General features: G+C 50.2%; 1 protein-coding gene across 1 annotated transcript; it reads right to left on the reverse strand.

Moving 5' to 3' along the window:
- Positions 1-229: 229 nt before the first annotated feature.
- On the reverse strand, positions 230-43,866 carry GARS1 (glycyl-tRNA synthetase 1). The gene is made up of 17 exons (XM_045828538.1): positions 43,584-43,866; positions 32,636-32,737; positions 31,813-31,915; positions 30,330-30,471; positions 28,786-28,874; positions 28,307-28,383; positions 23,499-23,644; positions 22,092-22,241; positions 17,234-17,396; positions 16,002-16,166; positions 12,359-12,466; positions 11,499-11,644; positions 7,123-7,208; positions 4,648-4,757; positions 2,482-2,575; positions 1,654-1,844; positions 230-412 (listed from the first exon to the last, which is right to left on the reverse strand). The coding sequence occupies exons 1-17, from the start codon at positions 43,803-43,805 to the stop codon at positions 287-289; spliced, it is 2,220 nt and encodes a 739-aa protein (XP_045684494.1). The 5' UTR covers positions 43,806-43,866; the 3' UTR covers positions 230-286.
- Between the last annotated feature and the right edge of the window lie 17,349 nt (positions 43,867-61,215).

The raw sequence follows: 61,215 nt of genomic DNA on the forward strand, positions 1-61,215 counted from the left end.
AGAAAGCTGCTGACGAAAGAGCGTACCCGTGTGTGGACAGTGAGCTGTGACGGCGCCGGCCCGCATGCGGGAGCAGCAGCTCTCCTGGGAACGCAGCAAGAGCACGCAAAGGCGGGCTGGGTCGGGACGCCTGCGCTTTAATGGGCGGGCTCGGCGGCCACCACCGGGGGAGGGTGAGTGCGGTCCCCGGGAGCAACCGCCACGCGGTGTGTTTGTGAAGTGGACATGGTCAGAGTTTAAGGTTTTATTTTTTAGTGCAAATGGTCAAAAGTTGCCAAAAATGTCCTCAATCCTCGATTGTCTCTTTTTTTCCAGTTTCTTGCCCTTCAAAGAGAGGATACCTGGCCTCCACATCGGCCCACGTGATGCTGCCGTTGGCCAGATCTCGGACCACGCTGGGCAGTTCGGAGACCTGGGGAAAGGAAAGAGAAACCCAAGAATCAGCCAACTCGGTGAGACTGTGGAGAAGGACTCAGTCTGAGCTCAGGAACCTCACTGCGCCAAACCAGTGCTTACACTATGATGGGACCCCCTGCACGCTGGTCCCCGCAGTGTTTCCTGTCCCCCCTGTGCAGCACCCCCACCCCCATCACCTGGGTCCCTGCTCTTCTGCCGGCCTGGAGTGCAGCCAGGCCCCACAGGGCCTTCCTGACAGTTCTAACTATCCGTGTCCGTTACAGCCACTTCACGTGTGTTCATTTGGCTCTCAGAACGGGGGTCACTCACGTAACACGAGTAAGGGGGGATGGTACACAGGACAGCCCCAACCGGGGCCAGCCTGTCCCTCAGCCACACCCGATCCCTCTGGAGATCTTGATGAAACCGTTCTACCCACCCCCTCTCCCTCCCCAGCCCCACCCCCAACCCCACCCCGCTTCTGCTCGGTGGGTGGGCCTGGGGCAGAGATTCTGCTTGTCAGACACGTCCCCAGGGGGCCCAGGGACCACCCGCGAGAACCGCGGAGACGTGGGACGTGGGCCCAGGGAGGCAGATGCGGGTTTGTAAAAAGACAAGCCAGCCATCTGCGACCTCCGAAATGGACCGTAAACTCCTCTGGGAAAAGCAGGCTCTTCCCGGTTTCCCACGGCTGACTGTCTGCGTCCAGCTGAGCAGCTACCGGGCTCCAGTGCAAACCTGCCCGCGATGGATGAGTTAGTCAGGCGGGTGTCAGTGACCCCGGCCACTCCGGCCTCCCCCTTCTGCGCTTTTCCTGTCTCCACTATTACTTTCTCGTGGGGAAAGTCTACTAAGACGTATGCGTTGTTTTAAACAGATTAGCATGGAAAAGTTTATACCTACACGGGCACACATTTATACAGAAACGTAAAGACGAAAACATCTGAGCCTCTCAGAGCCACTGGGGATCCTATTCTCCTGCCCAAGTAAACAAACAGACGCCCATAAAAGCAACCTGCCGGAGACTGAGCCCAGGGTGATCCAAACAGCCATAAAATATGAGAAGTGATAATGGGTATTTTCATAATGAGACCAAGGGGCCTCGGGCGTCTGTGAACCGTCTCATTCGAGCTGGCAATTAGACTCAGACGTCGGGAAGGAAGGGGAGCGTAAAGGCCCCGGCAGCCGGCTCCGACCGGGGGACCCAGCACACATGACACGAGTCTAAGACCGCGGGGGCCCGGGGCAGGCAGCCACCTCCGCGCGGATCTGCCGCATGGAGTCTCGGTCCCGCAGGGTCGCAGTGTGCGGGGTCTTGTTCACGGTGTCGAAGTCGATGGTGATGCCGAAGGCCACGCCAATCTCGTCAGTCCTGGCGTAGCGTCTTCCGATGGACCCAGAGGAATCGTCCACTTTGTGGGAGACACCGTTCCTGGTCAGGGCTTCCGCTGAGCAAAATAAATGAAGGAAATTCAAACTAGAACAAGGGAGAGTCCCAGTGTCATCCCAATGCTGTCTTACAAGACGAGGAGACTTACAAAAGGAACTAGGACAGGAGAATTCTAAGGAACCTCCCCAAAGTTCACTGAGCCCCTTGCTGGAGCTGGAGCCCGGCCCTCCCTCACGCCCACACTGCCCACAGCTGCAGGGGGGCGAGCGTCAGACCAACAGCCGAGGCCTGAGGCCGGTCCTCGCCCCACCGCCTCCCCCTGCACGACCCTGAGCTGCTCAATGAACTGAACTCTTCCCGTCTCCCAGTTCCGAAATAAGGGAGCCACACCCGGTGACCACGAGGATCCCTGCCAGCGCGGTGGGCCCGGGGGCTGCAGGTCCACCCGGGTCCCCCATGAAGGGAGCGGAGGGCCGAGATCAACAGGAGAAACAAGGGGGCTTTAAATCCGACTCCAGGGCCCACCTCTGCCTCCTTCTAATGCCAGGAGCAAACACTCTGAGCTACTCTCTTGGAGAATAAGAGCAGAGGCTTAAATCACTTATTTTTTATTAAAAAACAAAAGCAAAACATTATCTGAAATTCAGTCTACTTGACAGTGTCCCCACGGAGATGACTCCACTGGATTTGCTTACATAACTCCCTGACGAACGGCATGAACTCCTGGTTTTGGCTCAGGGGCAGGACGGAACATTTGAACGGAGCCACCACGGCCGGGAAACTGAAGAACTAGATGAAAGGGAGAAATCCAGCGTGTCAGTGTGTAAAAATCTAAGGGCTAACGTCCAAACTTCATTAGCAAGCCACCGATCGCACAGCACAAAAAGCAGCGCCACCAGAGAGCGCAGCAGGCTGGCCAGGACCAGAGAGACCTGCTTTTTAGCTCCGGATCTGGATCCACTCTGGATTTGGACCCCCTCCGTTGAACCCTGGTTTCTCCTCCCTCTCTGGCCCCTGGTTTCTCCAGCTAGAAAGCAGGTCTGCCCACCTGCTCTGCCTGCTTCCCCGGCTGGCCGGAAAGGTGAAAGGATGTGAGAGCACTCCCGCGCTGCCACAGGAGGTGCCGATTTCTGCACCACGTCAACAGACTTACGTCCTTGCCTCTTCCTGTGCAGATCCCTAAAAAACCTCCCTCCAAACCACCAAACAGGAATGGCTTGTGGGGGGGGGGGGGTTGGTCCTGAAACAAAACCCCATCCTAAGAGTTTCAGCACGGCAGAAAGCAACCAGAAACTTTCATTAGCTCACAACGTATGTCCAAAAGAAGAAATGTGAAACGAGGGAGAACGTTCTGTATCCCTACACCGAAAAGCACAGCCCTCGGAAGCGGCTCCCAGGCAGGGTGCAGAGCTGCTTGAAGGGACGGCGTGGAGGCGGTCCGTGGAAGGCGGACTAGCCTGCCACTTCGGGCTGCAAATGAGAACTAAAGACAGTTCTTAAGTGATATTATTTATACACCAGGTTTGCTCGAAGGCCAGACTACGGAGCTCAGAATGAACAGGCCCCAGCGATAAAGGACACAGGTCCCAGTTCAGCCCAGCCCCAAAGGATTAACTGTGGATGCCAAGCAGCTGAGAGTAACCCCCGGGCCCCACCGGCGTGGCTGCCGGGGCCAGGCCACTCCAAACGCCACTCCTCGCCCCCACCCTGTGATAATTCCATGTGACAGAGAAACGGGGACCAGCCTTGACGGGCAAAAAAGATTTGTTTAAATCTCACCGACAATGTTTTTACACCAAATTCACAGGAAAGGGGGTTTAGGGACTACACGCTAACAATTTAACGTCGCTGGCTTCCCACAGCCTAAGCAAGCTGGTCCCTACAACAGGCATCTCTCTCTACGACTCATAAAACACCGCCACTAACTTAACTCCTGCTTAGCCCTTGAAGGCGCTATCAAAACTCTAGTTTTCTCAATATTAGAGTCAAAGGAAGAGCTAACAGGTTTTTTAAAAACCTTTTTTAAAAAAACGAGACAAACGGAAAAGCCTGACGCAAGCCGGACACGAAGGAGAACACACCCTCCCAGCCAGCCCCGCGTCTGCGAGCCGGGGTCCGGCTGGGCCCCTCCTCTCCGCGGGCCCCTCCTTTCCGCGGGACGGGCGGGCGGGGAGCTGCCCCTTCAGTGCCGGGAGAAGAGGCCACCTCAGGGCAGGGACCGACACAGTAACTTCACTAGCTACACACCACCAGTAGTGCTCAGACTCAGCGGGTTCTCCCGGACACCTGGGCCCGAGCACGAAGACCTGCGACCTCCCAGCAGGGGCGAGACAGGGGCGAGACAGGGGCGAGGCGGGTGAGGCCCCGGGAAGAGACAGAGCAGGAGCCGGGGCAGTGATTCAGGCGCATCAAAGCCAAAAGAAAGCTTGAGACGTTGACAAAGTTGTCTTATAACCATTGGTCATTAGCAATGCTTGAATGGTAGGAGGGGCTATGCCCCAAATACTAGCGGCCAAATTCTATGAGCCACCCCTTCCTTTCCAGTTTTCGAAACGTAAGTACGTCCAGGAAACATCGCTCCTGCCACCGTGCAACAGAGGGCATCCGCGGGAGGAGTGTGTCCTGTCTCGGAAGGAGCGCACCAGGCGGCCACAGCCGCGGTGCGGCGGGCAGCCCGCACACCCTCGGTTCCAGCGAGGCGACACACGGCCTGCTCTGCTCTGCTGGGCGGACGGGGAGACACAGATGGGTGGCAGCACCGTCAGCACGGTCACTGGGTCTCACCGACAACACGCCTCAGCAAACTTCGCCTCTGACCCCGAGTGAGGAGACGATAACGACACCCGCCCCGGACCACTCACCGTTCTCTGCTCGTCCCCCTCGCGCACGTGGAACGTGTGTTCGAACACCGTGTACATGATCCTGCCCAGGCCGAAGGAGGGCTCGATGACATTCGGGACGACCTCCTCCACTGCGAGAGGGAGAGCGGTTCAGCTAGGCACTCCCAAACCCCACACGGAGCCCCACGCATCCTCCGGCCACCACCCCCGCCAGCGCCCCAAATCTCTCTGTTCTGGAGGAGTGCCCCAGGATGAGGACATCAGAACACCCCTAAACACTGTTTGCGGTCGGTCAAACGGTGCCTTTACAGAGAAAGCTGGGTTAACAAATAAAACCTCACCGCACTGAACTGTACTTGTAGCACGGAGGTGAGGCCCGGCACCGAGGTGTCCTCCCCAGCTGGCAGGCCCTGGGCAGCAGCGGCTGCGCTCTGCCGTCTGCCTTGCCTGCGCAGACAGTGTTAAAGCGCTTCAGCTTTTGTAAGGTTTTGCTAGAATTAACAAACTACCACAATAGCTGAGAAAACTAACACAAATAATTCCTGCCCTGACCAGTGTGGCTCAGTTGGTTAGGCCTTGTCCCGCAAAGCAGAAGGTTGCCGGTTCAATTCCCAGTCAGGGCACATGCCTGGGCTGGGGTTCGATTTCGACCCCCGGTTGCGGCATGTGAGAGAGGCAACCAATCAATGTCCCCCCGCCGCCTTTCTCCCTCCCTCCCCCTCTCTCTAAAAGTAAACATTTTTTAAAAAATTCTGACACATAAGTTATCAAATGGTTTGTTTTGCTTGCTGTCTGGATGAGAACTCTTTAAGAGAGCCGGGTGACTGCCACTGTTTCCACGGCCCTGGGGCGAGGCGGCCCTCCGAGAAGAGCCTGCTAAGGGACCGGCAGTCAGTCAGAGCCACTTCCCAGCCCCCCAGCACGCCCCAGGGGGGAGGCTGTCCCTGCGGTACGTTCGGGACATGTACTCCTCAGTGTGTTTTATCTTGGATAAAAGCCCTGCTGAGCGCTGTCAAGGTCTAAGGTACCTGACCTTGACCTTGGAGGGCTTGTGTTTCCAGGAAAATGAGGCAACTAGGACTAAAATCTCATACGTGGAAGAGAAGAGAGGCTATTTCCTTTGTGATACAGAGTAAGAACAGCATTTTGGAAACACCATCAAGGCATTTTCTGTCCCACCTTTCCACAGCGCCCCAGCAATGGCGCGGCGCGGCTCGGAGCCAGAGGCCAGGATGCCATGGACCCGGGCAGCCGCAGGTCACCGAGGAGACCCGCGTCCTGGCAGCTCCCTCACACGGCTCTCAGGGCCCGCCCAAGCCCGGCTGTGACGTGCCAGAAGCGAGCGGGTGCGCAGGCCTGCTCTCTGCACCGGCCGTGGCTGCCAGATCCCCCACCCAAGCTCGGGAGTTTTCCGGGAGCTTTCACATGGCCACCGCTAGCCATGAGCACGCCTCGCAGATGTCCCAAAACTCGCGTGTCCCCGTCCACAGAGCTTCTTCCATCGCGTGGGCCACAGAGCCTGCTGTTTTTTCCGTGCGGCAACAGCTCTGGCAGCGCTCAGCTGTCTCTGACTTCATTCGAAACAGTTCTGTCACAGAGTGTATTGTGGCAGCTGTCACATCAGCGTGCATCAAAAAAACTTATCAAAATTGGGGAATTTTTGTGCAGCCATTTTAATACTGAAGATAGAAGAATATGCACAACATTTTCAGCGTGTTATGCGTTATTTCAAGAAAGGTGAAAACCCAATGGAAACTCAAAAAAAGGTCTGTGCAGTGTATGGAGAAGGTGCTGAGACTGACCAAGCACGTCAGCAGCGGTTTGCGAAGTTTCCTGGTCCCGTCCACACTCCGGCGGAAGAGTTCTCTGCTGGGGGCTGCCGCGCGCCCTGGAAGATGTTTCGCAGCACCCCCGGCCTCCACCCACGAGACGCCAGCAGCGGGAGGGAGCCGGCAGACTCAACACACCCAAGTCAGTAAAGTCAGTGGTGGAAATGAGAAATGTGCCTTTTATTTTACGGAAAAAAAATACAGACTCTTTGGCCAACCCAATACGAAAAATAATCATCTCCTTGGCTTTTGAAAAAGCATGAAAGACCATTCATCTAAGGGAATTTTAACAAATAAATTTGCCAACAAAAGCAGAAGGAGTGAAATCCTCTCTTAGTTAAGAAACCAAAGCACTTTTGCTTAAAATGAAGAAAACATCTTTTTCATCAGAGGTCTTCTTCAATACTCACCTCAGGTCATGGGAAACAGAAAGGTGGCACTATAAATTACTCTCCAGTATGAGTACAATTATGTCGTTTTAATAAGGCCCAAGCTAATGCTTTAAACATACTCATCACAATTAAGGCTGTGACATTAAGAACTTATCTTTCCTCTTCAAAATTTCAGTAAAATTGCTGTTATAAAAGTTAAACTTTTATAGGCTTAAAAAAAAAACCTGTAAGGAGTGATGATATTTTTTGTTTCTTAACTGTTTTCACAAATTTACCGTATAGTGTTTTCTGGAATCTCTTCACACCGACCATGTCTTTGGTTAACTGAAACGTCTTCCCTTCAGTCTCGACGGTGAACTCCCTGCGGAGAAACAAAGCGCACGGCGAGTCAGTGAAGACTCGCACCCCCGGGCCTCAGTCTGAAGGGGCTTCACAGGCCGCCGAACTGGGTCTCCTTTTCAGGGTCGTGCACCTTGGTCAGCTCCCCAGACCCAACAGCTGAAGTCAACCTCAAATTATTCCATAAGAAATACCCAATTAAGTAGTATTCTAACAATGGCACCGAACAGTATATTGTGGGAGGCACTCGAATATATGACTAGTTTTATAAAATTCCATAAGTGACTTAATGACTAATTCCTTTGGTTTTGAGATCACGGTAAAACCAAAAACAATTTAAAAAAAAAACTCAGTTTTAGGGTAACTAGAATAAACTCGTCAGAAATGGGTCTGCTGGCAGAAGACCACTGTTCTCTTCACGGTCCCAACAAATGTAAACATGACCGGCTTGCCATCTCATAGAGAGTAATTTTAAAACCCCCACATTACTTCCAAAATAAACTTTGACATTCATGTTGATGAAGATCAGCTTCAGAGTTTAATGAGTCTGTGTGCTATGTCATTATAAAATATTACCCGCCCCCCCCAATCACTGACTGCAGTAGGTTCACGTCCTGAGATACACCCATTCGGTTTCGGGTCCCAAGACTTCAGGTCTATAAAGTGCTTACGAGGCATTTCCTCGCATTGGGACGATCAATCTCGACGCCTCACAAGCCGCACAGCTGGCACACAGTGCGCTGAGTCCTGCTGGTTTCCAGCAGTGACAACCCCATGCGTCACGTCAGTGATTTTCACGGATTCCCTCCATTTCTACATTCTGTCGGAAGTTTGTGTGTGCATGCATTAAAGACTCCAGTCCTTTAACAGTAGCATGTATGTTCACTCTGAGAGCACAGTCTAAGTACAGACTAGGTAACAGTTATTAAAAAGCTGAAATGAGCAAGGAGGTAGCCATTATTTGAGAATTAAAGAAGGAAATTGTCTTATTTGCGGATAACACCTAACTAGTGATCTATGTCCATTTCAATAAGATTTGATGTTGTTTCCACATGAATAGATGTTGAATTCTGGGGGAGAGAATGTTGTGGAATTTTCCCACTGAAATGGGCACCTGCACCCTCAACAAGGATTCACCTTGTGATGGTTCTCGTGACGAGAGTGTGCCCATGTGCAGCCCCATCGCTCCGGGGGTGCCCGCGGCCCTGCTCTCCACCCCCCACACCAGCTCACCACTGACACGCTTCCTGCACTGCAGACAGGTCTGCCTGTCCCCGAGTTCCACACAGGACCGTCCGCGTAAGGCTGCTTTCACTGAGCCTGACGTCGGGGCAGGTGCCGGCAAACTTTCCGTACGGAGCCAGTCATACAAGATTCCAGGGTTTGCAGCCATGTGCGGCCCTGGTATTCTTTTTCTTAAAACATTTAATTCTTTAAAAATGCAAAACTCACCCTTAGGTGAGGGCTGTACAAAAACAGTATGAAAGACGGTTCAAGTGCACTTAACAAAATGTGTGCTCCAGTTGTTAGACAGTCTACAGCTGACACTGAAGCTGATTAATAGTGACCTTCGAATTCCAATCGATTTTTGTCTCCTTGTTTCACCAATTTTACTGAGAAAGGCATGGAGAAATCTCCAACTAGGAAAGTGGATTTGTCGATTTTTCTTTTCAGTTCTGTCAAGTTTGCTCCATGATTTTGCGGCTGTTTTTAGTTGCACACACAGTTACAAGTGGCAAGCCCTCCTGACGAGCTGACCCCTTCACAGGCTGAAATGCGACTCTGCCCCCGGGAATTCTCCTGGTTCTGACGTTTACCTGTCTGGTATGAATAGAGCCAACCCATCTTTCTGATTAATGTTTGCATGGAAATATTTTTGATTCTTTTACTTTTCAACTTACTGTGTACTACAATTACAGTAAGTTTCCTGTAAACAGCATCTAATTTAACTGGATCTCAAAGTTTTTAAACAGTCTGACAATGGCCATTCATCCAAGTTTTTAGATCAGCAATTTCTAACCGTCTTCATCTCATGGCACACCCGCATAAACTAATTACTAAAATTGTGTACCACACCAAAAAATGTATTTTTTTTGCCGATCTGAGAAAAAAAAGGTATAATTTTGACTGACTTACAAAAAATAATAGTAATTACCTACCTTTTTTTGCTCCAAAATGACTTTTTAAAAAGTCAGATGCCTATACTTGTATAAAAGGATTTCTAGTGCCAAGAATTAACCAATCAGACACAACCTTCTTAGGCAACATGACCAATAAGATGCAACTCTACTATGTGACCTGTATTTATGATTCAAGGCAGGGTATTCACACCGGACGGCTACTGCTGTGTTGGCTACAGCCATTTTTAAATACGACAATCTAAGGGAAAAGAGGTCAGTGCCTCCAACTAAACACTCAGGTACTGCATGCTTCAAAAATTCTTGCGGCGCACTGGTGGAAAACCACCGGTTTAGGTCGTATGTTTAGGTCACATGTTTAGCACAATTGCCAATACTGTTGAGTTCAAACCTGCCATCTCATGAGTTATTCTGTATTTGCCCCTCTGTTCTTTGTTCATTTTTCCTCTTCTGTCTTTTTCTGGAGTACTTTTTATTATTCTATTTTATCTCCTTTACTGGTTTATTAGTTATATCTCTTTGGTTTTTATGTTTTTTTCCAGGTAACTGCTCTAGAATTTACTATATACACTTTTATTAACTTGTCATAGTCTACCTTCAAATAACATCACGCCACGTCCCATACAGCACGCATGCATTATGATGGTGCGCTCCTGATGCTCTGCTGCCATCCTCAGAGTTACTGATGGCACGCGCTTTACCTCCACGTTATACATTTCACAACCCATTGTTATTGTTTTTCCTTTAAACAGTCCGTTATCTTTTAAAGACAAGGAGATGTCATTTCAAAGAAATCAGTGAAAATGTCATTTATACCTACCCACATATTTAGCATTCCTACAGCTCTTAATTTCTTTGTGTAGATCTAAATTTCCACGCTTCTGCTTAAAGATTGTCCTTTAACACTCCTTGCAGTGCAGGCCTGCTGGCAATGAACTCTCTGAGCTTTCGTTTGTCTGAAAGCTTTTTTCCTTCATTTTTGAAGGATATTTTTGCTGGGTCCAGGATTTTTGTCTGTAATCACTTTCAAAATTGCCATCTACTACACAGTAGCTTGCTCGGTTTTTGATCAGAACTCTATAATCATTCTTCCCTTCGCTCCTTTTAACGTAATGAGCCTTTTCTCCCCTGGCCACCAGGGAGAGTTTTCTCTTCATTGTGGGTTTCCAGCAATTGGATTCTGAGGTGCCTTTATGTAGTTTTCTTTGTTTATTCTGCTTGGGGTTGGCCTTGAATCGCTGAGTTTACAGTTTGCATTGAATTTGGAAAAATTTCAGCTACTGCTGCATCTGCAGGTATCTCTGCTCTACATCCGCTCCCTCCGACCCACAATTACCCCTCAGAGCGCCTCACGCTGTCCCAGGGGACAGTTTTTCTCCTCGTCCCTTTTTCTATGCCCCGTTTTAAACCATTTCTGTTGCTGCATTAAGCTCAATAATTTCCTTCTGCAACGTTAAACACCTTGTTGGCGTCACTCAGTGCGTCTTCGCGGGGACGCGGCCCCCGATGCTCCTCCCATCAGTTCTCTCCCCCACACACTGCACTCCCCTCGCGGGCTCGTGCTGCCCCTGCATCTTCGGGCACACACGGCCTGCTTATAACGACTGTTCGGGCAGATACAGCATATAATGACTGTTTTGATTTCTTGATGTATTTGTATTTATTCCGTGACGTTTGTCATTTCTGAGTCTTTCTTTGGATTGACTCTTTCCCTTGTTATGGGTCATATTTTCACGTCTACAAATTCCAGTTTGCCACATACAGTGAATCTTGCACTGTTTAGTGCTGAATTTTGTTGCATTCCTTTAAAGATTCTTTTCTACTACTTTTATATTTATGCTTAAAACAATTAGAGAGAGTACTCCAAAGCTCCAAACAAGAGCACTGACTTAGAGATAGATACAGTTCCTAATCCTTCCTCGGTCACTACCTGGGACAAGTCTCCGTGTCTAAGACAGTTATCGGGAAAGAAAGAGGATCTTCACAGTCCATTTCAAACCTGCTTCCGGCGCTAACACCTAAATCTTGGCAAACCCAGTCCTTCAGCTGCAGCCCGGAGAGTGCTAAGCCGCAGAGAACTTCTGAAGACACTCGTCTCAGCCCAGGTCTCAGGAGCTGGCAGAGAGGACGCGTCTGCCTGGGGCCCCCGTAACAGCGCCCGTCTTAAACCTTACCCTTTCTCGTTCAGCAGCTTCTCCATCTCTGTGATGTACCCCTCGTCACACATGGCAAGGTACTCCATCACCAGCTTCGCGTCCTTCTTGTACGCCTTGCCAACTGCGCCCTTGTTGGGCTCAAACTGCACAACGTTGACGGTTCTGTACGAAGCAGTCAAGGAATCCAAAAACAGAACTGCCTCAGCATCTGGGAAATGCTCTTGAGAAGCACAAATCATTCAACATTAAATAAATGCCGACAATAGAAATTTTTTCCAAAGTCACAGTGAGACAAAGGGCTATCACCTAATCAGCAATATAACCCAATGTACAGCACCCTAAGTTCTGATAATAATTTATTCGCTTCTAAAATGTCCAACACCACTGGCCTAGTTCTAAGATCAGCTCACAACTTGCCTGTCTGGGAAAGGAAGGACACTGCTACTGTGCTGGTAACATAACCAGTGAGCTGAATTACTACTTTTACCCCCCATAACAACGGCACTCATCTTCTAACAGCGGAGGTGTTCACCAGGGCTTTGTGTAAAGGGTATGCAGATAGGTGCAGGTGTGGGCAAATGCATGTTGGAAATGGCTGAGAAAAACTGCTTGCTGCACACCCTGGGAGACACGTAGAGCATTCTCCTGAAAATTCTTCTTTTAAGGACCAAATGCCGAGCAGGCGGGCGGGCACGTGAGAGATTACGGGTAGAGAGACAGGGAAAGGAGCAGCCAGGGGGCGAAGTCACAGGTTCAAGTCTTGCCCCAAAGGATCGCACATCTTGGTTCCCCCACAGAACAAGGTGTGGACCAGGGCTCATCTACTTCCGAGACATTTCTGCTCCAGTCCTGAGTGGAGAGGTCACCAGAAAGGATATGGGCTCTTTCAGCGGCTTCTCGGCTACCAGGGGGACTTTGGTGGCTCGCGCGTGACAGGAAAGGTCGTAGCAGGACCGGTCAGCACACCCGACGATCTCGATCCAGCCCTGCGAGCACAGAAGGATGAGAACGTTTATCCCTGACTCCGGATTCATTCACAAACGTACGCGGACTGTAACTAACTCCGACGCACTGGAGGACAGCCCAGCCACTGACCCCCCACTCAGCTTGTCCACGCGTGTGGAATGGGGTGGTCTCACACGCCAGGCGGCGGCAGCCCTGTAAACCCAACTGTCCTGTGCACACACAGCCGTCTTCTTACTTTCTGGACAGACTCTTCTGCCATGCTGGATACACTAACAAATTCTGGGATTTAACTATGGAAAGAAATTGTGAACCCAGGGGGAAAAAACGGCTTTGTTTCAAATTGGTGACCAGGACTCAAAACGAATCTAGCAGAAACCACCACGCGTTTTCGGGTGCATGCCCACAGCTCTCACAGCCCACGCCACACGCTGTCTCCTACCCAGCCAGAGAAAGTTCAGTGAAGAGCAGGTGAGGTTTGGGTCACAGGGTGAAGCTGAAAAACAGCGTGGGTGCCGGGTTCCATTTTTGTTAATACCAAAGGTACTTTTCAAAAGCACAATCTAAACTGTTTTCAAAGACCCTTGAGAATCTGTTATTTGAATAAGAACAAAAGAGATAAAAAGCTTATTTTAGTAAGCAGCTAGTCAGTTTTCGTGAATATTTATTTTTTTGCCTTTGATCTGAACAGGGAAAAGTCAACCATCACGAGCTTTCTCAGGGCCTGGTACCGTGTGTGCTTGGAGTAAAGAGCAGATGCAAACCTCACAGGCCCAGAAACCCCAATGCAGAACAACAGCAAAACTGGAATCAAAGAGCGAAGCCCCCAAATATGCAGCCTGACCATCTGACGCTCACCGAGACGTCGAGTGGCACCCTGATATCCCTAAATGCACAAACTCGGCGGTCACCATTCACCAAAGGCGGCGACGAACCTGGGTATGTGCTAAAAGGTGAAATCACAGAAACGCGCCTGAGAATGGTAAAGGGCTTTGGGGTGGCGGTTACCTCTGAGAAGGAGAGACAAGGGTGCAGCGTTAGCTGTATCAGTAACTGGTTTTTATTTAAAAACATTAAATGCGAAGTACACTGAAAGAAAGTCCTAGTTTTCAGAGGAGCTCTCCCTCTCCGTCAGACGCTGTCACCTGGGAGCCTGTGGCTTGTTCAGCCCCGATTCCCAAGGACCTTACACAGAGCACTGCAGCCCACTCTCAGTGCCAGGCCCACATCGCTATTCACGTTTTTTTCTTTAGCTTTTTAAAACTTAGAACTAATTTACATATAACATTATATTAGTTTCAGGTATGCAATGTAATGATTTATATTTGTAGATACTGCAAAATGATCACCACGGTAAGTCTAGTCAGTAGCCATCACCATTAACAGTTACAGAATTTCTTCTTGTGATGAGAACTTTTAAGGTCAACTTTCTTTTTAAAAAAAAAAAAAAATTTTATGTATTTATTTATTTTTAGAGAGGGTGGGGAGGGAGAGAAACATCAATGTGTGGTGGCATCTCACATGCCCCCTACCAGGGACCTGGGCCTGCAACCAAGGTATGTACCCTGACTGGGAATCAAACCAGCAACCTTTTGGTTTGCAGGCCGGTGCTCAATCCACTGAGCTACTCCAGCCAGGGCAAGGTCAACTCTCAGCAATTTTCACATATGCAATACAGTATTACTAACTATAGTCACCACGCTGTACCTACACCCCTAAGACTTACTGGGCCCCTAGTCCTTGGAGGCACTCGGGAGAGGAGGAGCAGGAGTGTGGGAGGGCCACTAAAGCAACGTAGCGCAGGGGGTGATTAAGAGCATGGGGCAGAGCCTGCCAGCCCTGGTTCGAGTCCCCCCTCCACCGCTCACTAGCTGTAGACTCCAGCAAATGACTTAACTTCTCAGCACTTCAGTTCCCTCAGACATAATGCCTATGAGTAGGACGATGGTGAAGATTACGTAAGATAATACACAGCCCTTAACAATTACAACTGTTGAACACACACACACACACACACACACACACACACACCAGATGCGAAGTAACCCAGGCCAGACTCAGAACCTGAACAGAGCCGGCAAGAGTCCGTGTCTGGTCGGACTGGGGCTGGGAGCGAGAGCAGACGAGGAGAGGGGCCTGGTGTGGAACAGAGAGAGAGAGATGAGCTCTCCCCACACAAACCGGAAAACACTATCTTGGTCTGATTCGAAAATAGAAAGAAACGCCAGAAAATCTAACCCATGTAAAGAAATTAACCAGCATCTATATCATTCAAAAATAATTACTACTGTCACTTTGGCGCATGTATGTCAAACAAGCTTGTGAAGAAATAAAATTACAAGAAAAACCTCACAGATCACAGAGACTCTTTCCTAACTCCACAAAGGAAGAGGAACGTATTAAAAACGATGCCAAGAACAGCGACTGCAGACGCACGCGTACCATCACGCACGCACAGACTGTGTGTCCCCAACGCACAGAAAAGCATCTGGACCGAGGGCCGACAAACCAAGGCCCCTGGGGCTAGGTGTGGTTTTTACATTTTTAAAGGGTTTAAAAAAAAACAACAAACAACCGGACAGCAACAAAGAAGACAGGCAACAGAGATCCACAAAGCCTAAAATGTTCACTATCTTTACTACAGAAAATACCTGATCTGGAAGAGAAACAGGGAACGCTCTTGGGGCGAGGCATATAATTGTGAGTTTCACTTTCTACATAGTATTCTTCAGAATTATTTTTTGCTCTCTGTTTTACAAGGGGACTAACATTTTTTATAACTAATTTTTATTTTTAATTTAAAAAAATCAATCTTAAAAGAAAGACCCTTTAAACAGTAAAAGTGAAACCAGGGGCACGTGGGACACGGACCCAGGGCTGAAGTCTCCCCAGGGCTGAGAAGCCCCTCCAGGATGAACCGGCCACCAGAGGCTCTCCCCCGGGCCTGGGTGCCGCTCTGTCCCCACGGCCACCCGTGCAGAAAGCACCCGTTATCCAAACGCCTTTCCACCCTAAGTTTCAGTACGACGTCCATGGCAGGGGGTGGGGTGGGAGGGGCAGTGAAGAGGTGACCCAGAGGGCCTCTCTGAATTATTAAATGCATAGACTTGAGAAAAGGTCGTTCCTAAAGAAGAGGTCAGAATCTGCTGGTCTGTCCGCCTATCACTGAACAGCTCTCCACACTGAGAGCCCTAGGGCTCTCTTTACCTGGCTCCACCACCACTTACAGTGTCTGCCTGGGGCCTCAAGGTGGGGGGGGGGGGGGAGGCTGCTGCTCCTCAGTACGGTCAAGGACAACCCCCCTGCCTGCCCCTGGACTGCACACCGGCATCCCCCCCCCCTCTGCTGAGACATCTGAGCCTACCAAGGGCACGGGGGACTCAGAGCAGCCCCTCACACGAGTGCAGGGCAGCTGCTTTGCCCAGGTGCTCGGGAGGAGGCCTCTTCTTTCTGCTCCGCTCGGACACAGAGCGCAGGAAAGGCAACTCTGGCACCTGGCCTCTCAGGGAGCAGCGTGAGCTCACACCCCGAAAGCCGCCACGCCCCAGCCACACTCACGTAGGACGTCTTGGACTCGGCGTCCCAGCAGTCGCAGGCGTAGTGGGCCATCTCGTTCTCCATGTGCTGCCGGAAGCGGAGCTTGTCCGGCGACACTCCCACCTTCGTGAGGTAGAGGTAGATGCGGCCGAGGAAATAGCCTAACACTGAGTTGTTAATCACACCCTGAAGGTAAAGGAGTAAACGGGTAGGTAAGTAACTGTGCAAGCAAGCACAGAGAAAGGAAAGAGAAACACATGAACTCTCTGGAAGGCCGAGGCACCATCTTCCACTGAGTTAGTCATAATCAGAAAAATAGCTGAAACACAGGGTAAGCTAATTTACCCAGCTTTCGGAATAACCTCAAAGCCGAGGAGGTGACCTTGGCTATTTTTACAGGGGTTGATGTCGAGTTAACAAGATGATAATAATGGAGTTATTCAACATGAAGTTACTTTACCATACTCACTGGGTCGGCAAAAACTTTACATCTTCTAAACCTATAATACTAAAAACGACATTCACCATACTATCCTAAGGAATGACAGGAATAGTATCAGAAGGAAATGTATTCCTTCTGAATTAACAAACGAAGTAAGATGTGTTGAGGGGATTTAACGTACTCTCATCCCCTGCAATACGTGAACCCCGTACAGTGCACGTAACCTTACTGTTTCCGTCCTGGGAGGGTCTCGGAAATCATCCAGCCCCACCCCCCTGCTCCCGGCCAGGCGGCCAGCAAGTTGTCACCCAGCCTCCACTTGGACATTTTCAGGGACAGGAAGCTCACTGCTCCCCAGGGCACTTAGGCAGCTGCTGTTACAGCAGTTTTCACGCACACATTTCTCCAGGCAAATAATTAGAGGAGTTCTATCATGTGTAAGACTTTCTCCCAACGGCTGTCACTAACAGAGAAGAGTTTTAGATCCAGACGGCTTGCTCTGTGAGTCAAACGTTTCCCCAAAAGTAGCTCGTACTGTTAGAAGTCGGACTGCCGGAGCACAGTTCAGAACAAGGCCTCTTTCCCAAGTGGTCCCTGGACATTTTTATCACATTAACCCTGACAGCCCACAAATTGCCATGTCGAGGTAATTTCCTGCCACTATAATAAAAGTGTATAATACATACTGTATAAAAACAAGTGATAAAATGACTGCTAAGATAAAGAATTTTATCATCCGGTACACAGAAGCTGCTAAGTGCTACCAACCCCGAATACGCACAACCTGAATAAGCGACCCCTGGAACCTCACCTGCTCAACAGCGTCCCCCAGGCGCATCTTCCGAGCAGACTGCCCGCTGACCTGGGCTTTGGCGGAGTACAGACAGAGGTGCAGGTCCGCCACGGTGTGGAACTTGGGGTGCTCCTTCTCGCTGGGGTCTACGAAGTGCTCAATTTCTGCCATTGTGAATTCTCTGAAAGCAGAAATACGAGGGCCCAACAAAAAGTTGCATGCTTCGCTACGAGAACCATAAACAAGGCCCTATTTTCAACTTCATTCACACCACAGGAACATCTTACCGCTAAACAGACCACTGTCTGCCTAGGGAAGAGGCTGGGTACGGTCTGTCTGGGTGGCTGTTCATCTTAACCTCATTAATGGAAGCTTTACTGCTCACTCAAACAGTATTTTAAATAAATACAACCAAACTTCTCTCAAATATTAACTCCTCCTCTCTAGTGGCAAAGGTTCTTCACTTGAGCAAACCCGAGACAGCCTCCTGACCCCTCCCCTCGGCCCACCCTGCGGCCCGCGCGAGAGCCCTGCTGCGGCGGTTTAACCAGAACCCCCGCCTATCCGCCGTCGCCCTAGACGCTTTCTCAGGTTTGTCCCCCCACCCTGCTCGTTGGCTATAACCCCCCCATGCTGTACGGCGGTCCCCCTTATCCGCGTTTCACTTTCCGAGGTTTCGGTTACCCTCAGTCAACTGTGGTCTGAAAATATTACAAGGAAAATTCTAGAAATAAAGAACGCGTGAGTTTTATGCTCTGTGCCATTCTGAGCAGCACAGCGAAACCGCACACCTTCCCGCCCCGTCCTGCCCGGCATGTGGATCGCGCCCCCGTGCGGCGTGGCGACACCGCGCCCGCCGCCTGCCGCCCGTCACGCAGCTAGCAGCCCCTTGGTCACCACGTCGGCTGCCGTGGTGGCTCAGTGCTCGAGCCCAGGCCACCCTCACAGCAGCCTAACGTCCCATCACGACGCCTCTGTCCCTCAAGCACTCACTCATCGTGTCACATGGGCACTTCACCCTCTCTCGTCATCACAGGGGCGGGGGGCCCAGCACCAGGAGGCGTTCGAGAGAGAAACCACGTGTAACTCTTACTACAGAGTGCTGTTGTAACTGTTCGAGTTCATTATTCACTATGGTTGTTAACCTCTCACTTTGCCCAACTTATAAATTAGACTTATTACAGACACGTGTGCGCACATGCAGAAAACACACAGCGCCCAGAGGACGACCGTGGGGCGCCGTCCTCGGACTCGAGCCCTGCTCTGGGCTGACGTCTCTTTCCCGCTGCACTGGTCCTGAACACAACCCTGTTTTCATCACTGTAAGTGCCTCCCATCTGCTTTGGACACCAAGCACAACCACACAAGATTATTTATTACTTTTCACAAAAAACAATTTTCAAAGAACAGATTGATAGTTTTTAAAAGTAGGAAAACTTAACCAAATATCAGGCACAAAAAGAAATGGAATACAGGAGTGATTTCTAAATAAAAGTCTGCTTAAAGCATTTATTAGCAAGCCTGATAAATACACACTAAATGAAGCTCCCAACGTTGACTTCTCTAGGCATGGGAAATTGATAGTGGACTGAAGGGGCTTTTACAGGAGCGTGACTCTCTCCCGCTGACTGCTCTGAGAAGTAAATGACTGGTGACGCGCCGTGCGGCTGGCTGGTTTCCCCGGAGCGACAGACCCCACACAGAGCATCACTCACAGCAGACGACGAGGCGCGAGCCGGGGGAACAAGCTAACATCAAGCTAACTGCACGGTGGTGAAATAAGTGTGCACATAGTAATGGCTTTCCCCAAGAGGTTCCTCTGAAGGGCAGTTTAGTAGCTATTGGAGAGAACAGTGTTTTAAGTTAATTTCATGAGTAAAATAACCTTTCTTCTTTAAAACACACATTTACCAGTGCTCTTTCATGATTATCTCAGATGTTTTAGAAGTAATGAAAAACTGCTTAAATGGGTCCAAAAATACATGAAATGCATTCCAAAAGCTTTTTAATTTTTAGATTTCACTTTTCCAATGGTGTCTGTCTATTTGGTCCTGCGGCACCTAAGTCTGAACTGTCTTCCAGCAACGGCCGGATACCGCCTGTGCGCACGGCCGGACGGGAGACAGCGTCTGTGGTGGCGCGCACCAGCGTGCCCTGGGGACGAGAGCAGCGGGCATCTGGGGTGCCGGCCAGGCCCAGGGAAGAGCCCCGCCCAGGCTCCCCAAGAGACCTGCTGCCAGAGTCTCTGCACCGCTCCGTCAGGTCACCCGGCTCGCGGACGGAGGTGGGAGCCGCCGCTGACACGGATCTCACCAGCTGCCTCCCGTCGCTGAGTCCAGAGGCTGCACCCGCAGCTGTGGACACTGAAACGCACATGGGCTGTTAACAGGCAAAAGGCCCCAAATGGAGTCACCTGCGCAAAGCCCCATGTCAGCAAACCAAGACTTAACAAAGAACCCAGCCACAGTTTTCGCCGCTCGCAGAAATGGAACCTTTAACCCGCCAGCCTGGCACCACCCGGCCGGCACCAGTGCGGTAACGAACAGCAGGCCCCTCCACTCCCCTTTGGGGGCCGCCTCGCCTGAAACAATGCTTCTTTGCTAAGGATCTCCTCTTACCGCCCCCTTCCTGACTTTAGAAAACTTTCCTTCTGTACAATCCAGTGGAGCTTCTTCCAATGTGCTAGCTGGGACCCTACTCGGTTCCTAAACTGTCCAATAAAGCCAACTGGATCTTTAGAATTTTTGTCGTTTAACGAGGCCCAGAAGGCAGAACCAGCCAATCAAAGCTCGAATCTTTAAAATTTTGTATGAACAATCTAATACTCCCAAGCAGAACAAAAGGAATCAGAGTTGTACAAAAACCAGTCACCCGTTAGTTAACGACGTCCTCAGGAAGGAAGGATGAGACTAAGCAGACCCTGGCCCCACAGCACAAACTCCGGGGACGCTGACCCACGGTGAACGGGCACACGCTAGTCGGGACCCTGCAGAGGAACGTTAACAAAAACAGGCCAAAACCCGCACAGGATGCGGTGAGCTGCACAGGCCCCGGGGACCAACGTCCGGGGGACCCCAGGGCCCTCCCCACGTGACGCCTGGGATGCTCCTCAGTTCTGAGCTGGTTTTCCCACGGCATGTGCCTCCTCTTCCTCCACAGGCCTCGGCTTCTGCCGTACTTCATGGTCCTTTACAACCTATTTTTTTTTAGATTTTGTTTCTTTAGTTTTTAGAGAGGGGGGAAAGGAGGGAGAAAGAGAGAGAAACATCGGTGTGTTGCCTCTCACACACCTCCAACTGGGGACCGGGGTCACAACCCAGGCATGTGACCTGGCTGGGAATCGAACCAGAGACTTTTTAGTTTGCAGGCCGGTGCTCAATCCACTGAGCCATACCAGCCAGGGCACAACCTTTTTTTTTTTTTTTTAATTTCCATTACAGTTTACATTAAATATTATTCTGTGTTAGTTTCAGGTGTGCAGCACAGTGGTTAGACAATCATGTACTTTACAGAATGGTGCCCCCAAAATTGCCACAGCTACTAGTAAGTCCTCTTCAAAAGGCTGGCTTTAGACAAGGTGGGTCTTACATAGCTTCCTCAGTATTTTCAAGGCAGCCCTGCAGACACTAATGGGGAAGCCAAAGGAAAAAGATACCCCAAAACCCAAGTGCTGGGAAATAAAACAGACTCAAACCTGACAAGTTTTTCATCGCTACACCACCTGGTCCAAGTTTCGGACCACCTCCCCTTCCTGCCTGAAGGCCCACAGGGGTCCCCCCACCCCGTTTCTCCGGGCTGTGTAGGCTCTCTCCTCCAAGGAGTCTCCCCTCTGCAGACCACAAGGCTGAAGGGATTCTGGGCCTGGAGATGAGTGTGGGCAGTGCACAGGCCTGCCCCCTGGGAGGGAGTCGCGGGCACTAATGAGAGCAGGCGGATGGCTGGGCGGCCCTGATGCAGACTGGGCGGTGGCCGGAGGCGGGGGGTGGGGAGGCCGAGCCTGCAGCCTGTAAGTACAGCAGGTAAGGAAAGACCAGCGGAAATAAACAGGTGGGGCGGCGAAACTGCCGAAAATGCTTTTGGAGCCTAAGAAAGTTGGGTTTACTTACTTGCCCTATCTTTTATATGGAATTCACCGATCTAAGGGATGACATTGGTAAGAAAATATACGGAAATCACAAAAAGCTCCGATCGTGAGCAGATAAGTCATAATAAGTTTCTGGAGAAAACCGTAGCTAACAGCGCCCGCACCCACACCCCTGGGCCCACCTGACGGAGGGAGGTTGCTGGGTCAGAGGCTGGTGGATGCCTAAACACGCATGGAGAGGGGTAAGTTCGATAGCTGCCCCCCAAAACATCTAGAGGAACATCAACTGGTTCCCCCCAAATGCCTTGGAGGAACATCAACTGGTTCCCCCCAAACGCCCTGGAGGAACATCAACTGGTTACTGAACCCCCCCACCACAGCTGCAGCAACGCTGTCCTGGACTGAGCTTCTGGTCACAGCCGTCACCGCGGGCCCCACCGCGCCCGGCACCTACATGCATCGCCACCGCCAGAAAATGCTTTGGTTAGGCGAGCAAGATCCCGACATCCTCAAAACGCACGGTGAACGAGGGGAAAGGATCATTTTGGAGAGGGAAGAAGCTCACACTCTTCTTCGCCCTCCCTTCCCTTCACATTCACTTTAGTCACTCAGAGGTACCCGTCGCCCCAGAGATCACGTTTGGAAAGACAAATGTAAAACACGTGTATGACAAAGGTAATTACATAATCACGTAAAAACGAAGCAGAATTGTCTCAAAATAGCAAGTTTTCGTGTCCAATTCAATGCCAAGGCCACTCACGGCTGTCACCAGAAGAGCAGCGTGGACAGTACCTGACTCGGATCAGTCCGGACCGCGGGGAGATCTCGTTTCTGAAGGAATTTCCAATCTGCGCAGCAGCAAACGGCAACTTTCCTTGGTTGAATTCCAGAAGTCGCTTGAAATTGAGGAAAATCCCCTGTGCAGTTTCCGGCCTCAAGTACCTATAAATTTACATCGATCACTCTGTTAGGAAGAAATTACGTTTTCCAACAAATCTGAACTTCTAGAGGCAAGTCCCAGAAGTCCTAAACACACTCCTTTCCCGCAGAGCTGCACGAGCCCTAAACCGAAGGTTCCAGAAGGCAGCTTCCCCCGCGTAGCAGACGTCTCAAGCAAGGACCGGAGGGCGCAGCAGAGGGTGCACTGGGGCGGCTGTGCAACGGTCAGAGATGTCGCTCCAGGGAGTCAGGCGACCCCTCTCTCGTGATGTCTCTAACACAGATTCTGACTCTCTTCCTGACCAGTCATTCACACGGAGGCCGATGGCAATTTTAGATGCTTCTGGAAATCGGCCCCACGCCCACGCACGCCTCTGCTGACCCACACGCTGCAGGGGAACCCGGGGCTACAGAGACGCCCGCGGGGCTGCACCGCACCCCGGAGGAGCTCGCACATCTCGAGAGCCACACCGAGCCGGGAAACTTTCCGGGTTTCTCACGCCACGCTCTTCTCTGCGGCATTCTACGTTTTCAGCAGGGGCTTCTAGTATTTCTCCGCATTTTAAAGGTGGAGCCAAACAAATATACCATTTGAGCCACTGCCCCTGAATGTCACAGAAAATACTCTGTGCAAAACAACCAGGAAAGTGTTCCCAACAGCCTGCTTCGTGATAAATGTCTCATGAAAACAACTTTGAAACAAAGAAAAAACAACCAAGTTTCACCCTCGTCTCACTCGCACCGCCCCCTTTGGTTTCCGGGCTCCTCCCGGACTTCGCCCGAGTGTAAGCGCAGCTACACTTGGGGCACAAGCCCGATTCGAGTGCTCAAGAGACACACGCGGCCACGATGTCGGGCAGCGCGGACCACGGGACGTTCCCATCGCTGCAGACGGAGCTGAGTTAGACCGAGCGGTGGTGCCAGTCCCCTCCCGCGGGAAGTTCGATGACTTCCAGAACCGGCCTTCCGCAGCCCTTCCTGAACTGCACAGCTGGAACTACAAGATACGGTGGCCACAGACTTTTCTGTTTATTTTATGGCAAAAAAAAAAAAAAATCAACATATACACTAAAAACTATATTCAGAAAGAATCGGAAGAAATAAAATGTAAGAATATGTCATAATTTCTCCTTCATATATTTACCTGCACTTTCTATACGTTACTTTTCAGAATCTTCCCTTCTCTGCCCATACCAGTATTTAACTTTTGTCACACATGATTTTAATAGCTTTGCTACGTAAACGGCGAGTGATACGTACCCAGGCATGTTTCCTCCTGGCCCAATGAAGGTCTTGAACATCAAGTTAAAAGACACTGGAGGGGAGAGGTCATTCCCAGTAATGGGGGACTTGACATTGTAATTCACAAAAAGATCCCCAAGTTCTTGCTGTCCATAGTTATCGAGCTGAAGAACAGGCCAAGAAAATGGTTAGTGTAAAAGGCTGAGAAACATAAGGCGTAAGATAAAGTATTACCTATCAAACCCTATCCCTCACTGAGACTCACCCGAAACAAGAACATGAGCATTAACCTCCCCTTCCAGATACCCACAATAAAACCACAGGCAGTTCACACGCTTTTCATTTACCAACAGAGAAACGAAGTATCCTTCTGGGAATGACCTAAAACTCACACATTCACCATTTCTGATTCACCAATCCAAGATACGGCAAAACACTGCTTGTTCAACTGCAAGAGTTACTGGCTGGCAAGAACCTGAAATCATGTGACTCAGTTTTTTAGGCTGAACTTTAAAACTCCGTGCACTTTAAGTCAGGTGCACAGCCCCGTCTATTCATCAGACGTGCAGGTAGCTCTCCTTCCCCACCAGGTGTGAAGTTCCTCAAAGGCAGAAGCTGAGTCTTAATTCACCGCAGCACTTTCTGGTTTACTGCGCGTCTTACACGCTGACGATCAATGCCAAACCCCCCAAAGTGATACATGACCTCCAATCGGAGAATTTCAAATGACTATGAACGACAAACCATTTCATAGTAAAGAATACTTGAAATTTTAAAAAAATCTCTTAATAGAAATAAAATAATTAGATAAATCAACTTATGGCCATAAGAACTGGCTTAGGAATCAGAAAAAGCAGGGTAAACCACCCAACTCTACCACTTCTGGGTGGTGTGACTCCAGACGGAGCTCTTTCCTAACCTCTCTGGGCCTCAGTTTGCTTATATGGGAAATGGGGCGGGAGAGGGGGGCAGACCTACCTAACTCTAAGGGGTTTCCATGAAGATGAAATAAAATGAAAGTGCTCAGCACAGGGCCTGGCACATAGGACTGACTCAACGCAAGGTGACCGGGACAATTTATATTTTCTCCCCTCACAATCTGATGGACATTCCCACTGCACAGAAGGGCAGCCTCCTCACATGAACCGCATGCCCCAAATGTGGATTGACAATGTACAAAAATTAAGCCCCTGTAGCTCTATTTCTACAGAAGTTCTAGGGAAAATGCACGAAACACCCTATTCACACCATCACCCAGGGGACGGGATCAGTAAGGAAAGCGTTCCAGTGACTTCCGGGTATGAGCCCCATGAACGTGAGTGGGTCTCCCTACTCGAGGACAAGTCAAAGAGCCTGTGGGACACCCCTGTCTCCCGAGCAACTGACGAACACACAGTGCTTTTCAACAGAAAACATAATAAGAAGTCAGGAAAACAAGATTCCAAGGATACACACAGGAATCAAAACCCCATGAAGGAAAATTTGGCAATTTTTAGCAAAACTGTATTTGCAAGTGCCTTTTGACCAACTGATCCCACTTCCAGGAATCTCTCCCAGAGACACAGCAGCGAGAATGCGCAAGCACAAGGCTGCCCACTGCAGCACTGTTTGTTTGTAAGGGCAGAGGCGGGAAAGGCCGCGTCCACTGGGAAGGGGGTGGTTCTCCAGGGGCCATTCTGCAGCATCTCTGGATATTTTGTTACATGAAAAACAGCAAGCTGGAGAAAAGCACCTATGGAATGCTACCATTTGCCTAGAAAGGGGGTCACATAATATCCACACGTCTTTGTTCATGTTCTGTTAAAAAATAAATCGAAGTTCATTATCTTCCAGGTAAAAACTGGTCACCTCTGGGGGTGGAAAGGGAGTATGGTGGAAGGAAGAGGGAAAGACGCCAGATCTGTTGAACATACATCGTTCTGAAGGTTTAACTTAGGATCTAGAAACATTTTTTGGTTATAACTATAAAATAAACTTAAATTTCAAAAAAACAAAACTCTAAAGATTCAAACTAAAACAAAGGAATGGACTAACTGCATGTCCAGCTAGTGAATGAGCTACTCAGAGAGCACGGCTCCAAGTCTTATACAGTGACTAGCCTGCACACTCCTGGTCTGTCCCTCAGCAAATAAAACACAGAGAAAAACTGTTAACTAGCTTCAAAATTCACACCACTGATGGCAGTGTTGACACTATCCTTCTGAGAATGTTAATGTGTACAGTATGAGACAAAGCATATGAATAAGATGCTGGTGTTGCTGAGAACTGGGACTTTTGGTACAGGTCAAGGAGATGCAGATTTAAGATTAATCAAGTCCCATAACTAATATTAAGTACAAGTACCAATATGAATTCAAAATGATTCCATCTTAAAAATGTCCTACTCGATCCACTTAAAAGGTCTAGAACCAATGACCATCAGCATTCCCACTTATTTAAACTTCTTGCCAAAAATATCTGATCGAGTCTCCAGATCCAACTGCCAAATTACAAGAAATATGGAAACAAAGAAACACGTGAGACATCACTAAAATAATGCAGTCAGCCAAATCCAGAGAGCAGGAAACACTAAACAATGAAATTTCTCAACTTAAAAAACATTTTTAATGAAAACATAAGGAAAAAAGACATGAAGAACCTACAGATTGAAAGAGATTTGAGAAACATTATCAGGCAACCACAAAGCACGGACTTTACCTGAATCCCAACTTAAACCAATCTCGGTAACATTTAAGACAATCAGAGAAATGTGAACATTGACTAAATATGTGATCATATTAAAAATTATTAATATTTACCAAAGTAACAGCAGTGAGGTTCATTTTCTGAGATTTTTGTCTCTTAGAGATAACACAATGAAATGTTTGCAGACGTAAGAAGAAGCCGTTTGAGATGTGCCTCCCAAACCTCGGGGGACCAAGGGGGGACAGTGAGTAGGGAACAGAGTCAACAAAACCGGGCAACACCGGAGCAGGCTGACGGGCACGTCAGTGTCTGTCACACTATTTTCTATTTTCATGTTTCGTATCTTTCACAACAACAAACTGAAAATGACTTTAAATACTGGTGCACACAGGGACAGGTCAGCAAACACGGGCAGAGAGGAGAAGCAAGAGAATGAACTCTGAGCTGCTGAATCCACACACGGGAAGAGAGCTGCTCCTACCACGCAAGGTCAGCCGGTGCCTCGTAAGGAAACTGTTGGGCCTTACAAAGCTTAGGAGGAGTCCCAGGCGCCGAAACGCCGTGGTGCGCTCAAGCAGCAGAGGAGCCTTCGGCCGGGAACTCACAGGGGCCCCGTCCGAGTACCAGACCACCTCCCATGGTCTCCTCACTGAAAACCACACTGACAGCAGTATGTACATATACATGTATATATACACATACATATACACATATGTATATCTGATACAGCAAATCAAAAAAACCCAGAATGCTCTCCTAGAACGTGGATCCGAGATAAAACAGGAAGTCAGTGCTCAAACTATAAAGTATGACTTAATAAATCAACTAATTACTTCCTGCTTCTGACAAGTTACTTGGAAATAAATGAAAGGGTTACAATCAAAAACATCCACACAAAACCTCAGTAAGTCTAATGCTCTGAACAGGAAAACAGTAACTCAGGGGGAGTCAGACATGCTTCTCATACATTCTCTCTAATGTAATAAAGGCCATGCCTTTGGAAGAGAAAGGAAACGAGAAATGAATGTGTAGCTATGATGGCGTCAAATACAAGAACTGCTTTTCTAAATCATGAGTAAATTAGTACAGCAATGAGCATCAAGCAAGGAATAAATTGAACTTCATGAGGGCCCAAAATAATTGCCAGATAAAGAAGATTTTCAATTTAAATGAGAAAGGAGAAAATTTCTCAGCTCATGCTGGAAAGCTAGATACCACAGAGAAAAATTAGCTCGTTAAAAATGAATTAGGCAGCAGTGGAAAACGAACCAGTAAATTCTCATGAGGAAAAAGCGGAGCTGGGGACCCCCACGTTCGGCCTCACATACTTAGACACCAACGTGAAGGAAATATGTGTGCACACGTCGCTGGGTCTGTCTGTCTGCTCCTTTGTTTAACCCAAGGGAGTGAACTTAGGAAGGGCGCTGTGGGGACCTCACAAGCCAGCCGGGTCGGAGAAACGGACTCGCTTCCGTGGCTGCACCGAGCGAGACATCTACACCCCGACATGAGGGTCTTCCCGGGGTGAAGACGTGCAGCGTCGTCACGTCTGAAGGCGGTCTGTGACCCACAGAAAGGGGAGGGGCTACTTCCGATCCAGAGGGTATCCCCGCACTCGGGAAAAGTCAGCCTAGTCATCTCTCTGGTCCCTCGTCTCCTCTAAAACTTGTCACCTTGAGCAGAAATGCAGGCACTGCACTGGGAAAGCAGGGGCTGGGTCGCCAGGTCCTGAGAAGGACGACGCGGGGAGAGGAACGGGGCAGCCCGAAGCAGCCCCAGTGGCTGGTGGCAGCGCTCCTACAGACGCCTGCCCCCACATCAGCACCGAACACTGTTCATCGTCCACCCCTCCTCTGGCTTTCGCTATTAAACCCAGAACACTGGTCTCCAAGAAGAGAGAACAAATGTTATGCCTATCTAACCGAACTTGTTGGTTTTCACTAAAACAGAGGGTCAGTCACAAAAGGCAGGGAGAAGAAGATAAAAACGCAACAGGAGCTGCTATAAGGGACAGAAGGTAAACTTGACTTCTTTGTCCCTGCGGCCGGGGTCCGTACCGCGTGGGACTCAGCACTCACTGAACGCCGGCAGGCAGACAGCAGCTACCTGAGGTGCCGTGATGACACCTGCCGGGAGCTCACCTGAGCCAACACGCTCTCCATCTCTGACTTCTTCTCAGCAGAACACCTCTTGTCAGACATCAGTTTCTGTAAATGAGCTGCGGGAACAAGGTTGGCAGGCATCAGTGTCAATCCGGGGGGGGAGGGGGGCGGGGGGGGCGGGCAGTGCATGTTTGCGTTTCGGTGCTGGGTGGGGAGAAAGAGTGAATCCCGGGGTAACACCCTCAATTTACACGAGTCTCTTGGTTGATTTTATAGGGAAAGGCATGATATTGTCTTGATTCTTTTGTTGATTTAGGGTTCTAATTATCTGTACACATATTTTTGAAAATAAGGGATTTGATCTGTACACTTAAGATCTGTGTACTTTAATGTAGCCTTTGGATGTTATGCACACCCGAAAACAATTTGACAGAAAAAAACTGAGAAAGGGCTAATCTAACCCTCTGTCTTGATCAGTCCTCCTCGGAAGGGTGCTTGTCTGCGGGGAGGAGCCGTACCTTTTAACAGATGGTCAGCACGGAAACACTCTCCATTTTTCACGTCTTTCACCATGAAGTCCGCAAATTTGTCTACGTGGCCAGAGGTCCTAAGGTAAAACATTTTCATACAAAATAACACATAGATTTTACCCTGTCAGACCACCCCCTTCTCTACGTGTATCCATAGTTTGTATCTTTGAACCTGAGAGATGTAAGCTCCCACATTTAAAACGATGCCCCCGTGGCAGATGGTAACACATGCCAGAGAGACGTCTTCCTTCCCAGAGGAAAACAGACACCGAACAGATCACACGTTTTCACAAGCTGTCGTAAAGCCTGCGCTCCTCTGCAGAGCCAGCCCACGCCCATCCCCCTGCCTATCACTGGCGTGACACAAGCAGAAGCCACACCATGGCGGACGGGACTAGCCAGGGACGCATCTCTCACGTGGACAATAAACCTTGGCCCTCCGCGCCGGAACCTGTATGGACACTGTACAGTGTTCTCTCTAAACAGCTCCTGCAGGTGGAGCAAGCGGTAAAGAACAGGTTCCGGTCTCTTAGGCCACAGGAGGCAAACACGTGGCCCATTCCGGCCCTCCGCCTCGTTTTATCCGGCCCGGCACCTTGTTTTACCAGGCCCAGCACCTTGTTTCTACCCGGCGGCAGCGCCGAGCTCTCACTTAACTGTTAGGGAGTAACTGTTATAAGTCCATAAGACTTATACAGTCTTAAAATTACATTCGGCCCTTTGAAGGCAACTGTGAGGCTGATGTGGCCCCCGGTGAAAATGAGTTTGACGCCCCTGTTTTAGACCTATCGTCAGAAAATCGCCTTGTTTTCACTGGCTGAAATTATTAAGAGAAAGCCTAAAGGATGCAAACAGCGAAAATTGGATCTTTCCTCGGCAGAATGTGTTAAAAAGGAAGTGATGAGCTATAAAATACTAAGAATTCCTCTTTGTTTTATATTCAAAACATCCTTTCCTCTTTCAGTTCTAGACTCAAAACATCCTGCTCTGCTTTCAACAATGTTGGAAGCAATAATTTGAATGTCTGCATTAAAACTTCAACACGAATGATAGCATGTGATTAAAAATGCACACATACCTTTGCCCAGAATTTCTAAGAACTTACACTGAAGAAATCAGGGATCTACACGAGAATTCATCCGTGTATGAATTCAGGATGTCCCAGTGCAGTAAAAAATCGGAAACCACGGACATGCCTGGATGTGGACTACCAGCTGCGGACATGACGACGCACCCACAGACAGAAGACCACGCTGCCACTGAAAACGTCTGGAACACCAGTGACAGCAGTCACGATCACCTGCGTTACGTGGGATAAGCGGTGCGCTGCCCACACTGACACGTGCACAGGGGCGCACAGGAAGGACAGCTGCAGCAGTTTTAACGTGGCTCCCCGTGAACAGTAAGTAGGTGAGGGTTTTCTTTGTCTTTCTTTTCTGGTTTTCATAAAGAACATGGGTAGCTTTTTATAATCGCAAAATTACTGAAATATGCGTATTAGAGAATTTCAGGCCTCGAACGAGAAATCTTACTTTAGCACTGGCTCGGGGGTGAGCATGGTGCAGTCGATTTCCAGGATCTGCTCCTCCTGGATAAAGTGCTGCCTCCAGGCCTGGATAATGTTGTTCTTCAGGGCACAGCCAACCGGGCCGAAGTCATACAGACCGCTGACACCTGGAAAAGGTCAATGACGGAAACATGTACTGCACCGGGTCACTCTGAACAGGCGAAGGCAAGGAGACACGAGATACTGACACTGTAAGGATTCACACGCTCCCTAAAAATGTGCTCACGTCAACAATTCAAATCCCTCGGTACCGAAGAGCCTCATCTCCACTAGACGACGGAGGTAAAGTTAAAAAGCTCCTACTGTGTTTACTACGTCCAAATAAGGAATTTCAAGTAGGATTAGCAAAACAACAAAAAACCTACAAGCAAAAGAAGTTCCTCCATATGCAAGAAAAGAATGAAAAACATATTATAGTTTCCTGCTACAGAAATTAGAAAATAATGTCTTGCATCAGCTGACACTAGTGAGAATTTTAGCACTTGATTCTCTAATTTATTCTTGGGTATCTGAGCCATTCTTTAAACCTTGCCAAGTTAAACAATTAGAGATCCGCTTAGTCAAACAGAATCAAGTTTCAGCAACAAAGTACCAAATGTCTAATATTGTTTAAATGATCTCTGTTGACTATGAACAATACCGTTCTACATTAAATCAGTGAATTACATTTGCCGACATACCTTCACACAGCTTTCAGAAAAATGCAGAGCTGTATCTGCACATTATACCTATGACAAATGTTCTCTCATGATTTAGAGACTTTGGTTTCTCACTGCCCTTGCGTGCAGGTGCACGGTGCCCGTGGCCTGTGTTACAGAGCCCTCTGCTGCCCCGGAGTGCCCACTGCAGTTTAAGAATGCTATCTGGTGTGTGCGGCCGACCCTGGAACAACACGGGAAGTCAGGGGTGCCAACCCCCGTGCAGTGAAAAACCTACATAGGACTTTCGACTCCCCCAAAACTTTACTAATATCCTACTGCTGACCGGAGCCTTACTGATAACATAAACAATCGATTAATACATATTTTATATATGTATTATGTGTTGTATCCTTAGTAAGCTAGAGAAAAGGTTGTTAAGAAAGTCATAAGGAAAATACATCTACGTGTTTATAGAAAAAAGTCCGCATATAAGCAGACCTAAACAGTTCAAAGCCATGTTTTCCAAGGATCAATTGTACGTGGACACACTTTGGTGCTTAGCACCCGAGCCTCCTGTAATTCCCCACCCCTACTGAGAAAAGGCGGCCTTCAACAGCAAGTGGGGTGGAGGGAAATACAAACAGATTTTACATCGAATGGCTGACTCTGAAAACAAAAGCAAAATATCTACGCTCTGCTTTGTGTGACTTCATACAGGCAGGTATGGACAGGCGAGCCATGTTTTTTTTATTTAAGAAAATATTAAAGCCTCTAAAAACAACTGTTCTTTCCACCGCTGACCCCTACCTCCGTAAATAGCAAAAGCTTGGTCGTAGAAAAACCTCCTCTTCAGGGTGTCTTCCATTTTCGCTCTGTCTACGATGTCGTCTTTGGGCTGCAACGCCAGCTCCTGTCGGGATTTTCAAACAGAACGCATGTGACTGGAGGGATGAGCAGTAACATGAGTTTGTGTGTGTGAGTTCGGTTTATTCGTCAGCAAAGTTCAGTATGAAATTGATCAGACAGGATTTTGATACCCTTAAAAAAACAGAAACATTGAGTTTTTCCCTCCCTTTTGAGTTACAGAAAAGTTATCTTTACTTAGTTATTTAGGAAAGCATGATCATTTCCAAGACAAGATTGAGCTTACTTAGATGCAGGTACCGATAAACAGTACCTGAATTTTCAGTGGATCACCGTACCACAACAGTGATGAAAACCCCCAAACTCCTTCAGTCTGATGCTGGGAGACCTACTGCCTGAGAGTTCTGGGAGCAGGTATCAGATGGATAGACCTTTCCCTAAACACAAAGCCATGACTTCCAGGCAGGGAGACTCTGGGGAAGAACAAGCACTGTGCCTTCCAGGGAGAGCACACGGACCCCAGGGCCTGGGGGAGGGCAGGCCAGGGGCCAGGAAGGCTTCCAAGAGAGGTGACACTGGGAGGTGCCTGTCGGAAGGACGGGGAGTCTGCCAGGTAGAGGAGGAGGGGCAAGCCTCCTGGGTAAGTAGAGTAAAGCAGATGGTACTTGTTCAGAAACTTTTCCAGGTTTTTCTCCCTGAAGAGATTAAATAAAGACAAACAATCCTGTATCTACTTACACCCCTATTTTAGAAACCCATGACTCACCTTTGCTTCCAGAACCCTCTTCCGGGCTTTGAGCTCAGCTACCGCTTTGTCTACATCTGCCTGGGGAGCTTTATCTTCTTTCAGTTTCCGCACCAGGTCTCCCTAGCCGACAGGAGAATTGACATTCAGCTTGGTTTCAGAGGTCGAGAAAAGTCAGGAATGTGTTTTTCAGCATGCCTTTTTAAAGTACCCGTAAGAACAAGGCAACTCGAACATTTAGTATATGAGGTCACTATGATAACTGGAGGCCTCTGCCCTCAACATTTATAGTTCAGCAGAACACACAAGCAAGTACACAAACAACTGTGCTCTCAGGGTTTAATGCAACTATTACTAGCATGCTCTTCTTTTCTTTTGGAGAAGGAGCAGAGAAAAGCAGTGATAATCAGGAAAGAGCTAGATTAGTACCAAGCACACAGAGGAAGCAATAAATAGATCGCCCTTTCCTGGAGTCTCTCTATCCACTTATAAAAGAGACTCTTGGTTTTCCACCCACTTCCCTGGCCACTTGCAGTCACTACTGGCTCGGCTTCCTCCGCCCCCTTCTTAGCTGCCAGAACTCTCCCCTCGCTAACTTCTCTGGATTACGTGTCCACTTCCGACAGCCCTCCGCCTGTGCCCTGCGGTGGAAGGCGTGATCCGGGAACAGAGACAAACAAAACTCTGCCTACAGGGCCCGGGACACTGCAAGCTAGGAAATCACAGGTGTCAAAATGAAGCAACTGCCCCCTGGAGGAGCAACCCTTCCACACGGGCCTTTCAGGTTTTCACGGGTCAAAGTCATCGAAATAATAAGCGCAAAGTCAAAATTAAAGAACCCGTGAGAAAACGAGCCACCGTGATTGAGACTTGGGAGAAATGACAAATAACAGAATTAGATGCCTCAAAGTATTACAATGACCAAATATACAACAGAAGATGTTTTTAAAAAAAATAAATAAAAGCAGGAATCAAAAACATGAGCAAAGAACAGAGACTCCCCAAAACAACCAGGCAACCTGAAAAAGAGCCGCACAGATCATGTGGAAATGAACAATGAAAACGAAAAGCTCACTGGACAGGTGAAGCAGCAGATCAGATACTGCTGAAGAAAGAAGTAGCGACCTAGAAGACAGACCTAAGGAAATTATCCACGGACAACCATGGACAGAGAGACAATGAGACACAGAGAAGAGAAAGACAGTCCGACACTCATCCAACCAGAATTCCCGAAGAAGAGAGAAAATTTATTATACTGCATTTGAAAAGATAATGGCTCCAAATTTTTCTGTAAGTGCTCAAAGACACGAATTCTCAGATTCAGGGGCACAATGAAACCCGACAACATCTAAAACAGAAGTCCACAGTAGACAAGCTGTATAAAACACAGTGCTTAAGTGCAGTTATAAAGACCTAGTTTTTAACACCTGACCAACGGATTTTGAAACCCTAAACCTAAACGTCAATGTGTTGTTATAAAGAGTACATGAAACAATGTAAGTAGAGTATTTTCAATAGCACTAAACACAGTGGACACACAAGAAACGATGGCCGATATTACACTGTGAAGCACCTCGGGCTGGCTGTGGCCTAATTGTTTCCCAGAGGCCTCCAGCCTGACCGTCGGTTTGGAGCTGAATTATCTTCTCCGCTCCAAACTCGCCCCTTCTCTCGTGTCCTGCTCTGCAGTTGTGAATGCAACGAAACCCACCATTTCCCAAACAAGAAGCATCAGGTAATCCTAATGTACCTCCAACATCCGGTCTGTTTCTCATCAGAATTTTGGACCTAATCCCTCCCCTCGCCCTTCACAGATGAGTCTGCCGCACTGGATGGCCAGTCTGTCTGTCCTCCGCACTGCTGCAGCCGGCCCGGTCACCCCAATTCGTGCCTTTGCTCTCCCGCCTCCACAAACCTTCTCTTCACAAGCACAGAGGACCCCTAATTTGGAGGCTGACCCTGCCCCAATGCCATCAGTGATGTTTACCCTCCTACCCAACAGGGCTCCCCTGGCTTGATGAGAATTCTACCACACCCTTTGGGAAGCCCTTCCCAAACGCTGCAACCTCACAATGTCTCCCCTTGCAGCTGTCTGAACTCGAGGCTGGAAATGAGACAGAAGTCCTCCTTACTCCCTTCCGCACTTCCAAACCGACCCCTCTCCTTCCTTCTCAAAGCCCCGCTCCCCGGGAGGGCCTGCCGTTGGTCACCCTTCCCCTTGCTGTTGCTCCTTCCCAAGCTCGGGCTTACTGCCCCTCGTTCAGCGGCAGCCCCCCTCTCCTTCAATGCCTGCTGCTGTGGAATGTCCCGGTCAGGCCATGAAAAGCAGTTTCGATGACCTGAACCTAGAACATAACTCCGCTTACACTCAATCAGAAGTCTTTCCCAGTTTTAACATACACTGGGTTTTGCAGAAGTGCTACCCAGGAAAATGTAATTTAAAGGAAGACCGTACCTTCTTTTATTTAGAGTTTCACAAAGAGTTGTTATTACTTGAAACAGACAGACTGAACCACGTGACCAACGGCAACGCTGCCGTGGTGTCGGGATGGCCGATACAGCACACCCTCGCCGGCGTGCACGCGCGACAGCGGCACGCACAGTCAGACTGCGTGCAGCTCCAGCACTGGCTTCCTCCAGCACGATGTCCAGGGAGCCACCCCCGTCCCGAACTCAGATAACAAAATGCATGTTATTTTATTAGAATTTTTCTTTGTAATACATTTAAAGCATATGTTTCCATACGCTTTTCTTTAATTAGGGTTAGCAGGTATTTTGTGCGAATTGCACTGCTGGACAGTATCGGTGAGTTCCAAAACATCTGGTGTAAGAGGCGACCGGGCCCAAAAGTGCAGAGCCACCGCGCAGCTCCCTCCTGGCCTCTCCGGCTACGACAACGCCGTCCTCAGCCCCCTCCCCCTTGTTTCAGCGTCTCTGTCGCACTCACACCCTCCGAGACTGCCCTGTCCCTGCACTGGCTGGTTCAGGGACATGCGCTTTATCTGTCCCTGTCTTAGGGGACAGATGTCGTTTCTGGCACTCAAATATTTGCCAACTGACCTCACAACCTAAACCTAGCATGGTGCCAAGCACTTACTACTCGGCAACTATCTATTAACTTACTCTTTACTCCTTCAGTGTTCTTCTTCCTTCCTCTACTGATCAGAGCACCTATCTCACAAGTGTTCACTAAGAGTGCTTTTTGAGGGGGATAAGAACCCATGAGAGCCCTTGTTCTGAAAAGAGGATGGCAGGTAGTAATTCTTTATTTTTTACTTTTTTAAAGATTTTGTTTAATTTTAGAGAGAGTGGAAGGGAGAGGGGAAGAGAGGGAAACATCCATCGGCTGCCTGTCATACACCCCCACCCGGGTACCTGGCCCACAACCCAGGCATGTGCCCTGACTGGGAATCGAACCAGCGACCTTTCGTTTTGTGGGATGGCACCCAACCAACCCAGCCACACCAGTCAGGGCGGCCAGCAGTAATCCCTACTGACTGTCTGAAAGAAGCAGGCAAGCAGCTCACCCGAGCAGCTCTCCCTGTGTCAGGTACTGCCACTCCCACACACTGCGTCTGCTGTTCCTTTCGGAGCTTCACAGTTGAAGACAGGGCACGGGCAAAGGGCCCACCATAAGTAAAGGTAATGACAGGAAGTATTAAAGTGAATCTTCCTGCCCTGGCTCAGCGGATTGAGCACCGGCCTGCAAACCAAAGGGTTGCTGGTTCAATTCCCAGGCAGGGCACGTGCTAGGGTTGCAGGCCAAATCTCTAGTAGGAGGCACGACAGAGTCAGCTACACAGTGATGTTTCTCTCCCTCTCTTTCCTCTGTCTAAAAATAAATAAAACCTTAAAAAATAAATAAATAAAATTAATTTTCCTGAATCACATTTAAAATCATGATTTATAATGCTCCAATCCTGAAAACAAAAGAATTGGAGGTGATCTACACATGGATGAAGGTACTTAAGGATTCCTATTTCTAGTTATTTTTCTTCTCTCTTCTTCACCACCCAACTGTATTTTGGGTGTGTGTGTGTGTGTGTGTGTGTGTGTGTGGTCAGTGAAACTGACGTGAAAGGACAAGTCTCTGCACTGCCCTTAAGAAACTGGAAGCTTAGTTCCCGGATAAATTCTCACCTCAAGACACATATTGGAAGTGACAGCCTGTGACCACGAAGCAAAGCAGCTGCTGGCTGAGCAGCCACCCCACAGGGTCTCTGTGGGTCCTTCATGTGCATCCTCATGTGCACTCAGCTGGCCAAGAAAAAACAAACAGAAACCGACGTCCTCACCTTTGAAAGGTGTTTGGCTCTACACATGCGGGGCTAGAGGGTTCTACTTAAGATTGGGTTCATCTCAGATTACCAAGTGTTTTACAGCCGGTGTCAAAAACTTCAAAAATGTTTCATTTGCTCTCTGTGGCTTAAGCAAGAGCTTTTTTTTTTATCCTCACCCAAGAACAATTTTTTTAATTGTTCTTCTAGAGAGACGAGGCAAGAGGGGGACAGAGAGAGAGAGAGAGAGAGAGGGAGGGAAACTTCAACATGAGAGAGAAACATCGACTGGTTGTTTTCTCCTTTGTGCCCTAACTAGGGACTTAACCAACAACCTGGGTATGTGCCCTGACTGGGACTCGAACCTGTGACCTTTCAGTCTACAAGACGATACTCCAATCAACTGAACAACACTGGCCAGGGCTTAAGCAAGAGCTTCAAAGCAGAAAATCAAAGTTCAGAAGTCAATGAAGAGGAGAACTGAGGGCTCTTCACCCTAAGTCTTCTTACTAGTACTAAGATCTGAATTTCAGCTGTCTTCCCAATTACAGTAAAATATGAAATACTGAAACACAAGTAATGTTATGCACACGTGTATTCCTATCATTAGTGGTTTAGACCAAAAATCATAATTTAAAGACCACCCAAGAAATCATTAAGAAGGCTTTTCCATCATCTTATCTTATCAAATTCCAAAGACATGGACCCTCTTTTTTTTTTAATATATTTTACTGATTGTGCTATTATAGTTGTCCCATTACCACCCTTTCATTCCCCTCCACCCTGCACACCCTCTCCCACCCACATTCCCCCCCTTTAGTTCATGTCCATGTGTCACAAGTTCTTTAGCTTCTACATTTCCCATACTATTCTTGCCTTCCCCCTGTCTATTTTCTACCTACCATCCATGCTACTTATTCTCTGTACCTTTTCCCCTCTCTTTTCCTCCCACTCCCCTGTTGCTAACCCTCCATGTGATCTCCATTTCCGTGGTTCTGTTCCTGTTCCAGTTGTTTGCTTAGTTTGTTTTTCTTTTTGTTTTAGGTGTGGTTATTAATGATTGTGAGTTTGCTATCATTTTACTGTACACAGTTTTTATCTTCTTTTTCTTAGATAAGTCCCTTTGACGTTTCATATAATAAGGGCTTGGTGATGATGAACTCCTTTAACTTGACCTTATCTGAGAAGCACTTTATCTGCCCTTCCATTCTAAATGAAAGCTTTGCTGGATAGAACAACCTAGAGTGTAGGTCCTTGTTTTTTATGACTTGGAATACTTCTTCCCAATTCCTTCTTGCCTGCAAGGTCTCTTTTGAGAAATCAGCTGACAGTCTGATGGGAACTCCTTTGTAGGTTACTGTCTCCTTATCTCTTGCTGCTTCTAGGATTCTCTCCTTCATTTTCACCTTGGCTAATGTAATTATGATGTGCCTTGGTGTGTTCCTCCTTGGGTCCAAATTCTTTGGGACTCTCTGTGCTTCCTGGACTTCCTGGAAGTCTATTTCCTTTGCCAGATTGGGGAAGTTCTCCTTTATTATTTGTTCAAATAAGTTTTCCACTGGTTGCTCTCCCTCTTTTCCTTCTGGTACCCCTATAATTCAGATGGTGAATCGTTTAAAGATGTCCTGGAGGTTCCTAAGCCTCTCCTCATTTTTTTGAATTCATATTTCTTCATGCTTTTCTGATTGTATGTTTGTTTACTTCTTTCTGGTCCACTCCATTAATGTGGACCCAGCTTTCTTTCCATCACTATTGGTTCCCTGAGCATTTTTCTTCATTTCACTTATTATAGCCTTCATTTTTTCATCTAATTTGCGGCCAGAGTCAACCAATTCTGTGAGCATCCTGATCACCAGTGTTTTGAACTGTGCATCTGATAGGCTGGCTACCTCTCAGTCACTTAAAAGTATTGGTTCTGGGGCTTTTATTTGTTCTTCTGTTTGAGCCATCTTTTTTTTTTTTGTATTGTCGCACTTGTTACCTATGAGGGGTGGAGCCTTAGGTGTCCACCAGGGCAGGGTAACCCGTCGCTGGGTTGTGACGCTGTATGTGGGGGAGGGGTCCAAGGGAACAATGGTGCTTGCTCTGCTCTCTGCTGACATCAGTCCCTTCCGCGGCTTCCCCCAAGTGAACTGGGCCCCTCTGGTGCTAACTCCCTTGTGGGTGGGCCTGTGCACCCTGTCGGTCTTTCCAACGACCTCTCCTGTGAGTCTGGGAGTCGCTCCCTGCGCATCAACCCCCACAGGTGTTTCCAATCAGTGCCCCGAGGCTCTATTTCCCAGCGCTGGGACCCTGGGACCGCCGGTCAGCCGGCTGCCTTGTGGGAAGTGCCTTGCTTCCCAATCGCCACCTCACTGGGCCTGCCGGTTGCCATCCCTGGGCTGCGGTCTGCCAGCCGCTGCTTGCGTGCTCACGGTCTGCCCGCTGCGGTCTTGCACTCCCAGGATGCCTTACTCGGGTCCCAACGCTCTTTGTTCCTAGACCGGTCTCCCGCCCAGCTGCCCGACTCCGCCCCTCCTACCGGTCTGGATGGACGTGTCTATTTTAACTCCTTGGTTATCGGACTTCTATACAGTTCAATTTTCTGTCAGTTCTGGTTGTTATTCTATTTCTAAATTGTTGCTGTCCCTACCTTGATTGTGCGAGGAGGCACAGTGTATCTACCTACGCCTCCATCTTGGCCAGAAGTCGACATCGACCCTCTTATAAAGGTTCAAAATGTCATCAAACCGCTGATCACAGGAAGATATGAGAGCTCCACGCCAGCAAGGGTTTGGTAAAATCGGCATTCCAATAAGCCACAAGCATTTCGGAATAACACCTACCATCTAACTGAGTTTACTGCAGACTGTGGGCAGCACACGCGGCACTCACACATCCGGGCGCTCATTTTAATGCTTTCACTCCAGGCCCGTATCACAGACGGAGACGCTCGGCTACGGAAAGGTGTAAAAAAACCTGCCGAGAGCCACCAGCTGGCAGAGAGTGGAGTCAGACCCAGACTCCGGACACACAGCTCCAGAACCCATACTTTCAATTACTAGGCCCAGCCACACAAAAACGGGCAGGGGCGGATTTTGCAAATTAGAGAACCCCCTGCAACCCCCGGAATGCCATCCAGCAATTCTTCAAAAGCCTTTCCTATCTGGACAATTAAGTTTCACTACAGGTTATAAAAGATACAGCCTTCTTGGTTATTTTTCCCCACACTGGTTACCCTGTGAGAGCAGGAAGGTACACCCACCTAAAGCATTCCAGAGAGGCCCCTTACATCCTGGCAGTGGTCGGAAACCGCCCCACCAAACCCCTATGCCAGCTGTCAAGTAAAAGTCATCTCAACAACGAGGCCTCGAGACCCATATTTCTTCAGGGGAGGAATCCCAGCGTTTAAACAAAGATGGGACAGGCAGGCAGTTCCAACAGGAGAGTGACTGGCACAGGTAAACGCTGAAAATCAGTAAAGTGATCACAGGAGAGCACCCTTGGGGTACCAGGGAGGGCAGGGTGCAGGCCCAGGGGCAGGCTGCAGCGGGCAGCACAAATGGGAACGAGTGAGCGGGGAGGAGGGGGAACCCTCAGCTGTAAAGGGAGAAATGGGCTCGGGAATGGGAGCTCCTGGGGGCTGATCCGACACTGCCGCTGCCCTGAAGCAACAGCTCTACAACGTGTGGTCTCAGACCCCGTAAAACTGTTAAAAATCCCTGAGGACCCCAAATTTCTTTTGTTAGTGTGGGCCATTTCTATCAGTTGTTTACTGTATTAGAAATTAAAATGCAAATTTTAAATATTTACTCATTTAAAATAAGTGATGAATTTTGCAAAATTTTAAAATTTCCTCAAGGCTTTACTATTGGCCACAAATATTAACAAATGACGAGCTCCCTTCACTCAGTTTCCAGAAAATGAACGCCCGACACCCAGGACTGAATGACAGCCCTGGCCGGCCTTTCTCAGCGATGGTCCCTGAACGACGCAGAGCGCTCAGCTCGTAACGCGAACCATGAAAGTGTTTGTCCTGAGACGGCCACCGTATCCCAATGCGCTTTCTGCAAACCCACGCTTTGTCACGCAGAAAAATCAAAGCAATGTATTAATAACATTAATCGTTTCTACTGCTGTCTGAAGAACTCTCTAAAGCAAAACCAGCTTAAAAAGAAACCGCTCTCGGAGTGTGATGGGGAACGCAACGAGGAGGTCTGGGGTCCCTCGCCCGGTCAGCGCTCGGGCCAGGCCGCTTTACCCGCCTCCTCTGCGTTCCCCGCCAGGGCAAATGGCAACACAGGGAAAAACAAAATAACGTCTTCACCTTGTCACAACATGGCTCTGACCCTGGGGGCCTCCGAGGGTTTGCAAAGCACAGTTTAGATCCACTGCACTGGAGCTACAGTTCCCCAACAAGACACTCCAGGACGGAGCTTTCGCTAATACATGGTTTAAAAAGACAACGTATTAGCTGGTCTTTCAAAATTAAACCTACTAAACAGAAAAGACTGTTCTTTATTATAAGTTATGGTTTGCCTTTTTTTGTATTAACATATCCTTTCTCGTATGAAGTAAGAGCAGAATTCAGATGGGAGTTCGATGATTATTAGTTTTTTCTTAATGTACTTATCTGGTGAAATAAAGGCTCCCACCCTATGGTAATTCCTAACTGTTTTAAAATTCAGTTGTCCCAGGGCGCCCCTCATCAATCAACTGTGCATTTTTCTTGATGTTCTGAAGCCTCCCTTGAAGTTCCATAGCTGGCTCTCCAGTGACCGCCTAGGGATATGCCGCAGGAAAACACGTGAGATTCAAACCAAACCTTTAAAAAGCAACAGCACACACACACAGCCGGGCAGATGAGCAAGTTTACAGGAAACACACAATTACATGACACACGGCCCACTAACAAGATCAGTCGTTAACCCCCTTAACATCCCCTCTCCAAGTGTGTCTTCTACGGCACAAACGTCACACTGGAAATAAGTAAAATGTATAGATGGAGGCAGTGTGATTCATTTCCTCGTAATAAAAAAAGGGGGGTGGGGGGTATAACTTGATGATCTTTAAATCCCCTTCCAGCGGACACTAGAAGATTCACCATGAATCAAAGCTCCAGGTACTTAAATCTCATATGTGTGGTCCTGAAAAATTAGGAATCCGACCAAACTTACATAAACCAACTTGCATATTCAAAAAGTGTCTTTAAAAGAGTGACAGCAGAGCCAACGCAAACCAGACGCGAGATAATGACAGCATCGAAGAGCGACCCAAGTGAGGCGCGCTCAGCTGCCCCCACAGCCTCGGACAGACAGATAACTCGCACTGCGGCTCCAGGCTAACGTGGCAGAGGGAGGGGTTTGGGGATGGGTTTTTTTTTTTTTTTAATTAGATGTAGTGCCCCTTCTAAAGTGAAGGATACGGAAAAAAAATTGAGAGTTACAGAAAAGACAAAGGAGCCACACCTAATTCTTCTGGGGAAAGTGGGTGTAGGGAGACGGAGAATAAGCAGCGTCCTGATACCAAAAATAAAGGAGAAAAAAATTAAGCCCGCAGTGAAACGGCAAAATAAAGCACCGCTGAATCAGTCAGGCTCACACTAGCAAGAAGGAGACACTGCCGAGCGGCAGCATTTGCCGAATCTGTGGCATCTCCGAACCCATCGGTCTTCCGCGGGAGGGTACCACCCTCCGCGGCGGAGACGAGCTATTGCATCAGGCGCGGGCCCGGGCGAGACCAACCCGTTCCGGGTTTCCCACTCGGTCCGCATCCCAGGCTCCTGGCTCCACCGGCTGGATGCGAGAATCCATTTGCAGTCCCCTTCCCCTCGTCCTCTCTAGACTCGGACATCCCTGGAGTGCCCCGGGAGAAGGAAGGCTGCCCGGATCAAGTCCTCCCGCGCACGAAACTTCCCTCACCATGTCCCACTCGCAGGGCTGGCCTCACCGAGTCACTCAGCAACATTTAGCGTCCCCGGCTTGCGATCTGAAAGCTCCCTCCTCCCAAGTGGCCCTTTCGGAACCCAGAAAAGATGACAGGAGCGAAGGGCGAAGAGCTCACATCATTACTGGGGCGGGGGGGCGGGGAGCGTTCAACGCCTCCCCACATCCACGTTTCAACTATTTTTATTTTCTCAGCCCGTCGCCGGCTAACTAAGCCATGAATGCAGGAAGACATCAAGGAGGAAACACCATTCAAAGCATCCCGAAGATTAAAAAGGAGAGTCTAGCCGCACGAAGACAGAACGGCGGCTCGTGATGACCGGGGACTCATTAGGGACCCCGCCACCCGGGGCGCACAAAGAACACGGCGGAGATCAGATCGGAACGTGAAGTTGAGGTTCCTGAGCGAGGACGAAGGGGGAACCAAGAGCGCACAGACCCCAGCCCCCGCGGGGAGAGGAGGCGCGGGCAGTGACTAGCACCGGGAAAGGAGGGCAGATTCGAGCAGGACGTCCACGGGGGCCCGAGGGAGTCACCCAAGAGGAGGGAAGGACGGAGGTCCACGGGGGGAAAGGTGGCCGGCGCACGCGGGGATCTGGGTCCACAGTGGGGGAGGCGAGGACGATGCGAGGAAATCAGGGGCTTCCAGAAGATGGAGAGGGGTAACCGGCGAGGTGGACGGGTGCCCGGGGAGGAGAGGGGGAACGCGAGGGAAAGGGGGAGGGAGGGAAAGCCGGAGGCTGACGGGGAGGCGCAGATCGCCGGTACCTGCTGGCGCACGGCTAGCCTGAGAGGTGCCAGCACCTCCTCAGCCGCGGCGCCGTCCATGCTGCTCCGGGAGGCGGCCGCGGGGAATGAGGTCCGGGCGGGGGCGCGCGTGCCGAGCGGCCGGCGGGGCGGGAGCGCAGGCCGGGCGGGGAGCCGGGGCGGCAGCGAAAGCAGCAGAGCGGCGCGGGCGGCTCTAAGCAGCGCCGGGCGCGGACAGGGCATGAGCCGGCGGCCCCGGGCGGTACGGCAGGCGGGGCGGCGGAAGCGGCGCGCGGGGCCGGACCCGGAGCATGATGAAATCGCCGCGTAAACGCCGCGGCGCGCGCGCAGCCGCACTTTCCGCACGCGGAGACGCGGCGCGGGGTCGCCGCCCGCAGATTCGACACAGCAACCCGGAAGGACCCAGCATCCTCCGGAGCCCGGGGAAGGCTGGGGCCAGCTGGGGTCCCCGGGGAGCCGTGGGGTCTCAGGTAGCCCCGCTGCGGAAGTATTTGCACAGTGGGGCGTCAGGCCACACCGACAGGGTGGACGTTCGAGGACGCAGCTCCACCCGAGGCTGCAGACTGAAACGGGGACCTTCGAAGCACAGGCTTGAACTCAGGCATTGACCCTCGGGCTGACCCGCGGGAAAACACGCTTCTGTGTCAGTACTCTGCTGCCGTGGACCTTAAAGGGTCGTAACCATCAAATCAGATAGGGACTTAGATTCAGTGTCGCTCCAGCTCAGACGTTCCTTAGTTCAGGAAACAGGGCACAGTTAGAAGTGTGATCACGTGACACACAACACGCTCACATAAAGCCTGATCCTCCGGGATAAAGTCCAGTCTTCCCAAGGCCCACCTCTCAGCCTCACTCCCGCCAGTCCTCCACCCACCCGTTGCACCCTGTTTTCCAGCCTTACGAACCTACAGGTGTGCGGCCTTTTGCCTTCGGCCTCTCTGAACATAGTGCCTTCTCCTCCACCTGGAATGTTTGTTTCCACCGCCCCCGCCCACCACACCCCCTAATGTCCTAGTCTCTTCCGCCTGGTTTTTGCCTTACATCTGGGAGGGCTCTTGTACACAAACAAGGTCCCACTCAGGCTAGCTCCAACGACAGGTCATCTATTGGAGGGGCAGCTGGGAGACTCACGGCGTCGATGGGAGTCTGGGCGCCAGGCTCAAGAATGCTCAGACCTGAGACAGCTCCGCAGGGCCAAGAAGCAGACCGTGACGTATTAGCTAGGAGCTGTGTTTGGCTACAAGTAACGGACATGTAAAAAAACGACACAGTGCTCTGTTTTTCTGAAGAGAGGAGCAGAGGCGAGAAATCCAGGCAGACGCAAGGCACGAGGCTATGGGGGCTGAGTTCTTTGAGCTTTTCTTGGCTTTTCCTTCAAGATGGCTGGAGAAGAGCCCACCCCCAGGCTCACTCCTCAGGCAGCAAGGACCAGGAAGAGGAAACTGCCTCTCTCCTCAGGAGCCCCCCTGGAAGCCCCCTCAACACCTGCTGCTGCCATCTCGCTGACCAGAACTGGATCATACGGTGCCATGGTTCATTTTATGGGCCACCCTGGCTGGGCCACGGTGTTCAGATATTTGATCAGCCATTTCTGGATGTTGCTTTGAAGGGATTTTTTAGATGAGATAACGTTTAAATCAGTAGAAGCAGGATAAAGTAAACCTTCATAGTGTAGGTGGGCCTCATCCAATCAGGTGAAGGCCTTTAGGAAAGGACTGAGGTCCTCTGAGGATTTGGTACCCCGGTGTAGCTTGGAAACCCCTGTCTTAGGTAGCAGCTCACAGAAGGTAGAAAGGATGGTGCAGGAGGGGAGGGGGAAAAACTGGCATAAGAGCGAAGGGAATGCTTGAAAAAGAGGAGACCTTTAAACCTTCCAGGGAGAGAAAAAAAGGACATTATTTGATGTTCCTTAATAGTTTACCTGCCTGGGAGAAAAGGACAGGACGGACTGTGTCGCTGCACAGCTTCCTTTGGCTGTCTCAGGCTGGCCCAGCATCCGCCCTGTGGGCTTCTGCAGGTCCTGCTGGCCAGAGGCCAGGATGCGCTCACCCCTCCCTTCTCTTGAATGCTCCTGTCTTGATGGCACGATGATCAGCAGAGAGTGATACCGCCCTCTCCTGTTTCTCGTCTCTGCTGCAGTTCTGGTGTCCCTTTCTCATTCTTCCCCCCCTCTGCCCCCATCCTCACTGAAGGATATGTTCATTGATTTCAGAGAGAGAGGAAGGGAGGGACAGAGAGAGAGAAACATCGATCGGTTGTCTGCAGTATGTGCCCACACCAGGATCAAACCCACAATAGTTGGGAGTATGAGATGACGCTCCAACCAACTGAGCCACCCGCCCAGGGCTCTTGCTCTTCTTATTTACTGTCTTGCTTCCTTCAGTGCTAACCTTCTTCGCAGGCTGTCCTCTCTGCAGGGGTATTAGAGATGGACCATGCGACTCTCCATTTCTCTTTGCATGTTGGTCTCAGTTTCTCCTCTCCGTGTCTGGGGATGTGGCTGCAAGACCCCAGCACAGCAATCCCATGGGGACGGATCCCCATGGGCATCTCTAGGTCAGTACCACCCGTACCCATCCAGCAATCCTGGGGAAGAATTCAGACCGCATTGGTGGGGTGGTGTGCCTGCCCCGGGACCCATCACTATTACTACAGTGATGAAGCAGTATGGTTTACGATAAAGGAAATGAGGCTCCGTGATTGGCCCATCAAAGTCACGCTGAGGGAGAAAAAGGCAGTTCCCAAAGGCAGGTGTGTCTGTCAGAGTCCCAGTCAGGAGAAAAAAAACTGCAGAGTGTTAACAGGGAATGTTTAATATAAACAATTATGAACTGATAACAGAAGGTCAACCACTAGGGGGTAAAGAGATCTCTGAAGAATGTAGGAACAGATGAATGGATAAACAAAACGTGGTTTGTACATACAATGGAATATTATTCTGTCAAAGAAAGGAAGGAAATTCTGACACATGCAACAACAGGGATGGACCTGGGAAACGTTTGCTAAGTGAAATAAGCCAGATACAAAAGTGCAGACCTCGTGTGAGTTGACTTATACGAGGTGTCCAGATAAGACAAATGCATGGAGACAAAGTTGCGCAGTGGTTACCAGGGGCTGCGGGCGGGGGAATGGGGAGCTTCTGTTTAATGGGATGATGGAGAAGTTCTGGAAATTGACCATGGCGATGGTGACACTGGATTGTGCACTTACAAAGGGTTAAAATGGTAAACTTTATTTATGTACACTTTGTTATGTACAATAGATAAAGATAAAACAAGATGGAATACAGGAGTAGTGCGTGCAAGCAGCAGGCACTAGCTCTAGGCTCGAAGCCGGGCACCCAAGGAAGCCGCCGCCTTGGAAAGAAAGCCCTTCCCCAAAACTGAGACTTGGGCCCCGGGGGGAAGGCCATTCAAAGGGGCAGAAGTCAGTCCAGTTTGCGAGTGGTTGTTAAATGTGATTTGGGTCGCTGCCATACTGGTTTGGTTAAGGCACACGAACGGGTCCCCAGGTCACTACAGCCTGAAGGACACACAGGGCGTGACCCAGGGCATGGGGGGAGCATGTGACTTTGTGCCAGTGGGAACAGGCCGGCTGGTCTGGAATGTTCCTGTTTTCACTGCACGGGGACAGGGATGACAAGCCCCACGGAAGGGCGTGGGACGCCTTGACCGTAGGCTCTTTGTTGGGTGGTGGCCTTTGCATGTTTGACCAGCGACAGTCTGAAAAGCTGAGAATAAGACACAGTTTTTGTTTGGAGGGCTAGAAGGACCCACTATATAGAGCTGCTATATTTATCGAGCTGCTATAATCCCAGTGCCTACAACAGTGCCCGGGCCATCCTGGGTGCTCAGTACATGACTAAACATTAGGGGTCTTTGCCTATCCTTTGCCCAGCTAGTTCTCTCCAACTCTCTTATTTCCGTTTCATTCTGCTGCCTTTGCGTCATTCCTGCCCTCGGCGTCCTCACAGCGTCCGCAGCAGTGTGGCTTCTTCCTGGACCTAGTTTCTCGTTTCCTTCACTTTCTGTTTCCACTGTTTTCCCCGTACCCTTCCTTCTTGGAGGCAATCATTTCATTAAGGTTTTAAAGGCCTGGCAGTTGTTTTGCTACAGTTTTTAACTGCTCTTTGGCAGTATTTTCATTCTGTTAATGCAGCTCCCTGTGTAAATTAAATTATTGGGGTGACACGCGGCGGCATTTGCCCGGTGAGGACTCTGCCTCTGCCTCTTGCCTCGCCCGTCCTTGCCGAGGCCGGAGAGACGCTCTGCAGCTTCCCAGCTGATGACTCATCTTTACACGAGTGGAGTTTCCCCAGGACCAGCTCCTTGCTGGAGAGGTCAGGGCAACGTTCGCCCATCGGCTGGAATTTTCCTCACAGCCCAGGTTGTAGGTGTGAGCTGGGTCCGCCCTGAGTTCCCAGCCCAGGCTCCTCTGGCACCTTTGGCAGTGTGAACACACTGGCCTCTGGGGGGGACATTTGCATGATTTCTGTTCCACTTCTTTTCATTTGCTGCCTCAGTGCTGAGAACGGAAGGTCAGGTCCCCGTGCCTGGGGGCAGAGACAGAGCGTGATAGGAATGCTTGCACCTCCGCCTCCTGAGGAGCAGCTGGAGCCATCTGGGGAGAGGAGCTGCAGGCGGCAGGGGGCACAGCCCTTCTGTCCTGGGTCCAGATGCCCAGGTGCGATGCTGCAGAGGGCGGGGGAAAGGGGTGGCAAGGGCTTCTCCCTGCTCCTGCCGGGACTGGGGTCTCGCCTGCAAGGGCCCAAGGCACCACGGCTGGCTTTGGAATCACGTCCACTGAGACCCTGGGTTACAGGGACAGAAAGCAGCCCGACCGATGTCTGCAAACACCCAACTTCCCTTTCTCCAGCCTCCTTCCGCGTGTTCCCGACGCAGCCAGAGGCTGCTATGAGCTGTGCGGGGTTGAGGTGAAATGCTTTCTGGAAACCTGCCTAAAACCAACTCAACAGTCGAGAGGAATTCTGACAGGGAGAGCTTGGAGAAGGTTAAATTTGGAGAGCATTCAATTAAACGGGTAAGAGGATTAGAAGTTGGACCTAAGAGGAAAGAATTCATGGAGAACAAAAAGATGCTTTGCCGCCTTGGGAAATGATACACCTGAAGCAATCACCGTTGCGACTTTGCTCGGAGTGTGAGTATGGGCACCCGCTGGGTGTCGAATGACGCACTCAATGTCGCCGACACCCAGACCGGGGAGACTCAGGCCCAGCCCTTCAGAGCTCACTGAGCAGAGGAGAGAGCATCTGACAGTTCCCCAGGAATCACCAGGAACTGAGGTCGACAATCTATTATGTTTTCATGGCCTTTCCCCCTCATGATGAAAGCAGTGCATGCTTACTGAAAAGAATTTGGAAAACAAAGAAATTAAAAATTGTCTTTGATCCTGCCACCAGAAGGAATCACAGTTAATGATTTTATCTTCTTTGGAGATAAATAGTTATAGTGAGCACTAACATTGATGAAATACATTCGGGGTGGGGGGGCAGGGGCTATGCTAGATTCTCATCTAATCCGAGTTTCTGCCCCGTGAAGTGGGTAGCATCCCTGTCTCCATTCTGCAGATGAGGAAACAGAGGCTTTGAGGGTGACTGCCCGGACTGGTCTTACAGCTGCGACTGGCAGAGGTCGGACTCGGCCAGGACCTGTCTTATCCCCAAGCCCAGGGACCAGAAGCACCCGGCGGCCAAGGCTTTGTCCTGAGAGGGCCACGGTGAGTGTGGACACAGCCCTGTGGCCGCGGCTCAGACGTGGCTTTCAGGGCGCTGATGTCTAATTCCTATGGAGACACAGGGCTGAGAGAGCTGTATGCTCTAAAAAGAAAAAGAAGATGATGAGAAAAATCTTGGCCTCTTTGGGAACTCTTTAGTAGTAATTCCTGGTCACTCTCTGGGAGGGGGAGGGGGGGCGCTGACTTGGGGACCTGAAGGCCGTGCCTGCTGGTGTACTGCTGCCACCTGGTGGAAAGAATGGGGTATGACCGTGTCCTTCACGACCAGCCCTGGGATGGGATGCACTCCCTGGGACGGAAGAGAAGTACTTGGGAAGAACTTTGCAAGGCTCTGCAGGCCTTACATTCTCAGGTAGGCACAAGAGTTACAACTGCTGCTGTGACCCCCCAACTCTCCCCACGTCGTGGTAAGGCTTGGCAAAACTCAGCGATGTATATTTTCCTAAACTTATAAACATGTTTCCTTTTGTACTTTCTTATAGTGAAATTACCTCTGATGTTCACCCCCTTAAGCACTTAGTAGATATAGTAGCTCATTCTCAGGAGCTGGTTGAATGGCAAGAGATGCCCAGAGAAGGGCGGGGAGTAAGTAATCCAAAGCGCCCTCTGCTGGCCAGTCCGCTTCACTCCGCCCAGGACAGAACCACAACCACCGAGAGCGCCAACAGCTGGAGCGCCCTCCTGGCCCCCACCGGAGAGTGCAGACTACTCGGCTCAGTTCTCCTGGGCATCCCCTTTTCTAATGCAGCCCAGGGAACCGTGACCATTGGTTTGCATCTCCCTGGCTTAGATACAAATAGGTTACATTTCCCTGCGTTAGATACAAGCAAGTGTAAAATAAAGACATGTCAAACGCTGTGAAGCGCGTGTGTGGCCCGGACCGGACCTCGGCCCGGACCTCCCGTCTAAGACAGATGGAAAGCCCTGTCCGGATGGATGTGTCAGGGACTAGAGGACACGAGGACCTAGTCTCAGGTTCAGGATGGACTCGAAGAGTCTCTAAGCTCCCTGGGGCGTTAGTCGAGGTGGAACTTGTTGGAAAAGGGGTGCTTTCTTCCAGGGAGAGGATCGAGAGCTTTCATCGGCTTTGAAAACGGTCCCCGACCAAACCTCGAAGTGTTTCTTTCAGCCTGAAAGTCCAAGGGGGGGTGGAGCTAGGGGCACCGAAGGATGGGCCGCAAAGGGACCCGCTCCACCCTCGGCTCAGGCCAGGGTGGCGGGAGCAATGGCAGATCCAGGGGACAGTGGTGCAGAAGCTGCAGGTGTGCCCGCCCCCAACGCTGAAGCTGAGGAGAGGCCGGGACAATGGCTAGGCGAGTCCGCTGCCACTGCTGACCGGTGGGGCCGGATCAGCAGTCTCAGTGAGCACGGCACTCTCCCCACACGGAAGAGGAAGCTGGCCTTGGTGGCAGATGGAAGCTCTCAGCTACACCGTCTGCATAAGAAGAGGGAATTCCCGGAGAGTGAACCCTTTTCAAAATCCCTAACATCTCTGACTTTTATTCCAGAAATAAGGTTTGCTGCTGAACATTACTTAAATCAGCCAGCCTTTCCTAGCACCCAGCTTGGAAACAGCTCCTTTACCGCCCCTTCCCTACTACCGCCTGGCCCCCAGCGCTGACTGCAGAAATCTTTGGAGCTGTCTCTGGGGGTCGGTCTTCCCCACCAGACCCCATCACATGTGTTTCTAGTTCTCCGTGGCGCTTGGCTGGCTGTGTGGTCCCTGAGAGTCGTGCTTGCTTCTCTTCACCTCCACCAGACTATCCTCTCATTCTTTATTGCCTGCAGTGCTGGCACATGCCTTGAAAGCACACTTGCTAATCAGTGTCCCTGCGATGGATGACACATTCACTCACCAAATGCTTACTGGGAAGCTCCTTTGTGCCAAATCAGAAGATAGGCGCCAGAGGACGCAAAGACCAGACAGCCACTGCCTCTGGCCTCTGGGTGAGAGGACAGCAGCCAAATCATTACAACACGATGTGCTAAATGCTAAGCATGAAATACAGGTAAGTACAAGGAAGGAGGACTAGCTTCGACGGGCAATCAGGGGAGGCTTCACAGAAGAGGTGACATTCGAAGGCTGAGTGGAGGTGTTCCTCGCTGTGAAGTGAAAGAGCATCCAGGTGGCGGGAGATCTGGCAGACTGCAGAGCAGCTCGGGCGATGGCGTCCTGGGGAGCACAGGAGGGTGGAGCAGTGCTGGTGAGACACTCGGCCAGTGCCCATGGGGGCCCGATCGTGCAGGTCCTCGCGTGCCATTTTTGTAAGGCGTTTGGATTTAATCCTACTGGCACCATGGAGCCTGTGCAGGCTGCTCAGCGAAGGAATGCCAAACACCTGTGCTCCGTGGTGATAATTTTGCACCCCCGTGGCCGGCGGATGAGCGTGCCCCGTGAAGAGGCTGCAGGTGACGGGGCCTGGACTGCAGCGAGCAGTGACTGAGACGCACTTCTGCTCCCCTGGGGCAGGCCGCTCTCTCGGCCGTTTGCAGGCGACCTGCTCGCCCGGCACCAGACGCAAGGCTCGCAGTTTCACCCGCTGTAGGTTCTCCTTGCACGAGCCCCGCCCCCCGTTAGTCTGTGACAGCCCACGCGTGGCTGCTCTCCCTCACACAGGAGTACACATCCGCCGTGGCGAGCGTCTCTGCCCTCTAATTTGACGGTTCCTTCTGGGGTCTCCATCACGAGTGCCCACCTTAGCCCTTTCACTGGAGCCTCTCCGAGACATCTCTTCCGGGCACCTTGAATCCGGAATGTCTTCCCTCGGCCGCCGGGTGGGTCTCCGTGGCTGACAGTCAAGGCTTGGGACACCTGGCTGCCAAGCCCCGCCCCTGGGCCGTGCTGCCCCCACTGCGGCTGCACCCCCCCTCACCGGCGGAAGGGAAGCCCCGGGTAAGTCTGATCTCAGTCAACCGGCGAATGGCAGGGAGCCTGATGTCTCCTTTTGTCTCATTGTTCTTGTTCATCTTGAAGATGCTGGGACTTGGGAACTGCTGTGCTGCCTCAGATCACAGGACACTGGCTTTGACCAGGCCCTCGTCAGGGGCAGCTGCAAGGTTGGAAATTCAGTTGCACCGTATCCAACGTGGCTGATGGGTTATATTTTCCCACCATCGACAGGATTCTCTGTGTCCTTTGTCTTAAGAGAGCATATTTGTTTTCGCCACGTCTCTGTGTCTCTGTAAATGAAAAAAAAAACAAAAACAAAACCTTGTCTCTCTTCCTAAAACAGGAAATACTTTCCTTTTTAAACAGTCAGTCAGTGAATGTATTTCCTGTGTGTCTGTGGGAAAGGTTTCTGAGCGTTGCTGAGATGGAGTTCACGGACCGTACAGCCGCCCATGGGAAGCACAAGTTATCCTGATTGTAGTGCGGTGACTGGACTGTGCAGTGGTTGGCCTGGACATAAAAAGCCCAGGGGAGAGGCAACGAGTGGTTATTTGAGGGCCAGAAGGAGTTGCAGTTTTGGGAAGCACTGACTAAGGAATAAACCCAAATAGTGTTCCAATTAGGGGGCGAAGGCAAGGGATATGTATGGGAAGGGGAAGGGGAGTAGTTACATGAAGAGAAGGAAGGAATTCTGTAGGTGCAAATAAGCTAAGATATTCTTTAGCTATACTGACTTTCCCATGATTATTATTATAAGGGAAGTTACTTAATATAATTTCATCAGTCCAGAAGGATTCATTCAAATACAATGATATGACCCCACAGAAGGGAAAAGATTATATGTATATATAATACATATTATATATAATATTATGTTATGAATATTATATTATATAATATATATTTGCCATATATATATGGCAAACTCTCACGCAGAGCTTTGGGTTTTGCACTTCTCAGGATGGCCACGTGGCGGCGCCCAAGTACACATACAGACCTCTACCCCATTCGTTTTTACGAACTCAGCTACAATGCCAAGGATGAGTTGGTTCAAAATACAAAAATGTGGTTGGAGAAATTTTATCTGATGCGCAGTAGGTGACTATAACTTCCCTTACCAAAATCTCCTGGGTTGTTAGTATCAAGACCCAATAGAAACTGTAAAACTAGGGCAAGACTCAAAATCCTGCCTCAAAATTCACTTGAACCTTTAGAAATGGATTCATTCTCTTAGCCAAGTGACAAAGCTTTCAATATGTTTCAGTAATAACCTGCAGCTTTTCTTGTTGGTAGGCAAAACTGTCCAGATCTTTAGATCAGCTTAGCCTCTCTCAGCCTGAAGTTCTACTTTTTGCTCTGATGATAACGAGACGTACGCCACCAAACCTCAGACCCCCGCCGCATGAAGTCCACGTAGGAAGGCCCCCGAGTCTCCCGGGGGCTCCCTCGCCGACAGAGGTTACCCTGCCGCAATGCAGCCTCGTTGGCTGCTGTCAAAACTAACACAGACACAATCGCATTACCCTGCAGGGGCGAGGTGCACATCGGAAGAGGCAGTATCAGACCCCGCCCTCCGTAGGGAAAACCCGGGAAACCTGGCGCACTGACCCGGAAGCCAGCTGAGACCTCAGCCTTCTAATCACAAACGTGGTTCCTCCACCCTAGGCGGGGCGTCCAGCCCGCAGCCCGCAGCCCGCAGCCCGCAGCCCGCAGCCCGCAGCCCGCTGGCGCCTGCAGCTCAGGACGGCTATGAATGCCGCCGGAATGTACAATTTTACAAAATTGTACATTCCTTTAAAACATTAAGAAATGTGTGTGTGTGTGTGTGTGTGAGTGATTACACGTCCCAGCGTATTTCATGTGTGGCCCCAGACCACGCTTCTGCCCGTGTGGCCCAGAGACGGCAAAAGGCTGGACAGCCCCGCCAGGCTGTGCGCTCAGGGACCCGCGAGGTCCAGCCTCACTGCGGCTGCGCACGCTGAGGCTCAGGACGAAGCTTGTGGCAGTGCAGGGCTCTGGAACTGGACAGGTGCTCCAGGATTTCTGGATCAGGAGGTGACAGAAGGTTCGGGCAGCTTCTACACACGACTTTCAGGTGAAGATCTGTGATTAGGACTCAGGCGTTGTTACTTGTCTCTCTTCTTGTTGCTTCTATGCTTTCCTTCGTGTGGGTCAGGGTATCGGATTGTAAACCGACTCCCACAGTCCTTTCTGCCCGACTCTGTGCCGTCTTCTGTCCTGCAAACTCCTCGGTTCCCCAGTTCACCTGTCTCAGACCATTGCAATGGCTGCCAGCTCATCCAACTGACAAGTTTACCATCTGGCTTTAGATCAGGACCCCCCCCCCCCAACAAGACCCCCTATCATATCTTTATGTCTTTACTGAACCTCAGGCCCCCAACCATGAGCTGCTGTTTCTGAAATGTACTAAAGCGCCAAAGGAACTCAAGGATCATCATGGATAAAAAGACCCCTGAGAACTATTATTCTCCTGGTTCCGCCTAGGCGAACCAGAACACTGCATACAAACTGGTCCCAATCTGTTTACTGTATCTGTGATTGTTCTGCGACTCCCTGAGCTCCCCCTGTGTCTGATAGCCAAGTGATTAAATATTACTCTGGGCTATTATCTCAGGCCAACCTCCTGTGGGTGGCATGAATCAAGAAGACCGACAAGGCACTGCGGTCACGCGTGGCCTTGGGTCTCAGTGTGACCACGAGAGCAGAGTGAGGAATTCTACCGAGAGAAATGGGGCAGCCCCCGCCTAGGCATGGTATAGGTATGGGAGTGAAAATGTTAGCAGCCAGAACCAAAGGGGAACGCATCACCTACCTACCCACAGCTGAAATCACAAGACTTCTTAGGAAAATCGTAACGCAAATTGCCTACCCTGATTATAATGCAGTCGGCTTGGGTGCCAGTTGCCCCCTGGATGGTCTTCAGCCCCTCAGCATGTCCAGGGACAAAACAAAACAAACACTTCCACTGACAGAGGGTTTTCTCTCCATAAACGCTGTTCTGCCTGTTTGGTGACAATTTATGTGGGACTGGCCTCTCTCCTAGATGAGCAAATGGCAGCTGCGCCTTCAGCAAAATTCTACGTCTCTGCGATCTTCTTTGACGATGGTGGTGTCAACATCTAAGACAGGGAATCAAAGCGGGGAGGTTGGTTTGGAAAGGGGTCAGGGTTTGGAACATAAGGAGTTTGTGGTACTTGTAGGGCCCAGAGCAGATGATTAGTTAATGAAAACGAAAGGTGGAGGCGGAGCAGAAATTAGGAGTTATTAGCATAGAATCAGTCCATGGAAGATTTTGTAATACAGGGTCTGGCACAAATGATGCCCCCTTTTTATTCAAAATCATCAGCATGTCATTCTGGAACACGACAGTATCACACTCAAGCACACCGTAGGGCATGCCGGGTGAGGTGGTGGAGGTAAAACTATAAATTACGACACCCACGTTACCGCCCTACCCACCACCCTCGAGCCCGCGTCGCTGCTGCCTGTGCAAATCCTCTCTGCGGAACTGGTAGGTGACTGACTGCAGCTGCAGGAAACGGGAGGGGTGGCGGCAGGAACGGCGTGCTGATGGCTGGCTGTCTTCAGAAATCGGCGGCGGTGGTGGGCACTTGTGATGCAGCGTGAACGGGAACGAGCCGCAGTTTTTGCGTGGGGAAGGGCGGAGCCTGTTTGAAAGCTAAGGAGAGGCCGATGGGCAGGGGGGAGGGGGGGCGGACACGAAAGGTTCGCCGGGGGTGGGGTAGAACACAGCAGGGGCGGGGGCGCAGCTATGGACGCAGCCAGGCGGGGCTGGGTTTACACACGGACTCTCCTCCTGACCGGTTATCGGACGCTGGACGTGTCATGTACAATGTTCTGAGCCTGACGTCCTTTGTGAAAGCGAGGCAATCGTTCCCCTACCTCACGGAGCTGTGTATAGTAGGGGGGATTGTCCACGGTGAGGGCTTGGCGCAGGGACCGGCACATAGTAGGTGTTCAGCAAGTGGGATGTACCATGAAGAGATTAAGAGAGCACAGAACTGAGTAGCCAAGTCCAGGTGAGAAAGGAAGGAACCAAGCTCACAGGTGAAGGAATTAGCCCTGAAAAGGAGAGGGGTCCCTCCATGGTGACTCTGAAAGATGCCCATGAATTCCTTGACGCCCCTTTTGCCACCAGAGGGCGCCTCGTTCCCCTCCTCTTGCGAGTAGGTGGCGCTTGCTGCCTCCCCTGCCACCGACAGGAAACAGAGAAGCGGGTGCTGTGCAACCTGGAGAGGAAGTTGCGGAAGGCACTGCGGCTTCTCTCACGCTCGCCTCGTGGGTCCCTCAATCTGGGGGCGCCCGCTGAGGTTTCTTGAGAACATGCAGGCCTCCCATGGAGGGGCTGCGTGCTGAGGACCGGACTCCGGCCAACAGCCGTGTGAGTGATTCGCCCCGGGAGCTGGTGCTCCAGCCCCGGTCCAGCTTTCGGATGAGGGTGGCCCCGGCTGGAATCCTGGCTGCGACCGCATTGCAAGACCCTCCCAGTCAAACTGCTTCCCACTTCCCCACTCCTGGAAACTGTGGGGTAATTAACAAATATGTGTTGTTTTAAGCTCCATTTTGGGGGTGATTTGTTACACAGTTATAGCAAAACACCACCACCTCTTCGTCTGAGTCAGAAGGAAATTGGTGAATGACAGGCAGAGACAGGCATGGTATGGAAAAGAGAGAAGGTGGATGCCCGGTGGTCTCGGTTTTCTCTGTAAAATTAAAACACAGGGGGCGTTATTTGCTGATGACGAGGCAGGGGGCTTCCTGAGACTGGCAAGGGATTGGCAGAGCCACTGGGAGAGGCACTGACTAGGAACCCGAGGAAGACGGACGGTTTTCTTCGGTGCCTGTCCCCTCTCTGCCGCGCGCAGCCGCAGACATCGCACTTGCTGATGAAACGAGGTCCAGCTCCACGCAATGAGCCTCCGTCTCAGGCAGGACGTGCAGAGGCGTCGCGGCCTGTCTGAGCCAGCCTGAGACCACCCACTTGGGCAAACTGCAGGTGAGGGAGCTCCGGGCTGAGGCCGGCGGGCCGGCTCAGGCTCGTTTGGAAAAGTGCTCCCTCCTGTCAAGGATGATTTGCAACAGCTACACGGAGTCCAGCACGTTACTCACGACGAGGGATACGGTATCGGAGGAAAGCACTGTAACAGAGAAACCAATGGGCCTCGCGTGTATTCTGCAGCAAGCATGCTGCAAAAAGGGGAAAACCCACGGGCTAGGACTGAGGGTCCTAAGCGTGCCAGGGCCCCCCAGGGACTGAGTCACCGTGTCCCCTTGCGGAAGGGCAGACCCTGCTCTCCTAAGGAGCTTCGCTTCTCCCCGCACTGATTCTGTCTGCAAACTGGGAAAAGGGAAACGGCACGGAAAAACCGGGCCCTTTTCTCGCTTACACAGCAGAGACGTCGGGGTGGTCATCCTTTCACGCGCGCAGTCATGCAATTACTTCACTCGCCACTGAGTGTCTGCTCAGTAATGGGACGGGTGTGTGCTAAGTGTCGGGACGAGGGAGATGAATACTGCTCCAATTTAAGAGGTAGCGAAAGAAACAGCCTGCTGACACGGGGTGAAGGCTCCATAAAAATTCATTGAACGGATGATCATTCCCGCCCTCTACGGCCATCCTGGCCCAGGAGGAGGTGAAGGCCTGTCAGAAATATCTAAAGTAAAACTGGTTGTAAGGTAATAGTAAAGCAATCAATCAAGTACTATAAACATAGAAGACTGTACTTACCTGAAAGCTAGGGATGGATTGATAGAGCAGGTAACGTTTATTTGATCTTGAAGAATAAATAAGAATTTTCCAGGCAAGTTAAGTAGGAAAAGTCTCTGGCCAATGACTACTCACGGCCCCTATTTCTAGCGGGACCCTGTCACTCTGGTCTGACGCTCCTTCGCTAACATACATATCAGCGCCTATTTCCTGGGTTTGGTTTTCTGCTCTCGTTCTCTCGGCAACGAGAGGCTGGCAGAGTCAGGTGCAGGACAATTCTGCAAGACAGATCGTTTTGGACAGAGCAGGTGGATGGCATTACCTCAAGGAAAAAGGAGGATGCATCGTCCGTTTCTTCCTGAGAAACACTTTAATTTCTCATAATTTCCAAGCCAGAGGGAAGATATTCTTCCTAAAAATGGTTTCTGTACTACTTCGAACCCTTTCCCTGTGACACCTGGCCGAGGGCCCCGGGAGTGCCCTGGCCCCGCACCAGACAGGTGTGGACTGGCGTGTGTGTGCTTGGAGCAGCGAGACCATCAGATACCGTGCACACCGGGCAAGGCTGGCAGAAGGACTCGAAACAGCCAGATGCAGTCACCTACTTTGTCGTTATCAATTCACTAGAGATTAGATACATGGAGACAGTTCTTAATTGCATGACAGCCTGGAAAATCACATTAAACGAGAGCGGAGAACTTGCTAAGCCAACAGACTCCTCCAAATTGGAATTTGGAAAGATCTCTCGTGTGTGGCAGGAGACATACATCAACACTGACGCTCTCTGCAACGGTTTAGGGGGAAGGTGCAAGCGTGTTGTTTGAAGAAGCTACTGGCCTAACAAGACCTGCGGCCGCCACCCATGCTAATGAGGCACATTCCCCTGACGCGGTCTGACCTGTTCTGCTGCGCCTGCCTGCACACGGCTCTGACGACCTTACACAGGAGAGCAGGAGGAACGAAGGAGGGAGGCTGGGAAGGAGAAGGGGCCGAGGGGCCCAGCCTTTCCCAGTGTGAGAATTCTGAACTCTTATCACGCTTGCATCTCGCTCAGCCTTGCAGTCAAATTCTTACTTCTGCCAGCTTGTAACCACTATTGCATTTAATAGAGCTTCACGGTCGATGGGTGTTTTCATACAAAACTGCAGTTTCAACCTGATTATCAGGAATTGAAATCAGCAAAGCGAAGTGACATTCGATGATTTCGCTTGTGATAACTGTATCCCCCACCAAGCCAGGGAGCGGCAGACCAGAACAGCACAAAGATGCGGAATTCTTCCCTCTCCAGTGTTTTGTTTTGTTTTTGAGGGCAGAGTTATGCCCCGAGACTAATTTTGTCTCCGCCAGCCACTTACTGAACACAGTTTCCCTGTGGGAATGTCACAAACCCACAGCATCCAGGATAATCTCTTACTAAGACAAAAGTGAAATAGCATATTCCAAAGCAATGGTAGGTTAATTATCCTATTATCCCAGGCAAGGGGAGGTGAAAGAAGTAATCTCCAAGTTTGGCCGAAGTGGACCTGTTTCTGCCAGTAGGCACTAGGGAGAGCTTGCTTTAACCAACTGACTCCCAGCTGCCAGCTCAAAATGAAAAGTCCCTTGTTGCTAGACCCCATTGCTAAGGAACCACATGTTGGTAGCCAGGATGAGTCCTCTGAGGGGCCACTGCGTGGCTTACAACCATTGTGTGTAAGGAGTCACCTTGCTAAGACAAGAGTGGACGCCCCAAGGGACTTGGAAGAGCTAGGTCAGCAAAGTCCGCCTTGCCCAGACCAGAGCTCTCAAATTGTCCTCACAAATGGTCAGCACTTATAGTCTAAGTCCTCTAAGTACTTAGCACTACAGTACTCTAAGTACTTAGAGGACTTAGAGCACTCTAAGTACTCTACAGTACTCTAAGTACTAAGTACTACAGAATACAGTACTGTATGTGGCCACAGTTGCTTCTCCACATGTTATCGATAAGCCCCAGTGGGTCCCTCGCAGTTCCAGCAACAGATGCAACGATGACACCGACACCACCTCCTCTGTTCTTATGTCAAGACACTATTACTGGTAAAAACGTTTTAGTTGTCTTTGTCAAAAACAGGTGGACTGAAACAACTTCACTTAAGTCATGCACAAGCGGCTTTGAAATCATATTAAACCAGTAAATAACATCTAACGAACACCGTCACTTGTCTTCAACTTTTCTGGATAATGCTAGATTTTAGGTAATAGGATTGTTCAAGAACTCAACAACTATCCTTAAAAAATCACAGTGTTTCCCACATCGAAGGGGCTCTGCAACCAGAGGTTTGGGGGAAACTGGGACTAATCAGAGCTCGCCAGGTTCCTCAGTGACAGGTGTCCTCAGGTTCCTTCCAGTGATGACAGCCGCAGGGGATCTCCAAGAGGAAGTGCGTACGATAGCGTTTCCCAGCTCACTGGGCCACAGGAGCCGTTTTTTGGATGGAGGACCATCCCACGGGGCTGATGTCCCACAGATCCCACTCCAGGGAATGTTGCTGCTGAGTGTCTTTGCTATTCCTGCACGCCCCACACTGTTAATGGGGCACAGGACGCGTAAGAAGGAGACCCCAGGGGAGGAGTGGCACATCTGTGGTGACTGAGCATCCCTTCCCACGGTTCAGCATCCCCCAAGCACCCGCTAGGGGGCAGAGCTCCTGGCACCACCGCTTTCCAAACAGAAGGGCCCCCATGCCTTCTGCCTGCCCAGTGTGTGTGGGGACAGGACTGAGCTGTTAGGGACTCACGTCAGATCCTTTAAACTCCTCACCCCCACCTCAGCGCGAAGGAGTTTGATGTCCAAGTTACCGGCCAACATTCTGCTGTTACTTCTTACAACCACTGATCAGAAACCCCTGGAAATAAGGCTTTTTATGGGTTTTTTTTTCCCCCACTGAGGTGAAATTCACATAACATAAAATTTACCTTTTTGGTGGAAAGTAGTACGTTCCAATTCCAAGACACTTTCCTCGTCCCAAATGAAACCTCATACCCACTAAATTTTCTCTCCTCCCCACTCCCCACCGCCAGCCCTCGGGAACCACCAATCAGTCTCCTGTGTCTATTGCTTACCTATTCTGGGTAATTCATATAAATAAAATAATACGATGTGACACTTTGCCTCTTCTTCCACTACCATCATGGTCCTGAGGTTCATTTACATTGCAGCATGTGTCCCTGCGTCACTGCTTCTCATGGCCGTAGGTCTTTCCCTTGCGCAGACACAC

Source organism: Phyllostomus hastatus, unplaced genomic scaffold (assembly GCF_019186645.2).
Source record: "Phyllostomus hastatus isolate PE091 unplaced genomic scaffold, TTU_PhHast_1.1 phas_scaffold_78, whole genome shotgun sequence".
Classification (NCBI taxonomy): Eukaryota; Metazoa; Chordata; class Mammalia; order Chiroptera; family Phyllostomidae; genus Phyllostomus; species Phyllostomus hastatus.

Bases quoted from the DNA above. Each gene is read 5' to 3' on its own strand.
- GARS1 (XM_045828538.1), bottom strand. From the start codon at position 43,805: ATGCCCTGTCCGCGCCCGGCGCTGCTTAGAGCCGCCCGCGCCGCTCTG. The intron at 32,738-43,583 runs GTACCGGCGATC...CCTGTCGGCTAG, and splicing joins GGCTAGCCGTGCGCCAGCAG to GGAGACCTGGTGCGGAAACT. The intron at 413-1,653 runs GTGGCTGCCTGC...TCCTTTCCCCAG, and splicing joins TGCGGCAGATCCGCGCGGAG to GTCTCCGAACTGCCCAGCGT.